We start from the raw sequence: 72,089 nt of genomic DNA, 5'->3' as shown, positions 1-72,089 counted from the left end.
TGAGATCTCCTTCAGATATAAGTGGTTCACTTAAACTTAAATTCATTTGAATGGTCTACTACAGAGTACTGTTGCACCTTAAAAGGAAATTTAACCTTTGTGATGGAAGAAAGAGACTGAGAGATGGGGAGCAGTTCCTGGTCTGGGGACATGAAAAATAATTCCTTACAGTTAATAGGAAAGGATGAAGGAAGGTTTAGTGTGTGGGAAAAAATAAAAGACAAAGTCTTGATTTATCATCTAGGAAATGGAGTCAGAAAATAAAGCCCAGGAAAATACAGTCAAAGGAATATCAATTATAATGAACTCTTAAGTGGCTTATTGGAGTCCAGGCAGGAGAGGTGACAAAAGGAAAAACACATTAGGAGAGTGGGCTTTATTATATTGCTATTGTAAAGAAAAAAATACGAGTGGGAAAAATTGGCCTGTTTAGGAAGAAGGGAGAGAAGCAGGCTCAGTTCTTGGGATAGGTTGCATTCCCGTGCTCTGTGACAATCTAGAGTGATGGGATGGGGTGGGAGGGAGTTTCAAGAGGGAGGGGGCATATATATAATAGCTTATTCATGTTGATGTATGGCAGAGACCAATACAATATTGTAAAGCAATTATTTTCCAATTAAATAAATTTTCTAAAAATTGCAAGTATTCAGATTTATCTCTTTGAAAATAAATTTTAGTGATTTACTGAAAGTTGTGTCCAACTCTTTGCAACTTCATGGACTACACAGTCCATGGTATCCTCCAGGCCAGAATACTGGAGTGGGTAGCCATTCCCTTCTCTGAGGATTGTCCCAGCCCAGGGACTGAACCCAGGTCTCCCATATTGCAGGTGGATTCTTTACCAGCTGAACCACCAGGGAAGCCCAAGAATACTGGAGTGGGTATCCTATCCCTTCTCCAGGGGATCTTCCTGACCCAGGAATTGAACTGGGGCCTCCTAAATTGCAGGCAAATTCTTTACCAACTGAGCTAACAGGCAAACCCCTTAAACCCAAGTAAAAATTCAGAGCTTCTCAGGTCTTTAATTGTGACTTTTAGGTATTGTATTTCTGACAAATTGTTCTCAAGTCTGACTTCAAGGTCTCCAAATTCTTTTTAAATAAAACTAAGGTTTTAAAAAACTTGATGTCTTATCACCAGAAAAGACAGTTGTCTGCTGCTGGTTTATTGTTTCTACTTAAGTAACAATTTTTAACAATAATAAGAGGGTGGAACAAACTGAGAGAGTAGCATTGAAACATATACATTACCATATATAAAATTAGATAGCCAGTGGAAATGTACTGCATGATGCAGGGAGTTCAAATCCAGTGTTCTGTGACAACCTAGAGGAATGTGATGAAGTGGGAGATGGGAGGAAGGTTGAAAAGGGAGGGGACTTACATATACCTATGGCCAATTCATGTTAATATATGGCAGAAACCAACACAATATTATAAAGCAATTATTCTCCAATTAAAAATAAATTTAAAAATAATAATGAAACTGTGATTCTACAAACCACCATTTTTTTTGGTAGAAATCTGTATGTACCTGGATTTGGTCTGATCCCCTAACAGTATTGCTATCACCTGGCACAGCATCTTCAATATCATCAAAACACAACATCATGGCCATAAATGGAGACTTCATGATTCGCAAGGCCACTCTGATCTGGCTCAGGACTGGCAGAACTGTTCTGGTCACAACATTGCAGAGAACACTGGTGAGTAATCCACCCAAAACCAAGCCAGTACCTGACATATAGGGAATACAGTAAAATATTGGTTAGTGATCCCCTTTTGTTGAGTAACTTTTTTCATCCTGTGCCCTTGAAGATCTTGTCCTAGTCTCCTGCTCACTGGATATGAGGCAAGGGAAAATGAATAGAGCTGTCACGATGGCAGCTGGGTGACTTGAGCTCCTCCTGAAAAGTAAACAATGTACTTCTACATAACTAAGGGCCAAAGACGAAATTAAAAGATGTTTGCTCCTTGGAAGAAAAGCTATGACTAACCTAGGCAGCATATTAAAAAGCAGAGACATTACTTTTCCAACAAAGGTCCATTTCATCAAAGCTATGATTTTTCCAGTATTCATGTATGGATGTGAGAGTTGGACTGTAAAGAAAGCTGAGCACCAAAGAATTGACGCTTTTGAACTGTGGTGTTGGAGAAGACCCTTGAGAGTCCCTTGGACTTCAAGGAGATCCAACCAGTCCATCCTAAAGGAGATCAGTCCTGAATATTCATTGGAAGGACTGATGCTAAAGTTGAAACTCCAATACTTTGGCCTACCTGATGTGAATAAATGACTCATTGGAAAAGACCCTGATGCTGGAAAAGATTGAAGGTGGGAGGAGAAGGCGATGACCAAGGATGAGATGGTTGGATGGCATCAACGATTCAATGGACATGAGTTTGATTAAACTCTGGGAGTTGGTGATGGACAGGGAGGCCTGGCATGCTGCAGTCCATGGGATTGCAAAGAGTTGAACATGACTGAGCGACTGAACTGAACTGAAGGAAAAAAATCACAGGATAAATTAGAAGATATTTCTAAGTGTATGATAATGAGAGCACAACATAACAAAATGCATGGGTATCAGATAAAAGAATGCCTATAGGGAAGTAAGTAACACTTAAAGCTTGTATGGAAAGGAACAAAGGCTTAAAATCAATATTCTAAGTTGCCATCTCAAAAATAAAGAACAGATTAGATAGGTCTGGAAAATAAAATACGAGTAGACAAAATTAAGAAAGCTAAAAGTTGGTTCTTTAAATTATGAAATTTAATAAGTATCTGGCAAAGAATGGTCAATTAAAAAACACAGAAACTATGTAAATTTTCAATATCAGGAACAAAATAGTAAATATCACTGTAAATCCTATAGATAATAAAACAACGAGCAAGAAATATTATGAACAATTTTAGGTCTATAAATTTGGCCATTTAGATATAATGGACAAAGTTTCTAAAACATCAACTTATTAAAATTGACATAAGAAATAGAATATCTGAATATCCCTGAATCTCTTAAAGAAGTTGAATTCATTATTCAAACCTCCCCCCCCCAAATAAAAATCGAAGTCTAGTGATTTTCATTAAATATTTAAAGGACAAATAAGACCACTCTTTATTAATTGTATCAGAAAATAGAGGAGGAAGAAATATATCCCAGTTCATTTTTTGAGATCAGGGTAGCACAAAAACTCAAGAAAATAAAATTACAGAGAAATGCCACTTATAACATCCTTATAAAAATACTAGCAAACTGAGTCTAGTAATATAAGAATTATAGGCCAAGATGACCAAATGGAACTTATTCTCAGAATACAGTTATTTTCACATTCAAAAACCAGTAAAATTAATGGAAAATAAAAAGACATATAATCATCATAAGAGAGGCAGGGAAAACATTTGTCAAAAGTTAACTCCCATTTGTTGATATAACCTCTCAGTGAACTAGAAATAGATGAGAAATACCTCAATCAGATAAAATCTTATTTATGATGAAATGATGAATGCTTTCTTCTTAATATTAGAAACAAGACAGGGATGCATCTTATCATTTTTGAAAGTAAGAGTGAAAGTCTCTCAGTTGTGTTGGACTCTTTGTGAACCCACGTACTGTAACCTGCCAGGCTCCTCTCTCTGTGGAATTCTCCAGACCAGAATATTGGAGTGGGTCTTCCCAACCCAGAAATCAAACCCATGCCTCCCGCATTGCAGGCAGATTCTTTACCACCTGAGCCACCAGAGAAGCCCAAGAATACTGGAGTGGGTAGCCTATCCCTTCTCCAGGGGATCTTCCTGACCCAAAAATCAAACCGGGTCTCCTGCATTGCAGGCAGATTATTTACCAGCTGAGCTTCACTTTTAACCAATATTATATGCCCAAACTCATATATTAAGACAAGAAAAGGTCATGAAGACTGGAAAGAAGGAAATAAAACTATATTTTTGGATGAAATAATTATGTAGAATTCACAAATTGCCATTAAAGGTGTGAAGTTAGAAAACTTACAGGGGACAAGGTCAATATACAAAAACAAGTGTATTTTTATACTAACAGGAAATAACTGATAAACACAAAACTCAGTGCTATTTATAATGCCTCCATAAATTTAAAAAATGATTTAGGATTAAAGTTAGTAGGAGATGTATAAGACTTCCACACTTAAAATGGAAAATTATTGCTGAGAGAAATTAAAGAAGACCTAAAGAAAGAAATATCATTTTCATGAATTTGAAATCTGAAGAATGTTATGACATCACCTCTCCTCAACTGATATTTAAATTCAATGCAATTCCAATAAAAATTCCAACAAACTATTCCCTGTAGAAAATGGCACTTGACTAAAATAGATATGAAAAAAAAAAGGATTTAGAGTAGCTCAACAATTTTGAAAAAAGAGCCAAGCATGAGGACTTTAAGAATTACCATAAATCCATAGTATCAAGAGAGTGTGATTTTCATGTAAGAATGTGCAAATACGTCAATGGAACAAAACAGATTCCATCATTAGACCTACATTTCAATGGTCCATTGGTTTTTTAAAAAATAGTTGCCAAAGATATTCAATGGGAAAAGGAACTTTTTTATTAAATGATTCTTGAATAACTGCATATGCACATGGAAATGCAGGTGGAAAAAATGAACTTTGACTTATACCTCACATAATACAAAAGTTAATTTAACATGGATCATGGACACAAATACAAAAGCTAAGACAAACTTTTTGGAGGAAAAGTTAGAATATCTGTGACTTAGGGAAAGTAAATGGGCTTCTCTTGTGTCTCAGCTGGTAAAGAATCTGCTTGCAATGTGGGAGACCTGGGTTCGAAATATTCCCTGGAGAAGGGAAAGGCTACCTATTCCAGTATTCTGGGCTGGAGAATTCCATGGACTGTGCAGTCCATGGGGTCACAGAGTCAGACATGACTGAGCAACTTTCACTTTCAGGGAGAGTGAAGAGCTTTTTAGACAGTTCATAGAAAGCAATAACTATAATAGAAAAACATCAGTAAAATGAACTTCAACTTTTGAAGTTCATATTCTGAAGTTATGAATTTCAGTTTCTCAAAACACCTTCTGAAGAAAATGAAAAGACAAGATATGTGTTGGAAGAGAATAGTCTCAATATATATGTCTGACAAAGGACTTGTGTCTGGAATATATAATGAATTCATACAAATAAATAAGAAAAACTTGAAATCACTGGTAGACATGAATAGGAACTTGGCAAAATAATATGTATAATAATCTATAAGAAAGGTACTCAATATCATTAGTCACCAGAGAAATGCATATTAAAACCACAATGAGATATCATTTTATATCTTTTAGAATGACTAAAACTAAAAAGATTAAATTATCCAAATGTTATTTAGAATGTGAAACAGTTGGTACTTCCATATATTGTTGGTGAGAATGGTACAACCACTTTAGAAAACTGGAAGTTTTAAACAATAGATTAGCCATCCTAGGAATTTATTCACAAGAAAGGAATACACATGTCCACAGAAAGACTTGCACAAGACTACTCATAGGAGTTGTATTTGTTATTATTCCCATAATAGAAAGCTGAAAATGTTTGATCCTGAGGAATGAATAGATACCTTTCTATGTATTTCGTACAATGTATGAGATGTTTTATACAAGGAAATGTTCATTAGCAATTAAAAAAAAAACAAAAACAGGAATGAGCTACTGTTTCATGCCACAACACAGATGATTCTCAAAAGCTTTGTGTTGACTGAGAGAAGCCAGACATAAGAGTATATTTGTATGATTCAATGTATAGGAAACTCAAGAATAGGCAAAACTAATCTGTAATAGTAGATATCACCATGGTGGGTAACTAGAGGGGTGTGGTGGTTGAATAGGAGCCCAGCAGAGATTACTGGGGTAAAGAAACAGTCTATAACTTTGTTGTGGTTATATACGTTTTTACATTTTCTTCAGTTCTCATTGAATTGTACATTTCTACATTTCACTTACGAAAAACAAAACAAAAATGGACAAGGATTACCTTTGAGTGAAATCAAAGCATTCTAAAACCATGTAACTACTTCTGAATGCTAACTGGCTTCTTAAGAATCCTTTGATGTCTTAGGAAGAGCAATTGAGACTATATTAACAGAGATTGCACACTCTTACTTTCAGTAAACAGGATTGTTAACAACTTTCAATTGCTATTCTCCCGCCTTCAAGGCATCTCCTGCTGCTACTCAAAACCAAGATTTAAAAAGGGGAAGTTGTGTGGGACAGTCTCAAATTCCCCCAAATTAAGGTCCCATGGGAGTGGGTGGTAGAGGAAACAGTACCAAAGGAGAAATGGGAGCAAATTTGGTATCAGCCTAAGGGGGGAAAAATGTGTCCAAATAAACAGAGATTTTGCTTAGCATTGAAACAGCTTGTAAAGTCCAGATATGGAGGATGAGTGAACCAAGGAATTAGAAGCAGGGAGCTACTCACTAGCAAGTAAAAAATGTTAACTATAAGCATCCTTCATGGTCTTCTGATATTTAATAGATGGCAGGTGTTATAAAAATGCCCGATATTTGTCACACTCCAGGTGAAATAGCCTTTTCTGTTTTTAAAATGTCAATTGTTCCTCATATTGTATGATGATATTCTAAAATTGATTGTGTTAGTCTGAATATACTAAACACTGTTGAATTGTACATTTTAAATGGGTGAATTACTTGGTATGTGAGTGATATCTCAATAAAGCTATTAAACATACCAGCTTAGTCAGAAATTGCTTTTAATTCTGCTGTTAAAAAAAAAAAATTCACCAGGTAAAAATATTTGCTTTTGACAATCTGAGTCACATCGCCAGAAAGGATCACTGATAGACTCTTAGATTATCTCATCCTCTGAGGGATTAAGGAAAAGAGAGAACAGTCAGGGTTGGAGTTGCTTTTCCCTCACCTGAAAAGGCTTTTGCAGCCCCACTGTGGTTTTACATTTCTCCCAGTGGTCTTCTTGGAGCTTCCAGGATTACATTAGAAAGAGTGAGCTGAGGTACCTGAGTAAAAGTGTCCATCATGTACTGGAAGTAAGAGGACCTGTGTTTGAAATCTTTCTGGCAGTTTTAAACTCTGCTAATGTAAGCAATTGAAAACATGTAATTCCTGTAAACATGTAAAACCCTATTCTAAAAAATGGAGGTGAGAACATACATAGTGTAGCTCACAGAGGGACTTCTTGCATTTTATGCCTTATCAGTGGTCATCACACTTGTTCAACAAAAAGTTGAAAGACCGTGTGCTATGAAAAATTATAAATTGCCATTAAAAGTGTAACATATTAGGACTGTTTCATAGCACTTTATATCATTCATATGACTTTAAATGTCATGTGTAGTACCCAAGGGATTTAATAGAAAGAGCAAAGGTTTGGGAACTAGACATGTCTGAATTTGAGTCCCCTCTGTCCCAACTCTGCAAAATTACTTAATGCTTTAAGCCTCTATTTCTTCATAAAATGGAAAGCTTGTAACTCATAAAGTTGTTATGAGATCTAAACCAAGAACATAAACTATCTAGCAAAATCTTTGGTATATTTAAAATATACATTTAATGGTGGTCTTTCCTGTATTTAATGGATGAAAAAAATCACTATCCTATTCAAAATATAGGTATAAATTATTTCTAAATCAAGCATTGAATTAAGTTGTATATTATCTATGAAAGTATTATGATAAAATTATTCTTAAAAATATTTGGTGTGAATCAAATTTTAAATGTAAACACGCAGTGATAAAAATTCTAGAAAAATATACATAATTTAATGAAGACATACAGAAGATCTTTATAAGTATGACAGGAAAACAAAAATGCAAAGGGAAATATTGATAAAATACCTGGAATTTAAATTTGTATATGCAAAAACCATAGTAATCAATATTGAAAGAATAACTACAAATGTGGGAAAATATTTGACAAAGGCCTCATATTCTTAGGGCTTCCCTGTTGGCTCAGATGGTAAAGAATCCGCCTGCAGTGTGGGAGACCTGAGTTCAATCCCTGGGTTGGGAAGATCCCCTGGAGAAGGAAAAGGCTACCCACTCTAGTATTCTGGCCTGGAGAATCCCATGGACTGTATAGTACATGTGTTCACAAAGAGTCAGACACGACTGAGCAACTTTCACATATCAGCCCCCTGCACAGCAATAAAGAATCAATCAACTAGTTTTTGACAAAATTCAACATCCATTTATGAAAAAAACCCTCCAGAAAGCAGGCATAGAGGGAACATACCTCAACATAATAAAAGCCATATATGATAAATCCACAGCAAACATTATCCTCAATGGTGAAAATTGAAAGCATTTCCCCTAAAGTCAGGAACAAGAAAAGGGTGCCTACTCTCACTAGTACTATTCAACATAGTTTTGGAAGTTTTAGCCACAGCAATCACAGAAGAAAGAAATAAAAGGAATCCAGATTGGAAAAGAAAAAGTAAAACTCTCACTGTTTGCAGATGACATGATCCTCTACATATAAAACCCTAAAGACACCACCAGAAAATTACTAGAGATAATCAATGAATATAGTAAAGTTGCAGGATATAAAATTAGCACACAGAAATCCCTTGCATTCCTATACACGAACAATGAGAAAACAGAAAGAGAAATTAAGGAAACAATTCCATTCACCATCATGATGAAAAGAATAAAATACTTAGGAATAAATCTACCTAAAGAAACAAAAGACCTACGTATAGAAAACTATAACACACTGATGAAAGAAATCAAAGATGACATAAATAAATGGAGAAATATACCATGTTCATGGATTGGAAGAATCAATATAGTGAAAATAATACTACCCAAAGCCATCTATAGATTCAATGCAATCCTATCAAACTACCAATGGTATTTTTCAGAGAACTAGAACAAATAATTTCACAATTTGTATGGAAATACAAAAAAACCTTGACTAGCCAAAGCAATCTTGAGAAAGAAGAATGGAACTGGAGGAATCAACCTGCCTGATTTCAGACTATACTAGAAAGCCACAGTCATCAAGACAGTATGGTAGGGGCACAAAGACAAAAATATAGATCAATGGAACAAAATAGAAAGCCCAGAGATAAATCCATGCACCTATGGACACCCTATCTTTGACAAAGGAGGCAAGAATATACAATGGAGAAAAGACAATCTCTTTAACAAGTGGTGGTGGGAAAACTGGTCAACCACATGTAAAAGAATGAAACTAGAACACTTTCTAACACCATACACAAAAATAAACTCAAAATGGATTAAAGATCTAAACGTAAGACCAGAAACTATAAAACTCCTAGAGGAAAACTTAGGCAAAACACTCTGACATAAATCACAGCAGGATCCTCAATAACCTACCTCCCAGAGTAATGGAAATAAAAGCAAAAATAAACAAATGGGACCTAATTAAACTTAAAAGCTTTTGCACAACGAAGGAAAGTATAAGCTAGGTGAAAAGACAGCCTTCAGAATGGGAGAAAGTAATAGCAAACAAAGCAACTGACAAAGAATTAATCTCAAAAATATACAAGCAGCTCATGCAGCTCAATTCCAGAAAAATAAATGACCCAATCAAAAAATGGGCCAAAGAACTAAACAGACATATCTCCAAAGAAGACATACAGATGGCTAACAAACACATGAAAAGATGTTCAACATCACTAATTATCAGAGAAATACAAATCAAAACCACAATGAGGTACCATCTCATGCTGGTCTGAATGGCTGCTATCAAAAAGTCTACAAACAATAAATGCTGGAGAGGGTGCGGAGAAAAAGGAACCCTCTTACACTGTTGGTGGGAAAGCAAACTAGTATAGCCACTATGGAGAATAGTGTGGAGATTCCTTAAAAAACTGGAAAAAGAACCCAGCAATCCCACTGCTGGGCATACACACCAAGGAAACCAGAATTGAAAGAGACACGTGTACCCCAATGTTCATCACAGCACTGTTTATAATAGCCAGGACATGGAAGCAACCTAGATGTCCATCAGCAGTTGAATGGATAAGAAAGCTGTGGTACATATACACAATGGAATATTTCTCAGCTATTAAAAAGAATACATTTGAATCAGTTCTAATGAGGTGGATGAAACTGGAGCCTATTATACAGAGTGAAAGTGAAGTCACTTAGTCGTGTCCGACTCTTTGCAACCCCATGGACTGAAGCCTATCAGGCTCCTCCATCCATGGGATTTTCCAGGCAAGAGTACTGGAGTGGGGTGCCATTTCCTTCTACAGGGGATCTTCCTGACCCAGGAATCGAACCCAGGTCTCCCGCATTGCAGGCAGACACTTTACCATCTGAGCCACCAGGGAAGCCCACAGAGTGAAGTAAGTCAGAAAGAAAAACACTAGTACAGTACATTAACACATATATATGGAATTTAGAAAGATGGTAACAATGACCCTATATGGGAGCCAGCAAAAGAGACATAGATGTAAAGAACAGACTTTTGGACTCTGTGGGAGAAGGCGAGGGTGGGATAATTTGAGAGAATAGCATTTAAACACGTATATTATTATATGTGAAATAGATTGCCACTCCAGGTTCATTGCATGAGACAGGGTGCTCAGGGCTGGTGCATTGGGATGACCCTGAGGGATGGGATGGGGAGGGAGGTGGGGGCTGGGGGAGGGGTTCAGGATGGGGAACACATGTACACCCATGGCTGATCCATGTCAATGTATGGCAAAATCACTACAATATTGTAATTAGCCTCCAACTAAAATAAATAAATTAATTTTTAAAAATGAGTCAATCAACTAAATTAAAAATGGATAAAAGACAGATGGTTACTGCAGTCATGAATTTAAAAGATGCTTGCTCCTTGGAAGAAAAGCTATGACAAACCTAGACAGCATATTAAAAAGCAGAGACATGGAGAACAAGATGGTGGAGGAGTAGGTGGACATGGAGAACAATTCTCTCCATGGATACATCAGGAATACATCTTCAGACACAGAAGTGCACCCAGAACACCAGCTGAAAGTGGAAAGGAGTACCTGAATAGAGGAAAAGAATATATAGAACCATGCAAAACTCGGTAGGATGAAGGAACTAGGGGGGAAAATAGGAGTCTTAGTAGGACTGGACCTGCCCTCGGCAGGTGGGGGAACTGAAGCGGGGGTCCGATCCCCACATTGGGGAAATTGTCTGAGTCAGAGAAGAAACATTTAAGACTGAGAGTCTAACTGCTGATCTGTGGCAGCCTAAATGGAATAAGAATCAGACAGTCGTTGCCACAACCACACATATCCCAAACAGGGATGCAGGTCTCCTGGAAGGCGTAGCGTCTGGGAGCTGAAGTTTAGGGATTGTGGAGCAATCCCAGGGAGAGGGCTGCTGTTGACTGAGGAGAGATGGATGGAGGGGAGGTGATGGAAGAGATTGTGGTGGGAAATGCCTGTGGAGGAAAGCCCGGCAGCCATGGAAACAAGGTGATATTGCTGAGTCACACGGAGGGCCATCACCATAGACTCTCCCCACACACCAGCATCGGCAGCTGAACAATAGAGACGCTGACCCATAAAACACCTGATGCACTGAACTACAGAGTAGGACCCCACTCAAGGGGGCCTTGAAGTGCCTGACGTGGCCATCTACATAGTAGGACCCCTCTATGTGCCTGACTTGCCAAACAACAGAGAAGGACCCCAGGCAAGGGAGCCCTCTAAAGTGCCTGAACAGCGGAACTACTGAGAAAGACTGGCCAAAGAGGCCTTCTGATTGCCAGCTACAAGAGGCTCAAAAAAAGACTCTGATAGGGCCCTAACTCCTGTGTGGAGGTAGTCCATGTCCCTGCACACTTGGCACTGCCAGGGTCCCCACAAGCCAAGCAGCTGAGCCACCTTCATGCTCAACTTTCACTGGGGCAAAGCTGCCACAGGCAAAAAAGTCTTGTGTCTATGCATGCAGGGTCACTTTGGTAGTGTCTGACTCTTTGTGACCCTGTATAACCTCAGATATGCAGATGACACCACCCTTATGACAAAAAGTAAAAAAAAAAAAACAAACTAAAGAGCCTCTTGATGAAAGTGAAAGAGGAGAATGAAAAAGTTGGCTTAAAGCTCAACATTCAGACAACAAAGATCATGGCATCCAGTCCCATCACTTCATGGCAAATAGATGGAGAAACAGTGGAAACAGTGGCAGACTTTATTTTTTGGGGCTCCAAAATCAGTGCAGATGGTGACTGCAGCCATGAAATAAAAAGATGCTTATACTCCTTGGAAGAAAAGTTATGACCAACCTAGATGTCATATTAAAAATCAGAGACATTACTTTGCCAACAAAGGTCCGTCTCGTCAAGGCTACGGTTTTTCCAGTAGTCATGTATGGATGTGAGAATTGGACTGTAAAGAAAGCTGAGTGCCGAAGAACTGATGCTTTTGATCTGTGGTGTTGGAGAAGACTCTTGAGAGTCCCTTGGACTGCAAGGAGATCCAACCAGTCCATCCTAAAGGAGACCAGTCCTGGGTGTTCATTGAAAGGACTGATGTTGAAGCTGAAACTTCAATACTTTGGCCACCTGATGTGAAGAACTGACTCATTTGAAAAGACCCTGATGCTGGGAAAGATTGAAGGCGAGAGGAGAAGGGACAACAGAGGTTGAGATGGTTGGATGGCATCACCGACTCAATGGACATGAGTTTGAGTAAACTCCAGGAATTGGTGATGAACAGGGAGGCCTGGCATGCTGTGGTCCATGGGGTCGCAAAGAGTCAGACATGGCTGAGCGACTGAACTAAACTGAATTGAACTGAGCTGAACTGAGACTGTGGGCTGCCAGGCTTCTCTGCCAGGGAGGGGTGTTTTCCAGGCAAAAATATTGGAGTATGTTGGTCAATACTGGTTGCCATACCCTTCTAGGGTGCTTTATTTCCTGATGCCCTAGCTGCCAACTCCCCTGAGTACCTGGTGCTGCAAGAACCCCTGTGACCCAAGCAGCTGCACCACCTCCAAACCTGGCCCTCACAGGGGCAAACCCAAGTCCTCCAGGGGAGCCTCAGGAGGAAACCCCAGTGGATGACCCACAAACAGAGGTGGAAATAAAACCACAATTGAAACTCAGGGGCAGTGCAGCTAAGGAAGAAGACCCAAAACCTTCCCACCAGCTATACAAGCTTCAGATTAAATCCACATGATCAACTAGGCAGATTCTGTGTCTATGGAATATATAAAAGGACATTGAGAGCTCCCACAAAAGAAAATGCACTAGTTCTGCTGTGGACATTGGAGGCAAGAACACATAGGACCAGATTAGAATCTGATCTGCCCCCACAGCAGATCCAGAGATCAGCACAGTGTTAGAGGGCATCCTAGGGAGGTGAGGTGGACTGTGACTCCCAGTGAGGGAAAGGACTCTGACAGCAGTGACTCAAGAAAAACATTTATTATTCTTATGTTTTGACTTGCTTTGTAGATTCTTATGGATTCCACCCCCACTTTTCCCCGCCTTTGTTGTAGTTGTCAATTTTATTGGCACTATGAAATCTAATTAAACTCTTGAGCTTTTTTCTTCCTTTTTCTTAGTCACATTGTTGTTATAAACCTCTGCCTCTGTTGGACTTTTGCAGTTCTGTGGAGTTTTCCTTTTTTTTTTCTTCTCTTTTTAATTTTAATTTTTTTATCCTATTATTATTTTTTATACATTTATTCTTTTGTTTGATTTTCCTACTGTTCTTTTCTCTTTGCAGTTAATCTTTAATATATATAAATCTTTATCTATCTCTATTTAACTTTACTTATCCTTTCTTTCTTTTCTTTCATTTCTTTCCTCTCAACATATTTGTTAGTTTTATTACCATTGCCTTATTCCCCAATTGGCCCCTTGCGTTAGTTTTGTTTTCCAGCTTGTGCTTTAGTTAGTTTTGTTCTGGTAGAAATAATTTTTGGTTTCCTTTGTTCACCGGGTCAATCTATTGTACTTTATTTTTGTTGGACTGTTTTGATTTTGCTTATGGGTGTATATGTATATGCGTAAATTCAGTCACACTTTTTATTGTTGTTATTTACCTCTGCCTCTGTGTTGGGCTTTTGAAGTTCTGTGGAGTTTTTCTTTTTTTCCCTCTTTTGGTTTCTTCTTACGGTTTATTTTTTTTAATCATTTTTTATAATTTTAATTTTATAATTTTAATTTTTTAAACCTACTATATTTTTCTACATTTATTCCTTTGCTTGCCTTTCCTACTGTTCTTTTCTCTTGCAGTTAATCTTTAATGTATATACTTCATCTACCTCTATTTAACTTTGCATATCAATTCTTTCTTTCCTTTCCTATCAACGTATTTGTAAGTTTTGTTTTCATTACTTTATTCCCCACTTGGCCACTTGCTTTAGTTTTGTTTTCCAGTTTGTACTTTAGTTAGTCTTCTTTTTAACTGGTAAATATAATTTCTGATTTCCTTTGTTCACTACTGTTCTTTATTTTTGTTGGACTGTTTTGACTTTTCTCATGGGTGTATATGTATATATGTATATTCCATTATTTTAATTATTATTTGCCTAATTTTGTAACTGCCATTTGTCTTGGGTTCATCTTTGGTTTCTCATTTTTGGATATTTTATTCTCACATGCCATAACAAACCACTTGTGGAATTTTCATTCCTGACCAGAGATCAAGCCCTGATCCTTTGACATGGGAGCACCGACTCCACTCTAGGCTATCATAGAACTAACTGTGCTGCTGCTGCTGCTGAGTTGCTTCAGTCATGTCTGACTCTGTGTGACCCTATAGACTACAGCCCACCAGGCTCCCCCGTCTCTGGGATTCTCCAGGCAAGAACACTAGAGTGGGTTGCCATTTCCTTCTCCAATATCAAATAGTGAGAACTCACACAAAGGGAACCACTTGAATACAAGACCTGGTGTCACCCAACCACCAGTAGCACCCTGTGCAGGACACCTCATTTAAACAACAACAACAACAAAAAACAAAAATACAAACCCAATCATCAGCAGACAGGATTACCACCTCAGTCAGCCTTGCCCATCAGAGGAAAAACAAATAAGCAGAAACTCAGCACAAATATCACCCTATAGCAAGCTTACACAAACCACTGGACCAACCTTAGGAGGGCAGAAACCAAAAGGAAGAAAGAACTCAAACTTCTTCAAGGAAATAATTCAACTTTCCTTGGAACCTGGGAAAAGGAGACTTCAAACACAATAAGTTAAAAAAAAAAAAAAAAGAAAAGGCAGAGAAATACTACACAAATGAAGGAACAAACTAGAAACACAGAAGTCCAAATAAATGAAGAGGAAATAGCCAAACTATATCATTATTCAGAATAATGATACCAAAGATTATCAAAACCCTCAAAAACAAAATGGATAAAATGCAAGAATCAGTTAACAAAGACCTAGAAGAATAAACATACAAACAACACAATTACTGAAATAAAAAATACCCTCAAAGGAATCGATAACAGAATATCTGAAGCAGAGGAACGAATCAGTGAGCTGGAAGATAAAATGGTGGAAATAACTTCTGAAGAGCAGAATAAAGTAAAAAGAATGAAAAGAACTGAGGACAGTCTCAGAGACCTCTGGGACAGTTTCAAACACATCAACATTTGAATTATAGGGGTCCCAGAAGAAGAAGAGAAAAAGAAAAGGTATGAGAAAATTTTTGAAGAGATTATAGTTGAAAATTTACCCAACATGGAAAAGGAAATAGTCAATCAAGTTCAAGAGGCACAAAGAGTACCATACAGGATAAACCCAAGGAGAAACACTCCAAGACATACTAATCAAACTAACAAATCAAACTAACAAAGACTAAACACAAAGAAAGAATATTAAAAGCAGCAAGGGAAAAACAACAAGTAACATACAAGGGAAACCCCATATGGTTAACAGCTGATGTTTCAGCGGAAACTCAGCAGGCCAGAAGGGAATGGCAGGATATATTTAAAGTACTGAAATGGAAAAATCTACAGCCAAGATTACAGTACCTGGCAAGGATCTCATTGATGGAGAAATAGCTTTTCAGACTAGCAAAAGTTAAGAGAATTCAGTACCACCAAACCAGCTTTAAAATAAATGTTAAAAGGACTTATATAGTCAAGAAATACAGGAGAAGAAAAAAGATCTACAAAATCAACCCCAAACAATTAAGAAAATGGCAACAGGAACTTATATATCAATAATTACTTTAAATGTAAATGGATTAAATTCTCCAACCAAAAGACATAGACTGACTGAATGGATACAAAAACTGTCTACAAGAAACCCAGTTCAGACCTAAAGACACATAGACTGAAAGTGAGAGGATGGAAAAATATATTCCATGCAAGTGGGAAGCAAAAGAAAGCTGGAGTAGCAATCCTCATATCAGACAAAATAGATCTTAAAATAGATATTACAAGAGATAAGGAAGGACACTACATAGTGATCAAGGGATCAATCCAAGAGGAAGACACAACAATTGTAAATATCTATGCACCCAACATAGGGACACCTCAATGCGTAAGAAAAACACTAACAGACATAAAAAGAGAAATTGACAGTAACACAATAGCAGTAGGAGACTTTAACACCCCACTCACACAAATGGACAGATCATCAAAACAGAAAAATAATAAGGAAACACAAGTCTTAAAGGATACATTAGATGAGATGGATCTCATTGATATCTTCAGGACATTCAATCCAAATGCAGAAGAATACACCTTCTTCTCAAGTGCACATGGAACATTCACCAAGATAGACCACATCTTGGGTTACAAATCAAACCTCAGTAAATTTAATAAAACTGAAATTGTATCAAGCATCTTTTCTGACCACAACACTATGAGACTAGATATCAATTACAAAAAGAAAAAAAAAAACAAAACAAAACTGTAAGAAACACAAATGCATGGAGATTAAACAATATGTTTCTAAATAACCAGCAGGTTACTGAAGAAATCAAAAGGGAAATAAAAAAATTTCTAGAGACAAATGACAATGAAAACACAGCAACTCAAAACCTATGAGATGAAGCAAAAGCAGTTCTAAGAGGTAAGTTTATAGCAATGCAATCCTACCTTAAGAAACAAGAAAAACATCGAATAGACAACCTAACTTTACACCTAAAACAACAGGAAAAAGAAGAAGAACAACAACCAAAATAAACCCAAAATTAGTAGAAGGAAAGTAATCATAAAGATCTGAGCAGAAATAAATGAAAAAGAAATTAAAGAAACAATAGTAAAGATTAATAAAACTAAAAATGAGTTCTTTGAGAAGATAAACAAAATTGACAAGCCTTTAGCCAGACTCATCAAGAAAAAAAAAAAAAAGAGAGAAGAATCAAATCAATAAAATGAGAAATGAAAAAGGAGAGGTTACAACAGACAATGCAGAAATGCAAAGGATTATAAGAGACTATTATGAACAACCATATGGCAATAAAATGGATAACGTGGAAGAAATGGACAGATTCTTAGAAAAGTTCAATCTTCCAGGACTGAACCAGGAAAAAATAGAAATTATGAACAACCCAATGACAAGCACTGAAATTGAAGCTGTGATAAAAAATCTCCCAAAAAGCAAAAGTCCAGGACCAGATGGCTTCACAGGAGAATTCTATCAAACATTTAGAGAAGAGCTAATACCTATTCTTTAAAAAAGTTGTAGAGGGAGGAACACTTCCAAACTCATTCCAGGAGACCACCATCACTCTGATACCCAAACCAGACAAAGACAACACACAAAAAGAAAACTACAGGCCAATATCACTGATGAACATAGTTGCAAAAATCATCAACAAAATTTTAGCAAACAGAGTTTAGCAAGATGTCCAAAAGCTCATACACCATGATCAAGTTGGCTTTATCCCAGGAATGCAAGGATTCTTCAATATATACAAATCAATCAATGTGATACACCATGTTAACAAATTGAAAGATAAAAACCATATGATAATCCCAATAGATGCAGTAAAAACTTTTGACAAAATTCAGCACCCATTTATGATGAAAAATCTTCAAAAAAATGGGCATAGAAGAAATCTACATCAACAAAGTAAAGGGCATATATGATAAGCCTATAGCAAACATTACTCTCAATGGTGAAAAACTGAAAGCATTCCCCCTAAGATCAGGAACAACACAAGGGTGTCCACATTTGTCACTATTATTCAACATAGTTCTGGAAGTCCTAGCTATAGTAATCAGAAGAGAAAAAGAAATAAAAGGAATCCAGATCAGAAAAGATGTAAAGCTCTCACTGTCTGCAGATGACATGATACTATAAATAGAAAATGCTAAAGATAGTATCAGAAAATTATTAGAGCTAATCAGTGAATTTAACAAAGTTGCAGGATACAAAATCAATACACAAAATCACTTGCATTTCTATATACTAACAATTCCATTCACCATTGCAACAAAAAGGATTAAATATCTAGGAACAAACTTACCTTAGGACACAAAATAAATGTACACAGAAAATTATAGGACATTAATGAAAGAAATCAAAGATGACATAAATAGGTGGAGAGAGATTCCATGTTCCTGGGTAGGAAGAAACAATATTGTGAAAATGACTATACTACCAAATGCAATCTACAGGCTCAATGTGATCCCTATCAAATTAGCAATGGCATTTTTCACATAACTAGAATGAAAAATGTCACAATTCATATGGAAATACAAATGACTCCAAATAGCCAAAGCAGTCTTGAGAAAGAATGGAGCTGGAGGAATCAAGCTTCCTGACTTCAGATTATGCTACAAAGCTACAGTCATCAAGACAGTACAATACTGGTACAAAAACAGAAATATAGACCAATGGAACAAGATATAAAGCCCAGAAATAAACCCATGCACCTTTGGGTACCCTATTTTTGACAAAGGAGGCAAGAATATACAATGGGGCAAAGGCAGCCTCTTCAATAAATGGTGCTGGAAAAACTGGACAGCTACATGTACAAGAAAGAAATTAGATTACTTCCTAACACCATACACAAAGATAAACCCAAAATGGATTAAAGACCTAAATGTAAGACCAGAAATTATAAAACTCTTGGTGGTTCAGATGGTAAACTGTCTGCCTACAATGTGGGAGACCCAGGTTTGATCCCTGGATTGGAAAGATCCTCTGGAGAAGGAAATGACAACCCACTCTAGTACTCTTGCCTGGAAAATCCCATGGATGGAGGAGTGTGGTAGGCTACAGCACATGGGGTCCCAAAGAGTCAGACACAACTGAGCAACTTCACTTTCACTTATATAGGAAAACATAGGCAGCGCAGTCAATAACATAAATCAAAGCAAGATCCTCTATGACCCACCTCCTAGAGTCAGTTCAGTGTAGTCTCTCAGTCGTGTCCGACTCTTTGTGACCCCATGAATCGCAGCACGCCAGGCCTCCCTGTCCATCACCATCTCCCGCAGTTCACTCAGACTCATGTCCATCAAGTCGGTGATGCCATCCAGCCATCTCATCCTCTGTTGTCCCCTTCTCCTCCTGCCCCCAATCCCTCCCAGCATTAGAGTCTTTTCCAATGAGTCAACTCTTCACATGAGGTGGCCAAAGTACTGGAGTTTCAGCTTCAGCATCATTCCTTCCAAAGAAATCCCAGGGCTGATCTCCTTCAGAATGGACTGGTTGGATCTCCTTGCAGTCCAAGGGACTCTCAAGAGTCTTCTCCAACACCACAGTTCAAGAGCATCAATTCTTCGGCACTCAGCTTTCTTCACAGTCCAACTCTCACATCCATACATGACCACTGGAAAAACCATAGCCTTGACTAGATGGACCTTTGTCGGCAAAGTAATGTCTCTGCTTTTGAATATATTATCTAGGTTGGTCATAACTTTTCTTCCAAGGAGTAAGCGTCTTATAATTTCATGGCTACAATCACCATCTGCACTGATTTTGGAGCCCAGAAAAATAAAGTCTGACACTGTTTCCACTGTTTCCCCATCTTTTTCCCATGAAGTGATGGGACTGGATGCTATGATCTTCGTTTTTTGAATGTTGAGTTTTAAGTCAACTTTTTCACTCTCCTCTTTCACTTTCATCAAGAGGCTTTTTAGTTCCTCTTCACTTTCTGCCTTAAGGGTGGTGTCATCTGCATATCTAAGGTTATTGATATTTCTCCCGGCAGTCTTGATTCCAGCTTGTGCTTCTTCCAGCCCAGCATTTCTCATGATGTACTCTGCATATAAGTTGAATAAGCAGGGTAACAATATACAGCCTTGACATACTCCTTTTCCTATTTGGAACCAGTCTGTTGTTCCATATTCAGTTCTAACTGTTGCTTCCTGACCTGCATACAGGTTTCTCAAGAGGAAAGTCAAATGTTCTGATATTCCTATCTCTTTAAGAATTTTCCACAGTTTATTGTGATCCACAGAGTCCAAGGCTTTGGCATAGTCAATAAAGTAGAAATAGATGTTTTTCTGGAACTCGCTTGCTTTTTCCATGATCCAGCGGATGTTGGCAATTTGGTCTATGGTTCCTCTGCCTGTTCTAAAACCAGCTTGAACATCAGGAAGTTCAAGGTTCACGTATTGCTGAAGCCTGGCTTGGAGAATTTTGAGCATTACTTTACTAGCATGTGAGATGAGTGCAATTGTGTGGTAGTTTGAGCATTCTTTGGCATTGCCTTTCTTTGGGATTGGAATGAAAGCTGACCTTTTCGAGTCCTGTGGCCACTGCTGAGTTTTCCAAATTTGCTGGCATATTGAGTGCAGCACTTTCACTGCATCATCTTTCAGGATTTGAAATAGCTCAACTGGAATTCCATCACCTCTACTAGCTTTGTTGGTAGTGATGCTTTCCAAAGCCCACTTGACTTCACATTCCAGGATGTCTGGCTCTAGGTCAGTGATCACACCATCATGATTATCTGGGTCGTGAAGATCTGTATTGTACAGTTCTTCTGTGTATTCTTGCCACCTCTTCTTAATATCTTCTGCTTCTGTTAGGTCCATACCATTTCTGTCCTTTATCTGTCCATCTTTGCATGAAATGTTCCCTTGGTATCTCTAATTTTCTTAAAGAGATCTCTAGTCTTTCCCATTCTGTTGTTTTCTGTTTCTTTGCATTGATCGCTGAAGAAGGCTTTCTTATCTCTTCTTGCTATTCTTTGGAACTCTGCATTCAGATGCTTATATTTTTCCTTTTCTCCTTTGCTTTTCGCTTCTCTTCTTTTCACAGCTATTTGTAAGGCCTCCCCAGACAGCCATTTTGCTTTTTCGCATTTCTTTTCCATGGGGATGGTGGTGAGAAGATACCCCTTGTCCAAGGTAAGGAGCATCAGCTGCGCTTTGCTGGAGCAGCCGTGATGAGATACCCCATGTCCAAGGTAAGAGAAACCCAAGTAAGATGGTAGGTGTTGCAAGTGGGCATCAGAGGGCAGACACACTGAGACCATACTCACAGAAAACTAGTCAATCTAATCACACTAGAACCAAAGCCTTGTCTAACTCAATGAAACTAAGCCATGCCCGTGGGGCCACCCAAGATGGGCAGGTCATGGTGGAGAGGTCTGATAGAATGTGGTCCACTGCAGAAGGGAATGGCAAACCACTTCAGTATTCTTGCCTTGAGAACACCATGAACAGTATGAAAAGGCAAAATGATAGGATAGGGAAAGAGGAACTCCCCAGGTCAGTAGGTGCCCAATATGCTACAGGAGATCAGTGGAGAAATAACTCCAGAAAGAATGAAGGGATGGAGCCAAAGCAAAAACAATATCCAGCTGTGGATGTGACTGGTGATAGAAACAAGGTCCAATGCTGTAAAGAGCAATATTGCATAGGGACCTGGAATGTTAGGTCCATAAATCAAGGCAAATTGGAAGTGGTCAAACAGGAGATGGCAAGAGTGAACATCGACATTCTAGGAATCAGCAAACTAAAATGGTCTGGAATGGGTGAATTTAACTTAGATAACCATTATATCTACTACTGCGGGCAGGAATCCCTCAGAAGAAGTGGAGTAGCCATCCTGGTCAACAAAAGAGTTCGAAATGCAGTACTTGGATGCAATCTGAAAAACGACAGAATGATTTCTGTTCGTTTCCAAGGCAAACCATTCAATATCACAGTAATCCAAGTCTATGCCCCAACCAGTAATGCTGAAGAAGCTGAAGTTGAACGGTTCTATGAAGACCTACAAGACCTTTTAGAACTAACAGCCAAAAAAGATGTCCTTTTCATTATAGGGGACTGGAATGCAAAAATAGGATGTCAAGAAACACCTGGAGTAACAGGCAAATTTGGCTTTGGAATGCGGAATGAAGCAGGGCAAAGGCTAATACAGTTTTGCCAAGAGAATGCACTGGTCATAGCAAACACCCTCTTCCAACAACACAAGAGAAGATTCTACACATGGACATCACCAGATGGTCAACACTGAAATCAAATTGATTATATTCTTTGCAGCCACAGATGGAGAAGCTCTATACTGGCAACAAAAACAAGACCAGGAGCTGACTGTGGCTCAGATCATGAACTCCTTATTGCCAGATTCAGACTGAAATTGAATAAAGTAGGGAAAACCACTAGACCATTCAGGTATGACCTAAATCAAATCCCTTATGATTATACAGTGGAAGTGAGAAATAGATTTAAGGGGCTAGATCTGATAGATAGAGTGCCTGATGAACTATGGACTGAGGTTCGTGACCTCCTAGAATAATGGAAATAAAACCAAAAGTAAACAAGTGGGACCTGATTAAACTTAAAAGCTTTGCACAGCAAAGGAAACTATAAACAAGGTGAAAAGACAACCTTCAGAATGGGAGAAATAATAGCAAATGAAACAACTGACAAAGGATTAATTTCCAAAATATACAAGCAGCTCATACAACTCAATGCCAGAAAAACAAACAACCCAATCAAAAAGTGGGGAAAAGACCTAAACAGACATCTCTCCAAAGAAGACACACAGGTGGCTAACAGATGAAAAAATACTCAACATCGCTGATTATTAGAGAAATGCAAATCAAATCTACAATGAGATATCCCCTCACACTGGTCAGAATGGCCATCAACAAAAAGTCTACAAACAATAAATGCTGGAGACGGTGTAGAGAAAAGGGAATGCTCTTGCACTGTTTGTGGGAATGTAAATTGACAGAGCCACAATGGAAGACAGTATGGAGGTTCCTTAGGAAAACTAGGAATAAAACTACTATATGACCTAGCAATACCATTCCTAGGCATATACCCTGAGAAAACCAAAATTGAAAAAGACACATGTATCTCATTGTTCATTGCAGCACTATTTACAATAGCTAGAACATGGAAGCAACCTAGATGTCCATCAACAGATGAATGGATAAAGAAGTTGCAGTACATATACACAATGTAATATTATTCAGCCATTAGAAGGAACACATTTGAGTCAATTCTGATGAGGTGGATGAACCTAGAACCTATTATACAGAGTGAACTGAGTCAGATAGAGAAAGATAAATATCATATTCTAACATATATACACAATCTAGAAAAATGGTACTGAAGAATTTATTTTTAGGGCAGCAATGAAGAAAAAGACATAGAGAATAGACTTATGGACATGGGGAGAAGGGAGGAGAGGGTGAGCTGTATGGAAAGAGTAACATGGAAACTTACATTACCATATGTAAAATGGATAGCCAATGGGTATTTGCTGTATGGTTCATGAAACTGAAACAGGAGCTGTGTATCAGTCTAGAGGGGTGGGATGGGGTGAGAGATGGAGGAAGATGAAAAGGGAGGGGATATAAGTATATCTATGGCTGACTCATGTTGAGGTTTGACAGAAAATAACAGAATTCTATAAAGCAAATATCTTTCAGTAAAAAAAAAAAAAAAAAAAAAAAAAGCAGAGACATCACTTTGCTGACAAAGATCCGGGTAGTCAAAGTTATGTTTTTTTCAGTAGCCATGTACAGACGTGAGAGTTGGACCATAAAGATAGCTGAGTGCTGAAGAATTGATGCCTTCAAATTTTGGTGCTGGAGAAGACTGTTGAGAATCCCTTGAACATCAAGGAGATCAAGCCAGTCAATCCTAAAGAAAATCAACCCTGAATATTCACTAGGACTGATGCTGAAGCTGAAACTCCAATACTTTGCCCACCTGATGTGAAGATATGACTCATTGCAATGGACCTTGATGCTGGGAACGATTAAGGGCAGGAAGAGAAGGGGGAAACAGAAGATGAGATTGTTGGATGGCATCACTGACTCAATGGACATGAGCTTGAGCAAAGTCTGGGAGTTGGTGAAGGACAGAGAAGCCTGGTGTGCTGCAGTTCATAGGGTCACAAAGAGTCAGACATGACTTAGCAACTGAACAACCAAAGAAACAGGCATCTAACAGAAAAAATTATTTTAAAAAGCTAATAATCATGAAAAATGATATTTACTAATAATTGTAAAATATCAATTTAAATTTGTGATTCACTTTTACCTATATATTTTGCAAGATTAAACAGTGCTGTCAGAAATGTATATCAAACTAGACTATATTCTAGGTCACTAGACAAATGTTAATAAATTTGGCAGCATTAAAATTGTGTTTTTTTCTGTTCAAAATAGAATTAAATTAGAAATCAATAGTAGAAAGATAATAGAAATGTTTTCAAACACTTGGGAAATAAAACAATGCATTGCTAAATAACCCAGAAAGTCCCAAATCAAATTTAAGAAGTACATCAATTGAATGAAAATGCAACATACCAAAATTTGTGAGACTCAGCTAAATTTCACTCTGTACCTAGAGTGAAATTTATAGCATGAAATGCATACATGAGAAAAGATGAAAAGTCTCAATTCAACAATCTAAGTGCCCCTCTCAAGAACCCAGAGAAAGAAGAAAAATAACCTCAAAGTGGATAGAAGGTAGGAAATAATATATATATATAAGTAAAATGACTGGTCCTAACCAACGAATATGACAAATTTTCAGGATAAAAAATTAATGGACAGAAATCCTCTGCATTTCTATACATTAATAATGAAAGATCAGAAAGATAAATTAAGGAAACAATCTCATTTACCATTGCAATAAAAAAAATACCTAGGAAAAATCCTACCCAAGGAGGCAAAAGACCTGTACTTAGAAAATTATAAGATACTGATGAAAGAAATCAAAGATGGTATAAACAGATGGAGAGATATACCATGTCCCTGAATTAGAAGAATCAATATTGTGAAAATAGCTATTGTACCAAAAGTAATCTACAGATTCAATACAATCCCTGTCAAATTACCAACAGCATTTTTCATAGAATTAAAACAAAAATTTTTACAATTTGTGTGGAAACATGAAAAGTCCTCAATAGTCAAAGCAACCTTGAGAAAGAAAAACGGAGCTGGAAGAATAAGGCTTCCTTAATTCAAATTATACTGCAAAGCTAGTTATCAAGATAGTGTGGTAATGGTACAAAAACATAAATGTAGATCAAAGGAATAGGATAGAAAGTCAAGAGATAAACCCACTCATCTATGGACACTTCAATTCAGTTCAGTTGCTCAGTTGTGTCTGACTCTTTGCAACACCATGAATCACAGCATGCCAGGCCTCCCTGTCCATGACCAACTCCCAGAGTTCACCCAAACTCATGTGCATCGAGTCGGTGATGCCATCAAGCCATCTCATGCTCTGTCGTCCCCTTCTCCTCCTGCCTCCAATCCCTCCCAGAATCAGGGTCTCTTCGAATGAGTCAACACTTCACATGAGGTGGCCAAATATTGGAATTTCAGCCTCAGGGTCAGTCCTTCCAATAAACATCCAGGACTGGTCTCCTTTAGGATGGACTGGTTGGATCTCCTTGCAGTCCAAGGGACTCTCAAGAGTCTTCCCCAACACCACAGCTCAAAACCATCAGATCTTCAGCACTCAGCTTTCTTCACAGTCCAACTGTCACATCCATACATGACCACTGGAAAAACCATAGCCTTGACTAGATGGACCTTTGTTGACAAAGTAATCTCTCTGCTTTTTAATATACTATCTAGGTTGGTCATAACTTTCCTCCCAAGGAATAAGCATCTTTTAATTTCATGGCTGCAATCACCATCTGCAGTGATTTTGGAGCCCCCAAAATAAAGTCTGACACTGTTTACCCATCTATTTGCCATGAAGTGATGGGACCAGATGCTATGATCTTAGTTTTCTGAATGTTGAGCTTTAAGCCAACTTTTTCACTCTCTGCTTTCACCTTCATCAAGAGGCTCTTCAGTTCTTCTTCACTGTCTGCCATAAGGGTGGTGTCATCTGCATATCTGAGGTTATTGATATTTCTCCCAGCAATCTTGATTCCAGCTTGTGCTTCCTCCAGCCCAGCGCTTCTCATGATGTACTCTGCATACAAGTTAAATAAGCAAGGTGGCAATATACAGCCTTGATGTACTCCTTTTCTTATTTGGAACCAGTCTGTTGTCCCATGTCCAGTTCTAACTGTTGCTTCCAGACCTGCATACAGGTTTCTCAAGAGGCAGGTCAGGTGTTCTGGTATTCCCAAATCTTTTAGAATTTTCCACAGTTTCTTGGGATCCACACAGTCAAAGGCTTTGGCATAGTCAATAAAGCAGAAATAGATGTTTTTCTGGAACTCTCTTGCTTTCTTGATGATGCAGCACATGTTGGCAATTTGATCTCTGGTTCCTCTGCCTTTTCTAAAAACAGCTTGAATATCTGGAAGTTCACGGTTCACATATTGCTGAAGCCTGGCTTGGAGAATTTTGAGCATTACTTTACTAGCGTGTGAGATGAACTCAATTGTGTGGTAGATTGAGTATTCTTTGGCATTGCATTTCTTTGGGATAGGAATGAAAGCTGACCTTTTCAGGTCCTGTGGCCACTGCTGAGTTTTCCAAATTTGCTGGCAAATTGAGTGCAGCACTTTCACAGCATCATCTTTCAGGATTTGAGATAGCTCTACTGGAATTCCATCACCTCCACTAGCTTTGTTGGTAGTGATGCTTCCTAAGGCCCACTTGACTTCACATGCCAGGATGTCTGGCTCTAAGTGAGTGATCACACCATCGTGATTATCTGGGTCATGAAGCTCTTTTTTGTACAGTTCTTCTGTGTATTCTTGCCACCTCTTCTTAATATCTTCTTCTTCTGTTAGGTCCATACCATTTCTGTCCTTTATTGAGCCCATCTTTGCATGAAATATTCCCTTGGTATCTCTAATTTTCTTGAAGAGATCTCTAGTCTTTCCCATTCTGTTGTTTTCCTCTATTCCTTTGCATTGATCACTAGGAAAGGCTTTCTTATCTCTTCTTGCTATTCTTTGGAACTCTGCTTTCAAATGGGTATATCTTTCCTTTTCTCCTTTGCTTTTTGCATCTCTTCTTTCATAGCTGTTTGTAAGGCCTCCCCAGACAGCCATTTTGCTTTTTTGCATTTCTTTTCCATGGGGATGGTCTTGATCCCTGTCTCCTGTACAATGTCACGAACCTCGGTCCATAGTTCATCAGGCACTCTATCTATAAGATCTAGTCCCTTAATTCTATTTGTCACTTCCACTGTATAAACATAAGAGATTTGATTTAGGTCATACCTGGATGGTCTAGTGGTTTTCCCTATTTTCTTCAATTTAAGTCTGAATTTGGCAATAAGGAGTTGATGGTCTGAGCCACAGTCAGTTCCCAGTCTTGTTTTTGCTGACTGTATGGAGTTTCTCCATCTTTGGCTGCAAAGAATACAATCAATCTGATTTCGGTGTTGACCATCTGGTGATGTCCATGTGTAGAGTCTTCTCTGTGTTGTTGGAAGAAGGTGTTTGCTATGACCAGTGCATTCTCTTGGCAAATCTCTATTAGCCTTGGCCCTGCTTCATTCTGTACTCCAAGGCCAAATTTGCCTGTTACTCCAGGTGTTTCTTGACTTCCTACTTTTGCATTCCAGTCCCCTATAATGAAAAGGACATCTTTTTTGGGTGTTAGTTCTAAAAGGTCTTGTAGGTCTTCATAGAAATGTTCAACTTCAGCTTCTTCCATGTTACTGGTTGGGGCATATGCTTGGATCACCATGATATTGAATGGTTTGCCTTGGAAACGAATAGAGATCATTCTGTCATTTTTGAGACTGCATCCAAGACTTCATTTTGGACTCTTTTGTTGACCATGATGGATACTCCATTTCTTCTGAGGGATTTCTGCCCACAGTAGTAGATATAATGGTCATCTGAGTTAAATTCACACATTCCAGTCCATTTTAGTTCGCTGATTCCTAGAATGTCGACGTTGACCCTTGCCATCTCCATTTGACCACTTCCAATTTGCCTTGATTCATGGACCCAACATTCCAGGTTCCTATGCAATATTGCTCTTTACAGCATTGGACCTTGCTTCTATAACCAGTTACATCCACAACTGGGTATTGTTTTTGCTTTGGTTCCATCCCTTCATTCTTTCTGTAGCTTTTCCCCACTGATCTCCTGTAGCGTATTGGGCACCTACCGACCCGGGGACTTCCTCTTTCAGTATCCTATCATTATGCCTTTTCATACTGTTCATGGGCTTCTCAAGGCAAGAATACTGAAGTGGTTTGTCATTCCCTTCTCCAGTGGACAACATTCTTTCAGACTTCTCCACCATGACCTGGCCATCTTGGGTGGCCCCACATTGCATGGCTTAGTATCTCTTAGTTAGACAAGGCTGCAGTCCTTGTGATCAGATTGGCTAGTTTTCTGTGATTATGGTTTCAATGTGTCTGCCCTCTGATGCCCTCTCGCAGCACCTACCATCTTACTTGGGTTTCTCTTACCTTGGACATGGGGTGTCTCTTCACAGCTCCTTCAGCAAATCATAGCCGCTGTTCATTGCCTTGGACAAGGTCACCCCTCCTGACCTTGAATGTTGAGTAGCTCTTTTTGGCCCTCCTGCACCCACCTAATTGATGACAAAGAAGGCAAGAATATATAATGGAGAAAAGGTAGTCTTTTCAGTAAGTGATGCTGGGAAAAATGGACAGTTACATGGAAAAGAATGAAATTATAACACTCCCTAACACTATATACAAAAATAAACTCAAATGGATTAAAGACCTAAATTTAAGGATGAACACTAGAAAACTATTGGAGGAAAAGAATGGCAGAACATTCTGTGACATAAATCACAGCAAGATCTTTTTTGATCCACCTCCTAGAGTACAAAAGAGATCTTAATGACCCAGATAATCATGATGGTGTGATTGCTCACCTAGAGCCAGACATCCTGGAATGTGAAGTCAAGTGGGCCTTAGGAAGCATCACTACGAACAAAGCTAGTAGAGGTGATGGAATTCCAGTAGAGCTATTTCAAATCCTAGAAGATGATGCTGTGAAACTGCTGCACTCAATATGTCAGCAAATTTGGAAAACTCAGCAGTGGCCACAGGACTGGAAAAGGTCAGCTTTCATTCCAATCCCAAAGAAATGCAATGCCAAAGAATGCTCAAACTACTGCACAATTGCACTCATCTCACACGCTAATAAAGTAATGCTCAAAATTCTCCAAGCCAGGCTTCAGCAATACATGAACCATGAACTTCCAGATGTTCAAGCTGGTTTTAGAAAAGGCAGAGGAACCAGAGATCAAATTGCCAACATCCGCTGGATCATCAAGAAAACAAGAGAGTTCCAGAAAAACATCTATTTCTGCTTTATTGGCTATGCCAAAGCCTTTGACTGTGTGGATCCCAAGAAACTGTGGAAAATTCTAAAAGATTTGGGAATACCAGAACACCTGACCTGCCTCTTGAGAAACCTGTATGCAGGTCTGGAAGCAACAGTTAGAACTGGACATGGGACAACAGACTGGTTCCAAATAAGAAAAGGAGTACATCAAGGCTGTATATTGCCACCTTGCTTATTTAACTTGTATGCAGAGTACATCATGAGAAGCGCTGGGCTGGAGGAAGCACAAGCTAGAATCAAGATTGCTGGGAGAAATATCAATAACCTCAGATATGCAGATGACACCACCCTTATGGCAAACAGTGAAGAAGAACTGAAGAGCCTCTTGATGAAAGTGAAAGAGGAATGTGAAAAAGTTGGCTTAAAGCTCAACATTCAGAAAACTAAGATCATAGCATCTGGTCCCATCACTTCATGGCAAATAGATGGGTAAACAGTGTCAGACTTTATTTTTGGGGGCTCCAAAATCACTGCAGATGGTGATTGCAGCCATGAAATTAAAAGATGCTTATTCCTGGGAGGAAAGTTATGACCAACCTAGACAGCATATTAAAAAGCAGAGAGATTACTTTGTCAACAAAGGTCCATCTAGTCAAGGCTATGGTTTTTCCAGTAGTCATGTATGGATGTGAGAGTTGGACTATAAAGTAAGCTGAGTGCCAAAGAATTGAGGCTTTTGAGCTGTGGTGTTAGAGAAATCTCTTGAGAGTCCCTTGGACTGCAAGGAGATCCAACAAGTCCACCCTAAAGGAGATCAGTCCTGGGTGTTCATTGGTAGGACTGATGTTGAAGCTGAAACTTCAATACTTTGGCCACCTGATGCTAAGAGCTGACTCATTTGAAAAGACCCCGATGCTGGGAAACATTGAGGTCAGGAGGAGAAGGGGATGACAGAGGATGAGATGATTGGATGGTATCACTGACTCAATGGACATGGGTTTAGGTGGACTCCAGCAGTTGGTGATGGACAGGGAAGCTTGGTGTGTTGCGGTTCATGGGGTCGCAAAGAGTTGGACACGACTGAGCTGAACTGAACTTGCTGTGCAAAAGATTTTAAGTTTGATTAGGTTCCATTTGTTTCTGTTTTTATTTTAATTACCTTAGTTCAGTTCAGTTCAGTCTCTTAGTCGTGTCCAACTCTTGTGACCCCATGAATCACAGCACACCAGGCCTTCCTCTTGATCATCAATTCCCGGAGTTGACTGAAACTTATGTCCATCAAGTCAGTGATGCCATCCAGCCGTCTCATCCTCTGTCTTCCCCTTCTCCTCCTGCCCCCAATTCCTCCCAGCATCAGAGTCTTTTCCAATGAGTCATCTCTTCGCACGAGGTGGCCAAAGTATTGGAGTTTCAGCTTTAGCATCAGTCCTTCCAATGAACACCCAGGACTGATCTCCTTTAGAATGGGCTGGTTGGATCTCCTTGCAGTCCAAGGCACTCTCAAGAGTCTTCTCCAACACCACAGTTCAAAAGCATTAATTCTTCGGTGCTCACCTTTCTTCACAGTCCAACTCTCACAAGGTAAGTGATAAACAAGATGGAATGAGAACCCTCAGAATGGGAGAATATATTTGTAAATGATGCAAAAGTGACCAAGGATTAATCTCCAAAATATATAAGCAACTTACACAACTTTATAAAAGAAAAAAAGAAAACAAACAACCCAATCAAAAACTGGGCCAAAGACCTAAACAGATATTTCTCCAAATAAGGCATACAGATTGACAACAAAAACATGAAAAGATGCTCAACATCACAATTATTAGAGAAATGCAAATCAAAACTACAATGAGGTATCACTTCACATTGGTCTAAATGGCTATCATTAAAAAAAAATCTGCAAACAATAAATATTGGAGAGGGTGTGGAGAAAAGGGAAACCTCATACACTGCTGATGAGGTATAAACTGATACAGCCACCATGGAGAAAACTATTTAAAAACTAAAAATATTGTAAATTGAAATAGCCACAATGGGTATCCTTTAAAAACTAAAATTACAACTACCATATGACCCAGCAATCCCACTACTGGGGATATATCCTGAGAAAACCATAGTTCTCTGTACCCCAATGTTCATTGCAGCACTATTTACAATAGCCAGGATGTGGAAACAACTTAAATGAATGGATAAAGAAGATGTGGTGCATATATACAATGGAATATTACTCAGCCACAAAAAGGAATGAAATTGGGTCATTTGTAGGGATGTGAATTGACCTAGATAATCATGCATAGTGAAGTAAGTTAGAAAGAGAAAAACAAGTATTGTACATTAATGCATATATGTTGAATCTATAAAAATGGTACAGATGAATCCATTTGCAAAGTAGAAATAGAGACACAGATGTAGAGAACACATATCAACATTATGTTGGGAAAGGGAAGGATGGGATGAATTGGGAGATATAATTATATATATATATATATATATATATATATAAAGTAAGTTTATATATATATATATATAAAGATAGCTAATGAGAAACTACTGTATAGCACAGAGAATTCTACTCGATGCTCAGTGGTGACCTAAATGGGAAGGAAATAAAAAAAAAAAAGGAGGGGCTTCCCTGGTGGCTTAGTGGTAAAGAATCTGCCTGCCAATGCAGAAGACATGGGTTTGATCCCTGGTATGGGAGGATCCCACATGTCATGGAGCAAATAATTTGTGTCCCCCTTCACACCTCAGTGCCCAAGGACCCAGATCTGGGGTGGGAGACAGACTCTCCTGGTGAAAGGGTCACCATTGCCCAGCTTTTAGACATGCCGCCTGGGTACAACTGGGCTTCTGCAGGCCTCTTCTCCACCATGGGCACAGCATACCCTGGAACCTATGAAAACCTGCCCACTTCTCCAAGGGAGCCTCCACCCCACTGTTCGGCTTGCAGATGGCTCCTGGGCAGTCTGTGCTGACCAAGGCAGTCTAGCCAAATGCTGCCTGCTCCTCTCCATCCAGCTCTGGGCTCTGGTGGCTTCTACTCCTGCCTCTACTATATGACTGAGCTTTACATGTTCCACTAACCCAGGCAAGTGGTGGGTGGAGGCGCCAGCCTTAGGCTGCCTCCAAGGGTAGAACCTGATAACCTGATATCACTAACCTGATACCCCGACCTTGGCAGGCTTGCCACGCTTGCCCCAGAGAAAGAAATTCCAACCTTGAAAGAAAGAAAAAGAGGAAGGAAGAAGGAGAAGGAAAGGAGAAGGTATTTGACAAGATCTACACCAAAATGTTGATTAAAAACTTTCAGTAAGTTAATATTAAAGAGGAATGACCTCAACTTGAGAAAAAATACTGGTCCACTGCAAAAAGCTACAGCTAACTTTCTACTTAATTGTAGAGGAGGTTATTCTTTCCATCTAAGATGAGAACAAGGCAAGAATGTATGTTCTTATCACTCTTATTTAGCATACTTTTAGAAGTGCTTTATTTATAATAGCTCAAAATTGGTGACAACTGAAATAGGGCAATGGTTGAACAGTGGTATTTCATTCTGTGGAATACTGTGCAGCAATAAAAGGGGGGAAAGCTATTAATGTGACAACTTAGATGAATTTAACTCTATTAAGGCTGAATGAAAAAGAAGTCTTAAAATGTTCCATACAATATGATTCCATTTATGTAAAAATTTTGTAATCACAAATTATAGAGATGGAAAACAGGTTTCTGGTTTTCAGAGATTGAAGAGGGGATTGGAGGTAGAAGGGAAATAGATGTGGCTATAAAAGGGCAACATAAAGAATCCTATGTTGATAGAAATGCTCCATATCTTCACTTTCAGTGCCAATATCCTGGTTGTGATAGTATACTGATGCTTGATGGTACCATTGGGGAAAACTGGGTGAAGGTTATAGGGAGTCTCTGTATATTTTTAGTAGGACATGTGAATCTATTAAGATAAAAAGTTTAATTAAAAATCATAAAATATAAAGCTATGAAAAAATGGGCATTATCATATACTTTTTGGATGAAAGATTGGTTCAACATTTTAAAGGAATATTGCATATTTTTAAAATTGCATATCTTAAATAAGAATTCTACTTTTAGGACTTTATCTTAAGAAATTGCTTCATAAAATGCTTATTTTAGCATTTAATGCACATAATGGTATAAATTATATAAATGTGCTTATTCCTGGCATTGCTTTCCTTTTTCATTAGATATGTTTCTATTTATGAAATAAGCAATAAATATCCATATAGGATTTTAACATTAGAAGAGACATCTTTTTAGGTGCACAATGTCATTTAATAATCAAACAGCCAATCAAGACTGTGTCCTTTTGAAAGCCTATGAAAGTGAAAGTGAAGTCGCTCAGTCGTTTTGACTCTTTGTGACCCCATGGACTGTAGCCTAGCAGGCTCCTCCATCCATGGGATTTTTCAAGGCAAGAGTTCTGGAGTGGGTTTCCATTGCCTTCTCCAGGGGATTTTCCCAACCCAGGGATCAAACCCGGGAATCCTGAGTTATGGGCAGATGCTTTTACCATCTGAGCCACCAGGGAAGTCCCTTGAATGCCTATAGAGTAGGAATAAACTCCTACCACTCCTTCAGCAGGTGTCCTTTAAGGGCTGCCCTACTCAGTTCAAACTCGAATGGCTTGCATTGCATTCAGAATGTGTTTACACACTACTACATTTTCTTCAGTGTGAGTCTTGCATATACTCAAGGAGAATTTGTGATATTGAAGGCAGGGCCATAGACAGAGTTTCTTGTTTTGTCTCTCCATTGATGGGAGATGAAGTCTTCAGCTCAAAACAAGCCTTAGTTCAGTTCAGTTCAGTCGCTCAGTTGTGTCCGACTCTTTGTGACCCCATGAATTGTAGCACGCCAGGCCTCCCTATCCGTCACCAACTCCCGGAGTTCACTCAAACTCACGTCCATCGAGTCGGTGATGCCATCCAGCCATCTCATCCTCTGTCGTCCCCTTCTCCTCCTGCCCCCAATCCCTCCCAGCATCAGAGTCTTTTCCAATGAGTCAACTCTTCACATGAGGTGGCCAAAGTACTGGAGTTTCAGCTTTAGCATCAGTTCTTCCAAAGAACACCCAGGACTGATCTCCTTTAGAATGGACTGGTTGGATCTCCTTGCTGTCCATGGGACTCTCAAGAGTCTTCTCCAACACCACAGTTCAAAAGCATCAATTTTTTGGTGCTCAGCTTTCTTCACAGTCAAACTTTCACATCCATACATGACTACTGGAAAAACCATAGCCTTGACTAGACGGACCTTTGTTGGCAAAGTAATGTCTCTGCTTTTGAATATGCCATCTAGATTGGTCATAACTTTCCTTCCAAGGAGTAAGCCTTAAGCAGTTCACTATCTGGCTTAACATCATCTTTTAAATTAGCAAGCAATAGCAGCTCACCAAGAACACAGTGTTCTTTTCAATTGCCTAATAATGAAAGTAAGAGAGGAGAATCAAAAAAAGCCCCCCAAATTGATAAAGGTTAATATGGAATTCTTGAACCCCTAAACTGAGAGCCACTTTTCTCTGGAAGTGTAATGACATGGCTTAAACCAGCTAGCATCTCATTACTAACATATTTTTTATTTAAAGATAAAACACTTTTGTCAGCAGCCACTTCTATGCTACATATTCTATTCATGTTGAGTTTACTTGGCTGCTGTTAAAGTGGGAATTTGACTCTGTTGATAAGTTGTCTGACCCTGAAACTGTAAAAGTTCAACTCTTTTGCTGTTGGTTTGACCTCTCATTAAAGCTTTTGGCTCCTGCCTGCTTCTGGTTATGTTAACCATGGGGTGGGTTTTTCTATGCAGTTATAGGATCAAGACCAAAGTTTTGAAATCTGATCAACATTCATAGTCTTGTTTATGATCTCTTACCACAAATGATCTGTTAGGCTGTCTCTTACTAATCATCGCTTATAAAGGAGGAGGGAGGCACTTTGCCTTATCTTTTGTTCATAGAAAGATTCTCCTTCATTTAACCTTACTGGAGGGGACTATAATAATTATTTCTTTTGCTGATGGGTGGCCACTGTATTGTTTGCTCCCTCATTCTGGTGGATGGGTGGCATTAACAGCGTGAGCACTCCATTTTACTTGTGGTTGAGGAGTTGAGGATTGGGGTGGGGGGAGAGGTAAAGCTAAGGAGGCAAAAGTTACCTCCAGGATGAGATCCCAAAATAAGCTGAAAGGGTTCCATCCTAGCAACCCTCAAAAAACACATAGAAACACATCTGTCCCTTATTTTTTCAGCTTGCTTTATAGTGAGTCATTCAAGTTCTTAAAACCATACAATTACACATGCTAACAGCAGGGGAAAAGAGTAGATAATAAACCTGGCAGGGGTAATTTAAACAAACCATGCGTATCAGTGGTTTATACCAATAAGCGAGATTTAAGAATTCTTTTCAAGACATACACACAATTCCCTCCATATATATATATATATATACACACCTCACTCTAAATATATTTATATATATATACATACATGTATATATAAAAATAAAACAGAATTATACAAACATATGTATACACAAATACACATTTGTATGTATACATACATATATGGACATATATGTGTCACATATAACATCTCTGATATGTTCAGAGGAGACAGTATATGGGATATTCTATTGGAGAAATGCAGGGTAAAATAAATGTGGTTATAGGGTTAAAACAACAAACAAAATTCACTCCTGTATGCTAAATTATCATACTCCTGCAATTTGGCCAAGAAATGTCCCTTCCTAAAAAATTATAATGAAATAAACAATAGTTTAAGCACTAAAAAACAATTGAATGCATACAGATCATTGATTTTTTAAGTAAATGAGTAGGGCACACAAGCTTCCTATGCACACATAATTTGTGCTGACGCTATTGTATTTGTTAAACTCCCACTGTGTGTGTGTATATACACAAATACACACATACATATATGTGCGTGTTTATACATATAGGTGTTTGTATATATATATACACTTAATGTGGTTCTAAAATCATTTGAAAAATCTGGAGAGTAATATCTCATGGAACCTTATTAATATGCTGTAAACAAATGCAGAACTAGAACTAGTTATAGATACAACATTGCTCAAGAAAAGAAATCTAACAGATCACTGGGTCCCAGGTCATCTCTTCAATATATTCAATATAACTTTATAGATGTTAATAGTAGTGCCTTAGAAGTTCATGGAAAGACTCTAATTACCTAAAGTTATCCATGAGAGTGAACCTTAGACTTTAACATTTATTCTTACAAAACAGTTCTAAGTATGAATATTTTTTGCTTAAATCATGATTTATCACAGCATGAGAAAGCAAAATTCCTGATTTTTTTCAATACCTATAATTATTTTAGCCTTTTCTAAATGTTTATTTAAAAGGTATATTTTTGAGAATAGCTGATAAAATGTTACAAATGTTACTCCCTGAAATTTGCTTTCAGATCAGATCAGTCGCTCAGTCCTGTCCGACTCCTTGCGACTCCATGAATCACAGCACGCCAGGCCTCCCTGTCCATCACCAACTCCCGGAGTTCACTGAGACTCACGTCCATCGAGTCAGTGATGCCATCCAGCCATCTCATCCTCCGCCGTCCCCTTCTCCTCCCGCCCCCAATCCCTCCCAGCATCAGGGTCTCTTCCAATGAATCAACTCTTCGCATGAGGTGGCCAAAGTACTGGAGTTTCAGCTTTAGCATCATTCCTTCCAAAGAAATCCCAGGGCTGATCTCCTTCAGAATGGACTGGTTGGATCTCCTTGCAGTCCAAGGGACTCTCAAGAGTCTTCTCCAACACCAGAGTTCGAAACCATCAATTCTTCCGCACTCAGCCTTCTTCACAGTCCAACTCTCACATCCATACATGACCACAGGAAAAACCATAGCCTTAACTAGACGAACCTTTGTTGGCAAAGTAATGTCTCTGCTTTTGAGTATGCTATCTAGGTTGGTCATAACTTTCCTTCCAAGGAGTAAGCGTCTTTGAATTTCATGGCTGCAGTCACCATCTGTAGTGATTCTGGAGCCCAGAAAAATAAAGTCTGACACTGTTTCCACTGTTTCCCCATCTATTTCCCATGAAGTGGTGGGACCAGATGCCATGATCTTCGTTTTCTGAATGTTGAGCTTTAAGCCAACTTTTTCACTCTCCACTTTTACTTTCATCAAGAGGCTTTTGAGTTCCTCTTCACTTTCTGCCATAAGGGTGGGGTCATCTGCATATCTGAGGTTATTGATATTTCTCCCGGCAATCTTGATTCCAGCTTGTGTTTCTTCCAGTCCAGCGTTTCTCATGATGTACTCTGCATATAAGTTAAATGGTGACAATAAGTTAAAAGGGTGACAATATACAGGCTTGACGAACTCCTTTTCCTATTTGGAACCAGTCTGTTGTTCCATGTCCAGTTCTAACTGTTGCTTCCTGACCTGCATACAAATTTCTCAAGAGGCAGATCAGATGGTCTGGTATTCCCATCTCTTGAAGAATTTTCCACAGTTTATTGTGATCCACACAGTCAAAGGCTTTGGCATAGTCAATAAAGCAGAAATAGATGTTTTTCTGGAACTCTCTTGTTTTTTCGATGATCCAGCGGATATTGGCAATTTGATCTCTGGTTCCTCTGCCTTTTCTAAAACCAGCTTGAACATCAGGAAGTTCACAGTTCACATATTGCTGAAGCCTGGCTTGGAGAATTTTGAGCATTCCTTTACTAGCGTGTGAGATGAGTGCAATTGTGCAGTAGTTTGAGCACTCTTTGGCATTGCCTTTCTTTGGGATTGGAATGAAAACTTTCCAGTCCTGTGGCCACTGCTGAGTTTTCCAAATTTGCTGGCATGTTGAGTGCAGCACTTTCACAGCATCATCTTTCAGGATTTGGAATAGCTCAACTGGAATTCCATCACCTCCACTAGCTTTGTTCGTAGTGATGCTTTCTAAGGCCCACTTGACTTCACATTCCAGGATGTCTGGCTCTAGGTCAGTGATCACACCATCATGATTATCTGGGTCATGAAGATCTGTATTGTACAGTTCTTCTGTGTATTCTTGCCATCTCTTCTTAATATCTTTTGCTTCTGTTAGGTCCATACCATTTCTATCCTTTATCAAGCTCATCTTTGCATGAAATGTTCTTTTGGTATCTCTGATTTTTCTTGAAGAGATCCCTAGTCTTTCCCATTCTGTTGTTTTCCTCTGTTTCTTTGCATTGATCACTGAAGAAGGCTTTCTTATCTCTTCTTGCTATTCTTTGGAACTCTGCATTCAGATGTTTATATCTTTCCTTTGCTCCTTTGCTTTTCGCTTCTCTTCTTTTCACAGCTATTTGTAAGGCCTCCCCAGACAGCCATTTTGCTTTTTTGCATTTCTTCTCTATGGGAATGGTCTTGATCCCTGTCTCCTGTACAATGTCACGAACCTCATTCCATAGTTCATCAGGCATTCTATCTATCAGATCTAGGCCCTTAAATCTATTTCTCACTTCCACTGTATAATCATAAGGGATTTGGTTTAGGGCATACCTGAATGGTCTAGTTGTTTTCCCTACTTTCTTCAATTTAAGTCTGAATTTGGCAATAAGGAGTTCATGGTCTGAGCCACAGTCAGCTCCTGGTCTTGTTTTTGCTGACTGTATAGAGCTTCTCCATCTTTGGCTGCAAAGAATACAATCAATCTGATTTCAGTGTTGACCATCTGGTGATGTCCATGTGTAGAGTCTTCTCTTGTGTTGTTGGAAGAGGGTGTTTGTTATGACCAGTGCATTTTCTTGGCAAAACTGTATTAGTCTTTGCCCTGCTTCATTCCGTATTCCAAGGCCAAATTTGCCTGTTACTCCAGGTGTTTCTTGACTTCCTACTTTTGCATTCCAGTCCCCCATAATGAAAAGGACATCTTTTTTGGATGTTAATTCTAAAAGGTCTTGTAGGTCTTCATAGAACCGTTCAACTTCAGCTTCTTCAGCATTATTGGTTGGGCATAGACTTGGATTACTGTGATATTGAATGGTTTGCCTTGGAAATGAACAGAGATCATTCTGTCGTTTCTGAGATTGCATCCAAGTACTGCATTTCGGACTCTTCTGTTGACCATGATGGCCACTCCATTTCTTCTGAGGGAAATTTGCTGTACCTCTACTTAATAGCTCATCAGATCTTTAGCTTTCCTATCTCAACTTCTTCTTGTCCAGCATAATAAAAGGAAGTGCTAAATGTGTTTGTTACCTGGGATTATTTTAGGTATGGTTAACAGGCTCATAGGAGATATCTATATTGCTATATCTATGTCTCACATACATATGTACATGCCATACTTATTTCCAGTAATCCTAACGATAATTTAATTCAGGCCCTGAAGTTTCCATTTGTCTATAATGTACAACTGTTTATTATATACATTTATTATATATTGTACTATATATTTTCATGATGTAATTAATAGCTTTTATGCATTTGACTGCATATGATATTTGTCCTAAGAGTATTTCAAGGTACATTTTTTTTGGAGCTGAATATGAAAGCCATCTGAATTTCAGTAGCATACTTCAAATTAGAAGTGGTTTTACTCATTTTCCCAATTAAGAGTACTTTGAATGTTATGTGTGTAAGTGTTCTGAGAAAAGAATTTATGCATGAATCTGAATTCAGGGCACATTAAAAATATATCTACCCTAGAGCATTTTTACCTTAAATGTATTTCTTTTTGTACATATGGCATCATTTCAAAAACTTCTTTATGTAGTGCATTAAAGTGGTAGTTTTCCTTTGAAACAAAAATGAGTAAAATTTGTTTTGTTCATGCTTAGTATCCTTATAATTGAAATTTAGAGATTATTTTTAAAAATGTTTTCTATAAGAATTTTCATGACATAAAAATTTAGGAATGTCAAGTGATATATACTTTTTACTATTGTGAATTCCTTATTATTAATGAATGAAGGAGAGTTACAAAGTGAACTCCTTTGAGTAATTTGCTAGTCACCCTCCATTTTACCTAGAGCCCAGTAAAAGGTGTATCTGGAGACTTCCCTGTTGAACAGGTAGCTAGGACTCATGCTCGCAATGCAGGGGCCCAGGTTTGACCCCTGGTTGAGGAGCTAGATCCCACATTTCACAACTTATTAAAAAAAATGGTTCAACTAAGACTTGGCACAGCCAAAATAAATAAATATTAAGATGTACCTGTTAAGTTTTTTATCTTGTAGTATATGATATCTTGGTGTATTTGGGTCAAGTACTAACTTAACTGGATTGTTGAGTTAACATCACACTTGCATCAAATGGCTTATAAATCCAAGGCAATAGTCATGTGTGTAGCAAATAACAAGAGGATGTCAATGGCATCCAACAGTAAGCATTTATTCTCATACTCATGGGTCAGCTGGGGTGGCTCTTCTTTAGTCTTGGATCTATGAGAGAGCTGGGAGAGCTTTGCTTCATGTATCTAATTTGGGAACCCAGAAGCTGTTGATACTGGGGCAAGTTTTTCTCAGGGCAAAGGCTGAAAGAGAGCGAAGAGAACCCACACTTTCTAGGGGCTGGAGCATTGTCACTTCTACCCATATGCCCAGGTCATATAGCTAGCATCAATGGAGTGGGAAAAATAATTTCCCTAATAGTACGTAGGAGCAAAATGTTTGATAAACTATAATCTGCTACAGATTGTACGTGGGCTTCCCAGGTGGTGCTAGTGGTAAAGAATGCACTTGCCAATTCAGGAAACTCAGAAGACATGGGTTCAATCCCTGGGCTGGCAAGAAACCCTGAAGTAGGAAATGGCAACCCACTCCAGTTAATCTTGCCTTGAAAATTCCATGGACAGAGGAGCCTGGCAGGCTACAGTCTGCAAAGGAGCCTGGCAATCATGTCTGAAAGAGTCAGACACTACTGAGCAACTGAGGACAATAGCACAAAATACTGCAGTTTGTAAGTAATTTTGTATTTCTTCATCATAATTTGATAATTTTACACTTTTTTCTATTCACTGAATTTTCATTAGGACTAGAACCCCTGGCTCTTCATAAATGGTTTGTCTTCAAAGTAGTGATCTTGGGTTTCAGATTAATGAAAGAGTATGTGTCCTTCCTTCATGGAATTCTTGGCCAGAGTACTGTGTGTCTGATGGTATTTGTCACCTGCTCATGGTCTTGCTCTTAATATGCACATCTGACAAACTATTTCACAGACATCACACCCAACATCTATGGACTCATTTTAATATTTATGTTTACATCTTTAAAAAATATAGTTTTTATTTGAAATGACTCGCATAGGAAAATTACTTAATCTTGTCTTGGGTGTATTTATTTTCTATTGTTAAATAACAATTACTACAAATTTTGTTATACAAAATAATATACATTTATTTTCTTCCAGTTTCCACGGGTTAGGAGTCCAGGCACATCATAGCTGGGTCTTCTGCTTAGATGTGAGACCCTGCAAAGAAGGCATCAGCCAGACAGATCCTTTCAGAAGCTTGGCATTCTCTTCTGATTTCATGTAGTGTTTGCAACATTGTTTCTTGCAGTTATGGACTGGGATCCCTAGCTCACTGGGGGCTACTCTGAGCTCCCAGAGACACCTGAAGTCCCTCCTCACAGTCTCATCACAGGCCTCCTCACAACATGGCAACTTACTTCTTCAAAACAAACAGAATCCCTTGCTTCAGTCTGCTGAACTGCAGGTTTATATAATGCAGTGTAATCACACAAGTTATTACCTATCACCTTTGCCAGGGTGTTCAGTCGCTAAGTCATGTCTGACTCTTTGTGACCCCATGGACTGCAGCACGCCAGGCTGCCCTGTCCTTCACTAGCTCCTGAAGTTTGTTAAAATTCATGTCCATTGAGTCGGTGATGCCATCCAACCATCTCATTCTCGGCCACCCTAGTCTCCTCTTGCCCTCGATCTTTCCCAGCATCAGGGTCTTTTCTAGTGAGTCATCTCTTTGCATCAGGTGGCCAAAGTATTGGGGCTTCAGCTTCAGCGTTAGTCCTTCCAATGAATATTTCAGGTTGATTTCCTTTAAGATTGACTGGTTTGATCTCCTTGCAGTCCAAGGGCTCTCAAGAGTCTTATCCAGCACCAAATTGCCATACACTGTAACCTCATTAAAGGGAGATTATTTCACCACTTTTGCCATATTCTTTTAGATAGAAGAAATCAGCAAGTCCCTTTCCCAAAGAGTGAAGTTTATACAAATGTTTGAGTCATTTATAAAGGTCATGTTAGAATTCTTCCTGCTAAGTTGCTACATTCCTGTCTGACTCTTTGCAACGCTATGGACTGTAGCCTACTAGCCTCCTCTGTCCGTGGGATTCTCCAGGCGAGAATATTGGAGTGCGTTGCCATTTCCTATTCCAGGGAATCTTCACAACCCAGGGATTGAACCCATGTCCCCTGTGTCTCCTGCATTGGCAGGTAGTTTCTTTATGACTAGTGCCACCTGGGAAGCCCAGAGATTCTGCCTACCACACATCATAATCTACCAAACAAAGGCCACAGACCTAGCACTTGGACGAATCATATTTATCTTGACAAATTCCACTTCCTCTAACCAGTATCCAGCACTGAGGCATTGAAAACAGTAGGTGATTAGTGGCGCCAAAGCTAATCTAATCTTCCTAAGGACTAACTCAAAGAATCTTAATCTGAACCTAAGAAATATTATCAATGGTGGAATGGGCATAGAAGTGGGTAGATTCTTCTTCAAAAAATAGGAAAAAGAGAATAAAACAGCTAACAGTAACACCTAGGTTTTAAAATCATGCCTAGCTTGTGTTTGACAATCCTTCTGATAGCCCAAATACTATAAATTTAGTTGACGATAACAGAACAGATGGAAAAAACATATGGCTTGTAGGTAGTGTGTGGTGGTTGATATTTGCGGTACATTAGGGGAATTTATTTTATTTTGTCTCTTTCCTTGTGTAACTTTATGATACTTTATCAAGTAAATTTTATAAAGCCTTTTTGACTTACCTATGTTATAGCTATTAAACTCTCTTTGTGACTTGAACATTACATTAAAAAAAAGATTAGTTTCATAATTATTTCACAGCAGGCATTTAGATACACTGGCAGGAAGACTGTTTCATTCAGGAAAGCATATATGTAGCCACTTGGTATCATGTAGAATCCTTTGATAGAAATTATACAGGTAAAAGAGGTGAAAGTTTGAGGAGATTAATTCATTGAAGAACTATTGATGAAGGTCAGATTAACCAACATTCAGGTTAGACTTTATCTAAAATCCCATTAAAACCCCATAGATCTTCATTAATGCTGATTGCTATAGCTTCACGTTTTCTAAAGAAACTTAGTCAACAAAGCAGGGGGTACTGACAATGCCGCTTTTTGATGTTGTAAATAGTAAGAAAATTTTAATGTATAGAAAGTGACATAAACACACTTGTTGAAATATGACCCTCAATTTGATTTTTGGGGCTAGACAACAGCCCTGGAAGCCCTCTATCTCTTTGAGATTTATCTGAATTGAAATGCAACTTTCTGATATTTGCCTATTAGTAATATTGTTATTTAAAAATAATCGAAGAATTTATATTTGTAAAAGGCTTTTCAAAGGACAATATGAGAAGAGAAAACTTCTCTTTAGAGGGAGTAGGGATAAAGGTAGACTTGGGCAATTTAATATAAATGAGCGTGTGTGAGAATTCCTACTAATTTTGACTATTTAACACTGCTGCTAAGTCTGCTAAGTCACTTCAGTCGTGTCTGACTCTATGCGACCCCATAGACAGCAGCCCACCAGGCTCCCCCGTCCCTGGGATTCTCCAGGCAAGAACACTGGAGTGGGTTGCCATTTCCTTTTCCAAAGCATGAAAGGGAAAAGTGAAAGTGAAGTCACTCAGTTGTGTCCGACTCTTTGAGACCCCATGGACTGCAGCCCACCAGGCTCCTCTGTCCATAGGATTTTCCAGACAAGAATACTGGAGTGGGTGGCCATTGCCTTCTCCAATTTAACACTAATGAGGCCATATTAAAAATAAAAATTGAACTCTTGGCAATAGTTCTTCTCTAGGATTCATTCAATTTCTTGACATGACTCTTTCCTTTGCCTTATCTCTTACATCAATATATTGACAATGTATTCCTGGTTATCTTAGTAAATGAAGCACTTTCTTTTAATCTCATCTATATTCCTTTTCCTTAAGTAGATGAATTTATGGATTCTCCTTGTTTCCCTGCTTTTGAACACTCTGATACACAGGCACACAAACCACTGGAGTAGAATGAAAAGAGATGTTTTAGACTATCTCATTCTCTAATAAAATATCAATTTATTGTGTATATATATATCTTGCCCCCTAAAACAAACATGTGAAATAATGTATTTAGGCACATTTTAAACTTTCATATATATAAAAATATGTTCAGGTTTAACTAGTCAGTAGTATTCATTTTGAATATTATTAAAAGAACCAAATACATTTTCATCTTCTTTAAATTCTATAATTTTACAATAGCATATTTAATCGTATTCACAAGTAACTGGAAAGACTCATTGGAAAAGACCCTAATGATGGGAAAGACTGAGGGCAGGAGGAGAAGGGGATGACAAAGGATGAAATGGTTGGATAGCATCACTTACTCAATGAACATAAGTTGAGCAAACTCCTGGAGATACTGAAGAGCAGGGAAGCCTGGTGTTCTGCAGTTCATGAGATTGCAAAGAGTCGGAAAGGACTTAGCAATTAAACAACAATTGTAAGACAAGGTTTCTTTTTTAATAAAAAAAAATGGCACAAAACTTAAGTACAGTAAATTGAGAATCATAAAGTACATTTTGGCTCAAAAGTCAACATTAATCTCTATTTTGTGAATATTAACATCCTCCCAAGTTCCACTGTAGTCATTTTCTCTTAAGAAATTTTATGTTTTAACATGTCTTAATGAATTTCACTGTGGCTTCAAATCAAGGTAAATGAATAATGTATTGTTTTGAAAAGAAGTTGCATAATCTTGCTATTCCAGTGTTTACTTCTTGTTTTCCAAGATATTCTTTACCTTTAGTTTGATCTAGTTTCCTTTTTGTTTTCCATTTCTTCCTATTCAGCAAAGAGAAATGGGTTAAATAATTTTCTAGTCACTCCCAGGCTTATGAAAATGTGTCTTAAATCCAGTTTTTTATCTCCTTAATCTTTTCATAAAATAAGCTCATTGTAAGTAACAGTCCAAATGGATCAAATAAGTACATTACCTCATTGATGGATATATACAGTGATCCTCACACAGCCTTGTTGAGAGGAGTGCCTGAGTTTACTTACTCATGAAGTTTTCATTATTTTAAGCTTTTTTTTTTTTTTTTTTCTGGGAAACATAATGCTACCAAGTATCCTTATTTGCTGAGCTCAGCCACTTCCTTCCTGGTCTGATTCATTGTTGCCAAAACCAAATCCCTTTCCTACAACAAGCTGAAATTTCTGTCAGTGCAATGACAGCATACTGTGCCACTCTACTTGTCTTAAAATATAAACTACAAAGGATGGATGGTCAAAGTTTTGTACATTGTGCTAAGATCATTTGAAATGAATCCTTTTTCTCTGTACTTATGTCACAAGGATGGTAAAATTAGATTCATTCATTTAAAGCTGTTTCTGATATTTGGAGATTATTTTTTTATTTTTTTAATTTATAATTTTTTGATACATAAATCATTTATATGATTCCAAAGTCAAGATTCTGTAACAAAGTATATTCTTAAAAGTCACACTTTTTATAAAAATCCCTGCCATACTTATACTCCAAAGGTTACAATTTTTATTAGTTTTTGGTTATGCTGCCAGTTTCTTCTTTGCAAATGGAATTAAATATGTGTGTATACATACCTTTTTATCTATTTCTACTGATATATGTGTGTGTTTATGCATGTGTGCATGTGTACTCAGTCACTTGTCATGTCTAACTCTTTGTGACTCTATGGATTGTTCCCACCAGGCTCCTCTGTCCCTGTGATTTTCCAGGCAAGAATACTGGAGTGGGTTTCCATGCCCTTCTCTAGGGGATCTTCCCCACCCAGGGGTAGAAACCACATTTCCTGTATTACAGTCAGATTCTTTACCCATTGAGCCACCTGGGAAGCCTGTGTATATGTATACATGTGTATATTATATATACACATATACACAGATTTTATGCATATGTTTAATATATATATGTGTGTATGTGTGTGTATATATACCCATTCTTTCTGTATCTTGACCTTTGTCACTTTGCAGTGTAGCCTAAAAATCACCAATATTAATATATGGTCTTTTAATTATTCCTTTATGAAGCTGTACAATATTCCATTGTATAATGTGCTATAGTTTGTTAAACTTGATTCTATCAATGGATAATAAGGTAGTTTCTAATATTTTGCTATCATAGATAATATTAAAATAAATACTGTAAATACTATAGCTCTGTTTATTTTTAAAGTCCACAAACTCTAGAATACTTTCCTCTGAGTAAATCCATTGATTTTTTTAAACTTTATTTTTAATTGGAGGATTATTGTTTTACAATATTGTGTAGGTTTCTGCCATATATCAACATGAATCAGCCATAGGTATATATATGTCCCCTCCCTCTTGAGGCTTCTCCCACTTCCCATCCCATCCCACCCCTTTAGGTTGTCACAGAGCACCAGTTTTGAGTTCCCTGCATCATACAGCAAATTTCCACTGGCTATCTATTTTACACATGGTAAGGTATATGTTTCAATGCCACTCACACAGTTAGTCCCACCTTCTCCTTCCCCTCCATGCCCACAAGTCTTTTCTTAAGTCTGTTCTCTATGTCTGCATCTCCATTGCTGTCCTGCTGATAGGTTCATCATTACCATCATTCTAGATTCCGTATATATGCATTAATTTAGAGTATTTGTCTTTCTGGTTTATGTTCTAGGTTAATCCAGTCATTAGAACTGACTGAAATGCATCCTTTTTATGGCTGAGTAATATCCCATTGTGTATATGTACTACAACTTCCTTATCCATTCATCTGTGGATAGACATCTAGGTTGCTTCCATGTCCTAACTAGTTTAAATAGTGTTGCAATGAACATTGGGGTACATATGTCTCTTTCAATTATTGTTTTCTCAGGGTATATGTCCAGTAGCAGGATTGCTGGGTGATACGGTAGTTCTATACCTAGCATTTTTTTAAAGGAATCTCTATCCTATTCTCCATAGTGGCTGTATCAATTTGAATTCCCACCAACAGTGAAAGAGGGTCCCCTTTGCTCCACACCCTCTCCAGCATTTATTGTTTGTAGATGTTTGATGATGGCCATTCTGACTGGTGTGAGGTTATACTTCATTGTAGTTGTAATTTGCATTTCTCTAACAATGAGTGATGTTGAGCATCTTTTCATGTGTTCTATTTCTGCTTTATTGACTATGCCAAAGCCTTTGACTGTGTGGATCACAATAAACTGTGGAAAATTCTTCAAGAGATGGGAATACCAGACCACCTGATCTGCCTCTTGGGAAATTTGTATGCAGGTCAGGAAGCAACAGTTAGAACTGGACATGAAACCACAGACTGGTTCCAAATAGGAAAAGGAGTTCGTCAAGGCTGTATATTGTCACCCTGTTTATTTAACTTATATGCAAAGTACATCATGAGAAACGCTGGACTGGAAGAAACACAAGCTGGAATCAAGATTGCTGGGAGAAATATCAATAACCTCAGATATGCAGATGACACCACCCTTATGGCAGAAAGTGAAGAGGAACTCAAAAGCCTCTTGATGAAAGTGAAAGTGGAGAGTGAAAAAGTTGGCTTAAAGCTCAGAAAACGAAGATCATGACATCTGGTCCCACCACTTCATGGGAAATAGATGGGGAAACAGTGTCAGACTTTATTTTTCTGGGCTCCAAAATCACTACAGATGGTGACTGCAGCCATGAAATTAAAAGACGCTCTCTCCTTGGAAGGAAAGTTATGACCAACCTAGATAGCATACTCAAAAGCAGAGACATTACTTTGCCAACAAAGGTTCGTCTAGTCAAGGCTATGGTTTTTCCTGTGGTCATGTATGGATGTGAGAGTTGGACTGTGAAGAAGGCTGAGCGCCGAAGAATTGATGCTTTTGAACTGTGGTGTGGAGAAGACTCTCGAGAGTCCCTTGGACTGCAAGGAGATCCAACCAGTCCATTCTGAAGGAGATCAGCCCTGGGATTTCTTTGGAAGGAATGATGCTGAAGCTGAAACTCCAGTACTTTGGCCACCTCATGCGAAGAGTTGACTCATTGGAAAAGACTCTGATGCTGGGAGGGATTGGGGGCAGGAGGAGAAGGGGACGACAGAGGATGAGATGGCTGGATGGCATCACTGACTCGATGGACATGAGTCTCAGTGAACTCCGGGAGTTGGTGATGGACAGGGAGGCCTGGCGTGCTGCGATTCATGGGGTTGCAAAGAGTCAGACACGACTGAGTGACTGATCTGATCTGATCTGATCTGATATGTCTTCTTTGGAGAAATGTTTGTTTAGGTTCTGTCCACTTTTTTATTAGGTTGCTTGTTTTTCAGGTATTGAGCCAGATAAGCTGCTTACATATTTTGAAGATTAATCCTTTATCAATTGTTTGAGCTGCTATTATTTTATCCCTTTCTGATGGTTGTCTTTCCATTTTGTTTATAGTTTCCTTTGCTGTGCAAAAGCTTTTAAGTTTAATTAAGTTCCATTTGTTTATTTTTATTTTTATTTCCTTACTCTTGGAGGTGGGTCATGGAGAATCTTGCTGTGATTTATGTCAAAGTGTGTTTTGTCTATGTTTTCCTCTAAGAGTTTTATAATTCCTGGTCTTACATTTAGGTCTTTAATTCATTTTGAATGGTATTAGGAAGTGTTCTAATTTCATTCTTTTACATGCAGCTGTCTGCTTTTCCCACCACCATTTATTGAAGTGACTATCTTTTCTATGTTGTGTATTCTTTCCTCCATTGTCAAAGATAAGGTGCCCATAGGTGTGTGGGATTATCACTAGGCTTTCTATTTTGTTCCATTGGTCTATATTTCTGTCTTTGTGCCAGTACCATACTGTCTTGATGACTGTAGCTTTGTAGTATAGTCTGAAGTCAGGCAGGTTGATTCCTCCATCTCCATTCTTCTTTCTCAAGATTGCTTTGGCTATTTGGGGTTTTTTGTGTTTCCATACAAACTGTGATTTTTTTTTTTTCTAGTACTTTGAAAAATACCATTGGTAGTTTGATAGGAATTGCATTCATTCTGTTGCTTTGGGTACAATGGTTGTTTTTACAATACTGATTCTTCCAATCCAAGATCATGGTATATCTCTCCATCTGTTTACATCTTCTTTGATTTCTTTTCCAATATTTTGCTATTATAGATGATATTGCAATAAATACTATAAATCCTTTAGCATTGCTTATTTTTAAATCCCACAAATTCTAGGAAATTTCCTTCTACGTTAATCTTTGGCTTTTTTAAAGAGGTAAGAGTAATTGCTGATTCTTTTCATGAATATTTTGGATTATTATATTTGCATATATATTTTTAGGTATCTTGCATTTTTTGTCTTTCCTCCACAAGTATCTTGAGTTCATAAATAACATTTGGTAATGTTATTTGTTTTATTTATATTGTATGTATTAGGTGTGAGACTGTGTGACTTGTGTATTCTGATCTTTCTTTTTCATAAGCTTTTTTTCTACTATTCATACTTATGAATCAATATGTGTGTTGGTGTACATGTTCCTTTGCTTGTTAATTTAGAGAATATGAAGTGCCTACTATGTGTGGGTCTGTGTATGATTTAAAACTAAAAAAAGCCCTCCATGGAGCTTATGCTTTACCTGTGATTAGCCTTGTGACTTGAAGTAAGCGAACTTACTTTTTGAATCTCAGTATTTTTATCTGAAAAATGGGAGCTATAATCCTATTTTGATTGGTTAGTGATATTCCTTAAAGAACCCATTGCAGCAATGAATGTGAAATAACTTGCTAAAATATTGAGCTATAAAATATATAGAATAGTTATTGTTATTTTAGTACTATAAGTTCTCAAATGTTTGCAATTATCTTCCCCAACAGACTTAGCTGTTTGAGAAACATTGGTACAGTTATTGTTTGTTTTATATTTCCTCAAAGCAGCTGGTATGGAGGGAATAGACACTGAATTTATGAAACATTTTATTTTACTGAGTCACTGGATTTTATACCAGGGACCTCAAACTCTAATTCCTACAGGGGCTACATGAAGGACATAAAGTGGATCGTGGTAGGAAGTGCTGAGAAATATGGCCAAGCAGGAGAGTGAATTTTAGACCTAAAGAGTTCAAATTCGAGTTTAAAAACAGTAGTGTGTGAAGTATACAGTTGAAGGCCACATTTAGCAGTCTTTATGCCTGTTTGTGAGCTGTGGTCTATATAAATGCTACATTAGGGAGAAAAAGCATATTTCTTTCCTCATTCATGTCCTGGATGGCCATAAAGATGTGGGATATTGACAAACACAGCCAAATCATTATAATAATTATTAGTAAGCCTGAAAATAACAGTAAAAATGTTTGTGATGTATACATGTGGGATTTTAGTAAAAGATACAGTAAGCTACAGCCTTAGAGTTTTATGCTATGGTAGACATGCTTTCTGTTACTTTCTGTACTACATTATATATTCCCTGTGCCTGAGGACTCATGGGCCAGATATTACTGTGCTTCTTCTCATGACATATTTTGCTTTTAACTTGTAGATACTATGTATCACACCATTGATTACATTTCTTTTTTTGCATGTTTCCTGGAATGTTCAGAGCCAAATTTGTCACTGAGTTCTAGAAAAGCATACCAGATCTCCTGTCAAATATTGGATTCTAATTTTGTTTTTAGCTTTATCAACTCCTTCTCTGCCCTTTCTCCTGACTTATTCTGCCTTATTCTATTTTGCTAAAGTGAAAATGTTAGTCACTCAGTCATGTCTGACTCCTTGCCTCCTCATGAACTGTAGCCCATCAGGCTTCTCTGTTCATGCAGTTCTCCAGGCAAGAAAACTGCAGTGGATTGCCATGCTTTTCTCCTGGGTATCTTCTCGACCCAGGGATTGAACCCAAATCTCCCACATTGCAGGCAGATTCCTTACCATCTGAGCCACCATTTTGCTAAGGTGAGATGTAAATGACAGAACTCCCAAAGTATGTACATTTGGAGATAAGAGACTAATAGCTCCCATGTTGTTATTTACAAAGAAATCATGCATACAGCTGGTGGAACATTACTTTTTTTTTTTTGGAACATTACTTTTTATAAACAGACTTAACAATGAAAAATTGTGTTTTTCTGTACTTTGCTATCTGTTTGCTGCTGCTGCTGCTAAGTCACTTCAGTCGTGTCCGACTCTGTGTGACCCCATAGATGCTAGCCCACCAGGCTCCCCTGTCCCTGGGATTCTCCAGGCAAGAACACTGGAGTAGTTTGCCATTTCCTTCTCCAATGCTTATCTGTTTAGGGTTTCTCAATTTTCTCTACATTTTTGAAAGAAAAAAAATAGTTCTTTTACAGGATTGGGATGGTCCTTATTGTTATTCCTCAACTATTTCTTGTTCTTTGCCTTCAGAGACATGTTAGGATTGTATGTCTTGGTCTCTTTTTGGTAGCATCATATTTTTAGCTCTACTCAGTAAGCTGTGAATAGAAGTGATTGAAGCATGTCATCTCTGGTCCAGAGCATTGAGTTGAATTCATGAGACTCTTGAGCACATCCTTTCTCTTAAGTATGTTGACTGGCAATGTTTGAGGTGATGGCTGATCTATCTGCCAGGGTCCCTTGAATGGTGAGCAGTATTAAGTTGGATTTAGTCACTGAGAGTTGGGGAGTGATTTAGGACCAAAACATGACCTAGAAACTATCTTGAAAGATTCAAAGACGATACATAGCAAAGTGAAGAGGACCACGGATTGCTTATCAATTATGCTTACTCTTTGCTGGGTAATGAAGATATAACCAAGGATCCAAGAGTAGGTCACATAAGAAGAGATTTCTGAATTTGCCATGGAATTCAAAGAATCAGATCATTCAGGATAAGAAATATTATCTTTCAGAAGGAAAAATCTCTATTTTCACCTGAACATTTTCACAGCCTAGCTTTGCTTATATTAAAATCAAAAACAAAAACCACTCCCTGTGACAACCTGAGTATCTGGATAATATGTTTATACACTTTTCATCAGTCCTGTGTTTGTGATGCTTCCTACAACTAGAGGTGAATGAGAGTCTAGAAGGAAATAATGAATGGATTTAGCCCTCATTTGCCTTGACTCTACAGGCAATTTTTACATTTTCAGAGACTCAGGGGTGTTATTTGGAGAAATTACTCAGGAATGAAGACATCCCACCAGGCAAAAGAGGATTTTATGTTTTTGAGACACCTCATTCTTCAATTTTCAGTTTGCAAGTGGAATTGGGAGTGGCAAAGGGAGTTAAAATGTATAGGAGATACTGTTACTAAAACCAGCAAGCACCCCCCACCCTTCCCTAAGCTCAGCAGTGAGTGAGCTCTTAAAGGAGCCAGATTGCCCATGTGTCTTTGTTGTTGTTGCTAGGAAGATATTTTGGAGAAAAGCATCAAAGAGGAGGTGTATCTTTCTCCAAAAGAATGGCTTTCATCAGGTACCTCTGTTTTTTCTGGGGCACAGCCCTGGAGTGCTGTTTTCAAAAATGTAATATTGGAAACAGGATTCTCTTTGGATTTTAGGAAAAAAAGTGCTTGTATGTATTAAAAATGATGATATGAACAAATAAACTGAGACCAGGGATAGAGAATGTATGGATGGAGACACAAGAGAGCTAGGACTTCAGAGCCAAAACATGCTCATACCTCATTAATAATCTTTAGACACTCTGACTTTTTTTTCCCCAGTCTCATTGAGAAATAATTGACATATTATTGACATGTCATAAAGAGTACAACAGGCTGTCACCCTGTTTGTTTAACCTATATGCTGAGCACATATCATGAGAAATGCTGAGCTGGACGAGTTACAAGATGGAATCAAGATAGGAAGAAGAGACATCAACAAACTCAGATATGCGGATGATACCACTCTAATGGCAGAAAGTGAAGAGGAACTAAAGAGCCTCTTGATGAGGGTGGAGGAAAGTAAAAGAACTGGCTTAATACTAAATATTGAAAAAACTAAGAGCACAGCATCTGGCCCCATTACCGCATGGCAAATAGAAAAGGAAATGGTGGAAATAGTGACTGATTTCCTCATTTTGGGCTCCAAAATCACTGTGGATATGACTGCAGCCATGAAAACAAAAGACAATTGCTTCATGGCAGGAAAGTGATGGCAACCTAGACAGTGTTGAAAAGCAGAGGCATTAGTCTGCCCAAAAAGGTCTGTATAGTCAAGGGTATGGTCTTCCCAGTGGTCACATATGGTTGTGAGAGCTGGACCATAAAGAAGACAGAATGCCAAAGAATTGATGCCTTCCAACTGTGGTGCTGGAGTAGACTCCCGAAAGTCCCTTGGACAGCAAGGAGATCAAACCAGTCAATCTGAAGGGAGATCAACCCTGAATATTCACCAGAATGACTGATGTTGAAGCTGAAGCCCCAGTATTTTGGTCATTTGATGTGCACAGATGACTCAGTCGTAATGAACCTGAACTTGGACGAACTCCAGAAGATGGTGAGGGATAGGGAAGCCTGTGTGCTGCAGCCCATGGGGTCGCAAACAGTCGGACATGACTGCGCAACTGAACAACAACAATTGACATATATCACTGTATAAGTTAAAGGTACAGAGCGTGATAGCTTGATTTACATATACTGTGAAATGATTGCCACAATAAATTTAGTTAACATCCATCCTTTCATATAGATACACTAAAAGAAAGAAAACTTATCATGAGAGAACTCTTAGGGTCTCCTCTATTAACAACCTAAAAATATGGAAGACCATATGCACTTCTGTGTCATATTTGTGCAGGGGCCATGCTAATCTTCTCTGCAATTTTCATGTATATATTACCAAAGGAAGCACCACCCTGACATGCTGACAGGTCTTTATTGTGGACTAAAAGAGAAGAAAGATAGGAGATCAAATGGAATAGATATATATATATTTTTACTCTTTACTAAGAAGTCTTCATTCCTAATGTTGAAATTGATATCTGTATTTCTACTTGCAGTTTTAGAACATTTAACATTTCGTACAAAATCCAGAACTTTATCATGGTTTGCAAAAGAAATTAATTCATGTTTTCCATTTTTTGACACTAAATGATGTTCGCTCATGATCTCTCCCTCAGTATCCAGGGGCAGCTTTTCGACACATCAAACCAGGAGAAGCTCAATATCCCACCATGATTTACAGAGGCCTGATTATCTGTCCTTGTCTTCATCCCAGCTTCATCTGGTACCTTGGTCTCTCTTGTTCACAATTCTTTGGCCACTCTGATATACTTGTACTCCTCGGAGTACTTCTCACCAGCAATTTCTCACCTTCAGTTCAGTTCAGTTTAGTTGCTCAGTCATTTCTCACCTTAGGTCATTTGTATAAGCTTTGCTTTATTCTTGGAGTGCTTTTAATCACTTTTCATGCTTAATTCAGATTCATTTTTTAGGTAATACTCCTATTTTTCTTTATCACAGTATCAGTACTTGAATTGCTATGTGTCTACTGTCTATTACTCCCACTAGAATTAATGCTTCATGAGGGCAGAGGTTTAATTATTGCTAGTTGCCCTATCCTTAATGCTTCATACAATTCCGTGGCTCAATACTAAATATCATTTGAACAAATAACTACATGAATAGATGTATAACTGTGCCATTTCAGTACTAAAATGTTCAAAAACTGTCTATTCTTAGACTATAATATAGTTGGTTTTTTCTAAATTTCTTTTTCCATTTTTGGCCAGATAAACACTTAGAAATAAAGTAATATTTTCTTCACTTTTTTACTCTACAGAAAAATGATAAAGTAATTTTATATTCAGATTGACAGCAAAAATTAATAGGAATTTTAATAAAAGTATATTGTTAAAACCCCACAACTTTTGAAATATAAAGCATGCTGGGCTACATGGTATTTCACTGTGATCCATAGGAGTTTAACAGTATTAAACTACCTGCAGGCATACTCCCTATTATTCTGTGAATGTAATAGAAGCATACTGAGAATTACAAGTTAAAGTTAAATGTTCTACAGAGCTCAGACAAAACCTATTCTCTAGTTCAGGAAAATTAGAATTAAATTTTGATCCTGATATATGCATCAGATATGAGCAAAATTATATTAGCTATTTAAAAAATAATAGGGTTATGTGTAATGGGATAAATAACATTTGAATTATATAAATGAATGTTGAGGTTATAATGTTCCATTTGATAACCATAGAGAATAGTGAGAACTTTACGTAGAAATTCAGCTGCTAACAGATTTAAAGCTCGTGCTTATAAATTTGCAGGTTCTAATGGCATAGATTTTAAGTCTATATTTCACTAGATATCACACCATCCAGTTTTAACATTCCCTATATTTCTTTTAATAGACTTTTAAAATATGTGTGAATACATGTTATAGACATCATCTAAATATAACCTTTAACTGTCAATCCTAAGCAAATTGTTGCATAAGATGACATCTTTTAAAAACTCAGTTTACCTTGTTGCAAACCTATTTGCACATCAAAACACCATGGTATATGGGCTTAAGAAAGTCAGTAAGCTATTTATTTTTATAAAAATATAAGCATTATTTATCATTTTAATCATTAATGCATCTAGAGGGGTTTCAAATGATAGCATAAATGAGTAATATATTAACTAAATGTAAATATATTAATTCAGACTATATGTATGTGTACATATATGTGAAAATTCTTAATATCTTTGGCTATATATCACCTTTTAAAAGTTATGATTTTGCCATATATACAATTTTATTTTTCCCCTAATTTTTAAAACATTTTTACTGAATGAAAAATTCTTTAAATTACATAATGGTTTACCATTTTCAAAAATTTTACACACAATTTCATGTATTCTCAAAATAACCCTTCTTTTAAATCGCCTACCCATATATTGCCCTTCTCCCCTTCCCTCCACCTGCTGGTGACCACTAGTTTGTTCTGACAGTCTACTTCCTTCTTGCTTTATTCACCAATTTGTTGTTTTTCTTAGGTCCCATGTACAAAATAATTCAGGCAGAAAAAGACTAATACTGTAGGATATCACTTATACACAACTTTAGATTATGCCATTTTCTTATAGTATAATATTAAAGCTATATTCCCACATACTTAATTTTTCATCCTGTATTTGCTTCATTATTTATATCATCGTGTTTTTTTTTTTTTTAAGATTTATGAAGACATTGAGGGTGAGTCCAGACTTTTTTTTCTTAACTATGATCCTACAGTGAGTATTCTTGAGACTTTCTAATAATTTATCTAGAACTGTTGTTTACTGAGCTTTAGTGTTAGAATCCGGAGAAGGCTATGGCAACCCACTCCAGTGTTCTTGCCTGGAGAATCCCAGGGAAGGCGCAGCCTGGTGGGCTGCCGTCTACGGGGTCAACACAGAGTCGGACCCAACTGAAGCGACTTAGCAGCAGCAGCAGCAGTGTTAGAATCACCTGTTGAGTTTGGTAAGCCATGGATTGTTTATTCCCATCCTCAAAACTTCTGATCGAGTAGGTTTGAGGTAGCTGCTGCTGCTGCTGCTAAGTTGCTTCAGTTGGGTCCGACTCTGTGCAACCCCATAGAGGGCAGCCCACCAAGCTCCCTCATCCTTGGGATTCTCCAGGCAAGAACACTGGAGTGGGTTGCCATTTCCTTCTCCAATGCATGAAAGTGAAAAGTGAAAGGGAAGTTGCTCAGTCGTGTCCGACTCGTACCAACCTCATGGACTGCAGCCTACCAGGCTCCTCCGTCCATGGGATTTTCCAGGCAAGAGTACTGGAGTGGGTTGCCATTGCCTTCTCCAACTTAAGATAGCAACTCTCAATAAATGCCATTGCTTTCTCTGGTTTGAGGTAGAGCTCTGAGGATTTGCTTGTGCTGATGCTGCTGGTCTGGGGACCACAGTTTGAGAACCACTGAATAGTATATTTTATAAGTAACATTATAGGGTTAATGAGTATGCATATTTTTTAAGGTCTTGGCACATGTTGCCAAATGGTTTTCCAGAAAGATGGTATCAACTTGTATTCCTACCAGTAATTCTCTTCAGCATGGAGTATTTTAATTTAAAATCTCCTGTCCTTTGGAGACATGAAAAATATTATCTCTATTGAAGAATTTTGTGTAATAATAAAATATTGGAAACACTGCCATTAAGGAAAATAGATAAGTAAGCAGGGGTGTAGCCATACAAGGCAACTTAATTTAGCAGTTTAAATGAATGAATTAAATCTATGTGTTTTAACATGGAAAAATAGCAAACCATAAATTTGGCTGAAAAATGTTTAAAGCATGGGCTTCCCTAGTGACTCAGTAGTAAAGAATCTGATTGCCAATGCAGGAAATGTGGGTTCTATCCCTGAGTCGGAAAGATTCCCTGGAGAAGAAAATGGCAACTCACTTCAGTATTCTTGGCTGGGAAATCGCACGAACAGTGGAGCCTAGCGGGCTGCAGTCCATGGGGTCACAATTCAGACACCACTTACTGACTAAGTAATGGCAACAACATGCTAAAATATTTCAGTCATTTTTCAAGAATATTAAATGCTATCTCAAAATGTGATTCTTTTTAAAGTTATTTTTGGTTTAAAACAAGAAGTATACAGAAAAATGACCAAATTTTTTTCATTTATCTCTTAAAGCTTAAATGACACAATCTTTTATCATATGAATTGGTTTGAAACTATCCTGGAATTCACTGTAAAAATGCTTCAAAGGGAAAAAGTGTGACTCTTTAATGTCACCTCCAAATGACTTCCTAACCTTCATAGTTTTTTAAAAACGATGTAATATAAATTAAGATATTCCTATCACCCAGGTTATATAAAATGAAGCGGTTAATAACATAGACAAATCAACTATAATTATTCTTTAAAAATTCACAATATATTTAAGGAAGAAATGATTAAAGATAAATGAAATTAGATTATGGATTTATACAAGTGTGTGACCAAGTTTGTTTATTTCATTATTAATAAGAAAGTGGTATATGATAACTTTAAAAACATTATGCTGTTGTAAAATAATATTCTGGAGGATCTGCATTTGGCTTTGACTTTGCATGCATCTTAGACTCTTGATATGTTTCATTTATTTCTTAATTATTTAATTAATTTAAATTATATAGCTTAATTTTTAAAATTAAATAATTTTAAAAATAATTTAAAATATTTTAAAAATAATTTTAAATTAAATAATTTAAATTATTATTAAAGTAAAAAACATTTTACTTTAAAATATTTATATATTCATAGGAATGTGCAAAGAAATTTACTGGGAAATCCAAAGCACCCTTTACCCAGCCTCTCCTAATGTTAATATTTTGCACAACTGTAGTAGTATAATGTCAAACCCAGGAAGTTAACATTTATTCAATCCATTGAGGTTATTCAGATTTTGCCAGTTATACATGCAGTCTTGTGTGCATATGTGTATGTACCTATGTTTGAATAGCTCTGGCAATTTCATCATATGTAGCTTCGTATAACCACAACTGCAATACTTAACCATCACTGCAAGTTTCCCTCATGCTACCCTCATCAAGGGTATGAGCTCGATTTATCCTTTCCTCCCATTTCTTTAATCTGCATTAATTACTACCAAGTTCTCCATATTTACATTTGTGTTATTTTATGAATGTTATATAAATGAAATCTACATTGTGCATCTTTAAGACACCGGTTTATTTTACTTCACATAGTTTCCTTGAGATACATCCAAGTTGTATTTATCAATAGTTTATTCCTTTTTATTGTTGATTGGTAATCCATGGTATTATGGATACCACTCAGTATGCCAGCAAATTTGGAAAACTCAGCAGTGGCCACAGGACAGGAAAAGATCAGTTTTCATTCCATCCCAAAGAAAGGCAATGCCAAAGAATGCTGAAACTACTGCACAATTGTACTCATCTCACACGCTAGTAAAGTAATGCTCAAAATTCTCCAAGCCAGGCTTCAGCAATACATGAACCGTGAACATCCAGATGTTCAGGCTGGTTTTAGAAAAGGCAGAGGAACCAGAGATCAAATTGCCAACATCCACTGGATCATTGAGAAAGCAAGAGAGCTCCAGAAAAACATCTATTTCTGCTTTATTGACTATGCCAAAGCCTTTGACTGTGTGGATCCCAAGAAACTGTGGAAAATTCTGAAATAGATGGGAATACCAGACCACCTGACCTGCCTCTTGAGAAACCTGTATGCAGGTCAGGAAGCAACAGTTAGACCTGGACATGGAACAACAGACTGGTTCCAAGTAGGAAAAGGAGTACGTCAAGGCTGTATATTGTCACCCTGCTTATTTAACTTCTATGCAGAGTACATCATGAGAAATGCTGGGCTGGAAGAAGCACAAGCTGGAATCAAGATTGGCGGGAGAAATATCAATAACCTCAGATATGCAGATGACCCCACCCTTATGGCAGAAAGTGAAGAGGAACTAAAAAGCCTCTTGATGAAAGTGAAAGAGGAGAGTGAAAAAGTTGGCTTAAAGCTCAACATTCAAAAAACGAAGATCATGGCATCTGGTCCCATCACTTCATGGGAAATAGATGGGGAAACTGTGTCAGACTTTATTTTTTTGGGCTCCAAAATCACTGCAGATGGTGACTGCAGCCATGAAATTAAAAGACGCTTACTCCTTGGAAGAAAAGTTATGACCAACCTAGATAGCATATTGAAAAGCAGAGACATTACTTTGTCAACAAAGGTCCATCTAGTCAAGCTATGGTTTTTCCTGTGGTCATGTATGGATGTGAGAGTTGGACTGTGAAGAAAGCTGAGCGTTGAAGAATTGATGCTTTTCAACCGTGGTGTTGGAGAAGACTCTTGAGAGTCCCATGGACTGCAAGGAGATCAAACCAGTCCATTCTAAAGGAGATCAGTCCTGGGTGTTCTTTGGAAGGAATGATGCTAAAGCTGAAACTCCAGTACTTTGGCCACCTCATGCGCAGAGTTGACACATTGGAAAGGACTCTGATGCTGGGAGGGATTGGGGGCATGAGGAGAAGGGGACGGCGGAGGATGAGATGGCTGGATGGCATCACCAACTCAATGGACATGAGTCTGAGTGAACTCCGGGAGTTGGTGATGGACAGGGAGCCCTGGCGTGCTGCAATTCATGGGGTTGCAAAGAGTTGGACACGACTGAGTGACTGAACTGAACTGAACTGAATCCATGGGTGGATTTGCTAACCATTAATAATTGAAGGACATTTGGGTTTTTTTCAGATTTTAGCTATTATTATTTAAGCTGTAATGAACATTGTGTACACGTTTCTACATGAAAATAAGTTTTCATTTCTTTGGGATACACGCCTAAGAATGTAATTGCTAGGTGAGATGGTAAGTTACATTTTAATTTCAGAAGGAAATGCAAAGCTATTTTCCAAACTACTGTATCATTAGAAAATCATGCCAGCAATGAATATGTGATCTGGTTTCTCCAAACTCTAGTGACTATATGATTTTATCACAGTATCTGGTTTTTTATTTTAGCCATTTTGATAGGTATAAAGTGACATCTCATTGGTAGTTTTAATTTGCATTGTCCTAATAACTTATAATGCTGAAATCTTTTCAAGTGCTTATTTATACATCATCCATGTATCCTTATTGTAAAATATCTTACATAGTTTTTATAGTTTCTAATTGGGTCGTTTATTTTTGAATGTGGAATTTTGAGAGTTCTTTATATATTTTAGATACTAGTTCTTATTGGATATGTGATTTGAAAATATTTTCTCCCAGTTTGTAATTTATTTTTCATTCTCTTAAGTGAGTCTTTCACAGAGCAAAAGGTTTTTAATTTTGATGAGGTATGATTCATTGTTTTCCTCTTTTTGATTGTGTTTTTGGGATCAAGTTTTGAGTTAAAGTTTAGAAAATGAAATTAAAAGATGCTTTCTCCTTAGAAGAAAAGCTGTGACCAACCTAGACAGCTTATTAAAAAGCAGAGGCATTTTTTTGCCAACAAAGGCCCATCAAAGCTATGGTTTTTCCAGTAGTAATGTATGGATGTGAGAATTGAACTATAAAGAAAGCTGAGAACTGAAGAATTGATGCTTTTGAAGTGTAGTATTGGAGAAGACTCTTGAGAGTCCCTTGGACTGCAAGAAGATCCAACCAGTCAATCCTAAAGGAAACCAGTCCTGAATATTCTTTGGAAGGACTGATGCTAAAGCTGAAACTCCAGTACTTTGGCCACCTGATGCGAAGAACTGACTTGTTGGAAAAGACCCTGATGCTGGGCAAGATTGAAGGCAGGAGGAGAAGGGGATGACAGTGGATGAGATGGTTGGATGGCATCACCGACTTGATGGGCATGAGTTTGAGCAAGCTCCGGGAGTTGGTGATGTACAGGGATGCCTGGCATGCTGCAGTGCATGGGGTCACACAAAGTTGGACATGACTGAGCAACTGAACTGAACTGACCTGAGTTCTAGGTCCTGAATATTTTCTCCCTCTCTCTCTCTCTCTTTATTTATTTAATTATTTTTGAGATCTTTTATAGTTTAATGTTTTAAACTGAGTTAATTTTTGTATAAAATGTGAGGTTTAAATTGAGGTTCAAATGTAGATTGTAGCCTGCTAGTCTCCTCTGTCCATGAAATTCTCCAGGCAAGAATACTGGAATGGGTTGCCATTCCCTTCTCCAGGGGATCTTCCCAATGCAGGGGTTGAACCCTGGTCTCCTGCATTTCAGGCAGATTCTTTATCATCTCAGCCCCATATTTGCCACTGTACGCTCAAATGATCCAGCACTATTTATGGAAAAGTCTTCCTTCCTTGTTGTATTGCTTTTGCACCTTTGCCAAAAATTAATTGGGCATATTTCTGTGGATCTATTTCTGAGTTTTTCATTCTGTTCCATTGATAGATGTATATATCATTTCACCATTACCAATTTGTCTTGGTTACTATAGCTAAATTGTATGTCTTGACATTGGAAAAAGAATTCCTCCCACTCAGTCTTCTTTTCAAAACTGTTTTGACTATTCTAGAGCCTTTTAATTTCTATGAATAGTTTAAATAAGTTTGTCTATGTTTATAAAAACCTTGCAGAGATTTAGATAGGAATTTCATTTAAACTGTATATCATTTTAGGAAGAGTTGATAGTTTTATTATGTTGAGTCTTCTAATCTGTGACTATTATGTTTCTAAGTATTAATGTCTTCTTTATTTCTTTGATTAGCATTTTATAATTTTTTGTTATATTCTATATATATATTTTAGATTTATACCTAATTTAAAATTTTTATTTGGAGCATTTGTAAATGGTATTACACTTTTGAATTTGCTTTCTGTGATCTTTCTGAGCTCAGTTATTAGTTTCAGAATGTTTTTGAGGGTTCTTTTCTTCTTCCTTCTTTCCTTTTAGATTCCTTGGTATTTTTATGTAGACAATCATAGTATCTGCAAATATAGTGTTTTTCTTTTCCATTCTATATAGGACATTTTATTGCAATCGCTAGAACTTTCAGTAATTGGTTGAATAAGAATGGTGAGAAAAAACACTTTTTTCTCATTCTCATTAATAGAGGAAGAACATAATCTTCCACCTTTAAGTATCATGTGAGCTCTGGATTTTCTTGTAAATGATTTTTATGAGGTTTAAGAATTGCCCCCGCCCATTTTTATTCAAAATGCAGTTGACTTACTGTATTATATAAATTTTCATTCTGCAACATAATGGTTCAATATTTAATAAGTTTAGTTGCTACAGCATTCTAGGCATCTCTGTCCTTCACCAACTCCTGGAGCTTGCTCAAACTCATGTCCATTGAGTCTGTGATGCCATCCAACCATCTCATCCTCTGTTGTCCCCATCCTCCTCCTGCCCTCAGTCTTTCCCAGCATCAGGGTCTTTTCCAATGTGTCAGTTCTTTGCATCAGGTGGCCAAGTTTTGGAGCTTCAGCTTCAGCGTCATTCCTTCCAATGAATATTCAGGACTGATTTCTTTTAGGATTGACTGGTTGGATCTCCTTGCTGTCCAAGGAACTCTCAAGAGTCTTCTCCAACACCACAGTTCAAAAGCATCAATTCTTCAGCACTCAGCCTTCTTTATGGCCCAACTCCCACATCCATACATGACTACTGGAAAAACCATAGCTTTGACTAGACGGACTTTTGTTGGCAAAGTAATATCTCTGCTTATTAATAATCTGTCTAGGTTAGTCATAGCTTTTCTTCCAAGGAGCAAGCGTCTTTTAATTTCATGACTGCAGTCACCATCTGCAGTGATTTTGGAGTCTAAGAAAATAAAGTTTCTCGCTGTTTCCATTGTTTCCCCATCTATTTGCCATGAAGTGATGGGACTGGATGCCAAGATCTTAGTTTTTTGAATGTTGAGTTTTAAGCCAGCTTTTTCACTCTCCTCTTTCACTTTCATCAAGAGGCTCTTCAGTTCCTCTTTGCTTTTTGCCATAAGGGTGGTGTCATCTGCATATCTGAGGTTATTGCTATTTAATAGATTTATATATTATAAAATATTGGCTATATAGCAAGTGCCCCTTTATTCTTAGGATTCTCTTCATTAATGGTTGTTAAATTTTGTCAAATGCTTTATATGCATCAATTGATTTGATCATGTGATTTTTTTTCCTTTAGTAGTTGATATTTTGTCTTGTATTTATTGATTTTCAAATATTGAACCACTTTTTAATTGCTAAAATAAACTCCATTTATTTATGGTGTATGAATCTTTACATTGCTTGATTTGGTTTACTAATATATTTTTGAAAATTTTTGCATTTAAATTTGAGAGATATTGCTCTGTCATTTTTGTTTTCTTCATTTGGTTTTTGTATCAGGATAATACTAGTCTCATAAAATGAGTTTGAAAGTGTTTCTTCTTTTTCCTAATTTTGTGGAAGAGATTGTATAAAATTAGACTTAATTCTTCTTCAAATATTTCATAAAAATCTCCAGTGAAACCATCTGGGCATGAAGATAACATTTTGTGTGAGTGTGTGTGTGTGTGAGGTTTTTAAATTGTGAACTTAATTTAGTTAATTAATTATGGAGCTATTCAGGTTGTTTATTTCACCATGACTGAGTTATGATAGTTTGTAGTTTTTTGAGGAATTGGTTCATTTCTTCTAAGTTGCTAAGTTTATGAGAATAAAGTTGTAATTACCTATGGTGCTGCAGGTTATCTTGTTTCAGTTGATATTGGTGATTTATGTTTTATCTCTTTTTATCTTTGTTAATCTTGCTAGAAAGTTATCAATCATAAGTTTTTTTTAAGAACAAGGATTTGCTTTATTAATTTTGTTTATTTTACTGTTTTAATTTCCATTGATTTCTGTTCTTACATTTATTATTTATTTTTCTACTTTCTTTGGATTTAATTTGCTCTTCTTTTTCCTATTCAGTAGAAATTTAAATTATTGATTTGAAGCATTTCTTTGTCTGTAAGCATTTAGCACTATGACCTTCTCTCTCAGTGCTGCTTTAGGGGTATCTTAAGACTTACATGCTGTATTTTCACTTTCATTTAATTCTCTGTATTTTTATAGCTATTTCCTCTTTGACCATGGACTACTTAAGGATGTACTTGTAGTTGCAAATGTTTGAAGATTTTTCTTTTATCTTTCTCTTATTAAGTTCTAGTTTGAATCCAGAATAATCAGAGAAATATTCAGTTCTTTATATATGTTAACATTTGTTTTTGACCAAGGATATGATCTATCTTAGTGAATGTTCCTTGAGCATTTGAAAATAAAGCTTATTCTGTCCTTATTAAGTAGAGAGTTCTATATATGTCAATTAGACCCTGTGGTTGATATATTCAGTTCTATATTCCTGCTGATTTTCTGGTATCAATTATTGGAGTAATTATTAGAGTAAGGCTATAATTTTGACTTTCCTCAGAGAAGTATGATAAATCATGAATAAAAAATAGTTTTAAAATTCTTGCAATTAAAAATTTTATATTAAAATATTTACATTAAACATTGAAACTCACTTGTAAATCATTTAACTTTTAAGTAAGAAAAGAAGTTACCTTTTTGTAGCCTTTTATATCTATTGACAGTTTGAAAAAAGTGAAATATTGTTGGGAGGCCTTTAACCTGAATTTTTCAGTTCAAAGTCATCGATAATATCATTAAAATATAACATGAAAGCAGAAAATATGAATAGAAAAATGTTAATTTATTGATGGATTATTTACAGTGCTATTTTATGCAGAGGAAAACAGCCCCAAGTGCCTTGCAGACCCAGGCTTATTAATGGTCACTTTATTTGTTGAAATGAGAAGAGGTGGGAAGCATTTTCAATTTCATTTTATGAATAGAATGACTTAGATCCATGAAATATGTGTAAGTGGGCTATTTTTACAATATAAAAAGAATTGGTAATTCTCACAATGTTCAGTGCTTCTCTATAATTAATTTTTACAAACTATTGATAGATTATAAACATTAAGAAATTAAAAAATGTAGAACAATGTAAGGAAATGGAACACTGAATTGTTCAATTTAGTATTTCAGCCACTTGCTCCACTCCTATGATTCCAGTTTAATGCTTTTTAATATTGTGACCTAACACAAAACTTTACAAGAAGTCTGTTTTTTTCTTGAAATGAGAAGTCTTCATAATTACTATATACACTGAAGAATAGCTTGTTGATTTTCTTATACTGTATTTTTAAGCAAAATATTTTTCCAATGTAAAAGCAAAGCAATAGAACAACAAAGGCTAAGAAAGGAAACCAAATAAAAAGGCAGTTACCATGGAACCTTCAACATTAAGCTCAAAAAAGAAAGAGGGTTTTCGATTCTGTCAAAAGAAAAAAAAAACATGATAGAGAAACCGTTGCTAAACACAGTACTTTATAAATCTGCCATTAGAACTGTAAACACATGTTTAACAGTGGATTTTGTACTTTTACAGCTGCTTTTTGATAATGTAAGAGAAAAATTAATCCTTTATAGCCCCTAATTATCCGGTTATGGCTTATTAAAGATATCAACTCAAGCTATTTTAATGCCTATGTATTAAGTTGTCCTTGAGAAAAATGCAGTTTTATTTAAAATAGGCCTAATCAAAAATACCTTTACAAGGCAAATAATGGTACAGTTCATAATTAAAGCAAATATTAGTCTTTCAGGAAATAGCAACAACCATTTTTTAAGGATTCAGGTATAATTTTTTTAATAGCAATGAAGATGAAAATAAATTTATATTACCAAGCTTTATGAGCTCAGGAATCTAGGTGAAGATTACAGCTGAGTATATCCTTTATGTTATCAGCAGTCTTGGTTAACATTTCAACTGTATATATGATAATGTCTATTATAAACTGATAATCATAAGTACACTAATTAATAATGATTGAATTATACTTCATATGATGAATGAATTGTCTAATATTATATGAGTATTATAGCTTATATTTTGAAAGCTCACCACTTTACAATGATGCAACCTTGGCAGAAAGGCAAGTATGAAAGGCAAGAGTGAGGAGGTACAAAACCTTGTCATTGGACTGGTGATGAAGGCATGGTTTATGTTTACTTCTGTCTCCAACTAGTTGGGCTGCAGTGTCTTCTGAATTCCATGGTCAGAAGGGGCTATAGAAAGAATCAGCTGCAAAGTTTAGAGTTTTCATGGCATATTCTTAACTACAATAGAACAGAGGGTTCATTTCTTACAAATCCTGTCTACTTTAAAAAATAAGGTTTTCTCAGGATAACTTGACTTTATCACAGAGGGAAAAGACCACAAATTTTCAGCATGATAATAAAATATTTGTTACAGTCTTTCTTGAAGTACTAGAGAATGAATCAATTGTCTTTTAGCTTCTCAATGACCAAGCACTCTGTCTGCTTTCTGTTTCTCTACTCACTTTCTCTCTCTGTCATTCTCTTTCCAACAAAACAAAATCTCATGGTATCTCATGAGTGAAGGGATGGGAAGGAGGAAGGAATAAAATTAATTGGATTCCTACCATACATAGTCACTGTGAGATTTGATTGGCTCCTTCTGATAACTACAAATACTCTGTTCTGACAGATAGGAAATTGGGGCCAAGAGAAGTTTTGTTAGGAAGGGATGCAAATGAAACTTACTTCTCTTTCTTCAGTTCTCCAAGTTTTGAGTATGACCACACACCAACTATATCCTCTTAGTTAGAAGCCATTCTGTCAAGATGTTACTTATAAAAATTTTGGAGCCCCCATTTCTGTGAAAAACGATGTTCAAAGCACACAATATTATGTTGTTTTCTGCCATGCAGATGCTAAAAGGTGTGAAGAGTTCTTGTTTTCCCTAAAGGATCACAAAGTCAAACTCTATACGATGTTGACTTTGCAGGTACTGCTGTGGTTTCCCTGAGCAACAGAACCTGCAAATGGAGTGCAATGACTCTGCGCTAGAGAATAAAACCATCTTTTCATGTTTCCCATTCATATAAGGCTCTAAATTTAGGAGCAAATTATGTTCTGTGAGTTCTTCTGCAAATAAGTAGCTTGGTACTCACAATTCCATTCTTCATTTAAACATGAGAAGTGTTGGTTCAGTTCCCTATAAAAGCCAACACACTATTTAAGCCAGAAAGTAGCAGTACCACAGAACTAACAGTGTTCTTTGGAAGTATTTATTTAAACACAATTTCTAGTAGAAAATCCATGTTTTTAAGTTTGGGAACAAAGGGGAAATTCTGACTCACTGATCTGTCTTCATATTCCATTTCTTCTCTGAGTCAGTCTTCCCAATCTACTTCTCCACCTTCCCAGATGCCACCTGCACGGCTTTATTTTCCACTGAACTGATTGAATCCACATGCCTTCCACCTTGTTGCACCTAGAATGGACTGCCCAGGTAGGTGTACCATTTCTATGATGGGATTTCAGAAGGTGTTGGTATTGACAGAAGAACCTGGTAGAATTCCACGACTAATTATGATTTAAAGTGAAACTTCTTTATTTCCTTGTTGCAGGGTCTCAGCATGCAAAGAGAGGCTAGTGAGATTTTCAAGAATAGATACTAAAACTACTCAGTTTTAGGACTTTCATACATTTAATGGCAAAAATAATAGTATTATTTAGGAAATGCTCAATTTATATGAATGGTGAGCAATATACTACACTTCCTAAAAGTCAGCCTGGTAGAAAATTTATATCATAAAGTTTAAACAGTGTTTTTATGAATGACTTGAAACAGTGATTCTTAACATGGGTGGTGGGGCATTTGGCAATGTCTTTAGATACTTTCCTTCATCATGGTTGGGGAGGAGGTGCTGCTGGGATTTGGCAGGTAGAAGCCAGAGGTGCTATCCTTCAATGCACAGGAAAATCCCTTACAACAAAGTATTAGCCCATCCAAATGTCAATAATACTAGGGCCGAGAAACCCTGGCCAATGGAAAGCAATGTGCTAACATTTTATTTCAAGAGCTCAGACCAAATTAGTCTAGTTATAGAACTAATATAAGTGATTTACAGTTTAACTGAAGTAGAAGAGTTCAGTTTGAAAAATAAGTTGCTTACCTTTCATTTTTAGATCTGTATTTCTTTTCACAACTCTCAGAACTGAATACAGATGTAGGAGCATAAAAGCAACACACCATTTTTCTAAAGCTATGCTTCTTGTGGGAAAAGAGCCATCTTCCCAGGCCTGCATGGTGCTTTTCAAAACTGTGTCTTAGAATGACCACTATGAGCTAGAACACTGTTGCTTTATTGATTGTGAGCTGCTGCTGCTGCTGCTGCTGCTAAGTCGCTTCAGTCGTGTCTGACTCTGTGCGACCCCATAGACGGCAGCCCATAATCAATAAAGCAACAGTGTTCTAGCTCATAGTGGTCACAGAGAGGTACAAAATTGTGGAGGCAACTGATATTTAAATTTGCCCTAGAGCCATGACTACAGTATTCAGGCTCTTTATCCAAGAGATCAGGATGTCATTTCTTTGTCAAAAAATATTTTGGAATCTCTACAATTAGGAATAATAAATCAAGTAAAGGGACTCTTGGTTGAAGGGACTGGGATAGTCTAATAGAGGAGAGCATCCTTGGGACCAGTAGATGGAGACTTTGAATATATTAAATACTTAAAAATGATATATGTTTGTTCTCTGATGCCCTACAGGGTAAAATAATCAACAATAGATTTAAATTGCAAAGTAACAGCTTTCATTCAATGCAAAGAAAATTTCATAAAAATGTTAATTATACTTAACAAATTTTCCCTTTTGGAACACAACTGCCATGTGTTATGAGTGAAGTGTATAAATCGTGGCTTCCCAGGTGGCACTAGTGGTAAAGAACCCACCTGCCAGTCTACACCTGCCAATGCAGGAGATGCAAGAGACTTGGGTTTGCTCCCTGGGTTGGGAATATCCCTGGAGAAGGAAATGGCAACCCACTCCAGTATTCTTGCCTGGATAATTCCATGGACAGAGGAGCCCGTTGGGCTACAGTCCATGAGGTCTCAAAGAGTCAGACACATCTGAGCACACACCCAGTCATACAAATTGTAATCGTACTGCTCAAAGAATTCTTACATACATGTGCATCTTTGAAACTACCACCCAGATAAAGAAACATTTCCAAAATCAATACCCTTACCCAGAGATAACTGCTATTCTGACTTCTATCATTATAGACGAATCCGGCCTTATTCTTAAGTGTCACATGAAAGGAATCATGCTATATGTAATATTCATTTCATGTTCTTTTGTTCAACATTATGTCAGTGAGATTTAGCCTTGTGGCTGTGTAGTTTGTTTATATTCAGTGCTATGTAGTATTTCATTCATTCTTCTACATGAATTTAGGTGAACATGAGCTGTATTTTTGATATCCATTTAGCTATGCAAAAAATATCTGTTGAACCTCTACTGGGTGCTAGATCTTGTGCTAAGTTGTAGAGTTCTAGCAGTTTTGCTCATAGCCGACCTGAGTCATCAGGGATGTATTTCTTTACAGAGTAGTCTCAGTTCTTAATGTAGTTCTGTCCTAGGTTTTTGAGGTTTCAACTCACCTGTTGGTAAGATCTTGCCTAAACCTAAATCTACGATGTCCTTTGTGATAAAAATTTCCTTTAATCCCTACAAAGTTGGCCCAGACCCTATTTCTAATCTACTGCTGTGGTTAGCTGACCTCTGCTGAGACATGCTGTTCTGAACTCCATCCATTTAGTTAGGCTCCTGATACTCTGTCTGGTCTGTTTTCTCTCTCTGCTTTCAGTCCCTCTAATATCTTCTCAAGGATTAACCCTGCATCTCTATTATCTTAACTATGGAATCAGGCCCTGATCATGACAAAGATGACTTGCTTGATATCAAATAAAGCCTGCTGTTCCTACTCAGCCCCTGGACACCAGCCTCTGAATTAGACCTTTTGAATACACTGGAAGGCCAAAGCATGAAAAAGTATGCCAAACTTTGAGTATGGACAGCTGACTGCCAATTCAGAGATGTATTACAGTTGATCAGTTTTCCACTGACTTCTTTTTTCTCCCTCTGCTCACTTACCTTGTCTACTGAATTCCCCAGGCTCCTGAAGATCAAGCTCCCATGTGCATTATGACCTGTCTAAACATGGACTGAGCTATCTTGGGAATTATTTTTTATAATAAGTATTTACAGTAGTGTTTTGCAATAAGTGTTTAGGCACAGATTGGATATTTTCTTGAGTGCTTGCTATTCAAGAAATCAGATGTGTGATTTACCCCAAGAATACCAAGTGTAGAGTATTCAGTGAGTGACTTACAAGCTCTATGATTCTTCAAACATGACTTTAATTTCCCAGAAGATATTTTTCATCTGTAAAATGAGAGAATTAATAACTCTCAAAGTAGCATATGCCATATAGGTAATTTGAGATATGTGGGAACCTACTATAAAAATTAGTTATTATCTCTTTTCCCTTTTTTCTTCTGTTTACATCCTTCTCAGCACTCAGAATCAAGGTATGTCATGGTTATAGACAAGAGGAGAAATAAGTTTGACCACAGTCCCCTCACAAAGATTTCTCTGCTACTCTTTGCAACCTACAGGTTTGCATTTCTGCTAACTGATTTGTTTCACTTGTCAGAAGACACATCTTAGCACTTAAGAGCCCACAGTTGATTAGAGAAAGTTCTGATCCTGGAAGAACAATCTTATTCACTGGGGAACTTTCAGTGTTCTTCACTGATGTGTATGTGTGTGTTGCTTAGTCATGTCCAACTCTTTATGACCCTATGGACTGTAGCCTGCCAGGTTCCTCCATCCATGGCATTTTCCAGGCAAGAATACTGGAGTGGGTTGCCAATTCCTGCTCCGTGTTCTTCTCTGATAGTAGTGTCCTGTTCTGTAGGAGGATGCAAAGGCCATGTAGAGAATTGGGA

General features: G+C 37.5%; 1 pseudogene; it reads right to left on the bottom strand.

The window, feature by feature from the left end:
- Window positions 1-54,508: 54,508 nt before the first annotated feature.
- Window positions 54,509-54,605, bottom strand: LOC112583057 (annotated as a pseudogene).
- Window positions 54,606-72,089: the final 17,484 nt, after the last annotated feature.

Source organism: Bubalus bubalis, chromosome 2 (genome assembly GCF_019923935.1).
Source record: "Bubalus bubalis isolate 160015118507 breed Murrah chromosome 2, NDDB_SH_1, whole genome shotgun sequence".
In the NCBI taxonomy this organism is placed as follows: domain Eukaryota; kingdom Metazoa; phylum Chordata; class Mammalia; order Artiodactyla; family Bovidae; genus Bubalus; species Bubalus bubalis.
Note: the sequence above shows the minus strand (reverse complement) of the source record. Positions and strands in the feature narration are given on the sequence as shown.